The sequence below is a fragment of the Scyliorhinus torazame genome, chromosome 10 (genome assembly GCF_047496885.1).
Source record: "Scyliorhinus torazame isolate Kashiwa2021f chromosome 10, sScyTor2.1, whole genome shotgun sequence".
Taxonomy (NCBI): domain Eukaryota; kingdom Metazoa; phylum Chordata; class Chondrichthyes; order Carcharhiniformes; family Scyliorhinidae; genus Scyliorhinus; species Scyliorhinus torazame.
The window spans coordinates 186,218,784-186,283,070 of NC_092716.1; the positions used below are offsets into that span (position 1 = coordinate 186,218,784).

Genomic DNA, 64,287 nt, shown 5'->3' on the forward strand with positions numbered 1-64,287 from the left:
TATTATGTCGTGCAGGTATGCATTTAAAAGGTTTTGACGCAGTAACTGTGAAGGAACAACTGTATCGTTTCAAGTCTGAATGATGTGCTGTACTGTTCTATGTTCTATGTATGGCTTAAGAGAGGAACTTGCAGATGGTAGTCTTCCCATGCATCTGCTGCCCTCTAGGTGGGTTGAGATTGTGGGTTTGGAAGGTGCTGTCGAAGGTGCTTTAGTGAGTTTCCGAAGTGCATCTTGTAGATGGTACAAGCTGTGTGTTGGCTTCTGGGGAAGTGAATGTTGAAGGGGTTAAATGTGGCACGGATAAGGTGGACTGTTTTTTCCTGGATGCTGCCAAGTTTGTTGCTTTTTGGACTGTGCTCATCAAGACAAATGAAGAGTATTCCATCACACTCCTGACTTGTGCCTTGTAGATGATGGAGAAGCTTTATGGAGTCAGAGGTATAGAACATAGAACATACAGTGCAGTAGGCCATTTGGCCCATCGAGTCTGCACCGATCCACTTAAGCCCTCCCTTCCACCCTATCCCCGTAACCCAATAACCCCTCCGAACCATTTCTGGACACTAAGGACAATTTAACATGGCCAATCCACCTAAGCGGCACATCTTTGGACTGTGGGAGGAAACTGGAGCACCCGGAGGAAACCCACGCAGACAAGGGGAGGATGTGCAAACTCCGCACAGACAGTAACCCAAGCCAGGAATCAAACCTGGGACCCTGGAGCTGTGAAGCCACAGTGCTACCGTGCTGACCATGAGTTACTCTCTGCAGAATTTTCAGCCTCTGAGCCATTTTTGCAGTTACAGCACTTATAATGTTGTTCCAATTAAGTTTTCGGTCAATGGTCACCCTCAGAAGTTAATGTACAGGGGACTTAGCAATGGTCCTGCTGCTGAATGTCAAGGGGAGATAGTTAGATTCCAATATGTTGGAGGTGGCCATTTCCTCTAACTTGCAAGGCGTGAATATTACTTGATTCTTATCAGTCCAAACATGGATTTTGTCCAAAGACACTAAAAATTGAACAATCATCAGCAATCACCTTACATCTGACCTTTGGGGACAGGAATGAGTGTCGATAGGAGGGTTTGGGGGACTGGAATGGTGATGGGAGGGTTTGGGGATTGGAATGGTGATGGGAGGGTTTGGGAACTGTAATGGTGATGGGAGGGTTTGGGGGACTGGAATGGTCATGGGAGGGTTTGGGGGACTGGAATGGTGATGGGAGGGTTTGGGGATTGGAATGGTGATGGGAGGGTTTGGGGGACTGGAATGGTGATGGGAGGGTTTGGGGACTGGAATGGGTGTGGGAGGGTTTGGGGACTGGAATGGTGATGGGAGGGTTAGGGGATTGGAATGGTGATGGGAGGGTTTGGGGGACTAGAATGGTGATGGGAGGGTTTGGGGATTGGAATGGTGATGGGAGGGTTTGGGGCCTGGGATGGTGATGGGAGGGTTTGGGGACTGGAATGGTGATGGGAGGGTTTGGGGCCTGGGATGGTGATGGGAGGGTTTGGGGTCTGGAATGGTGATGGGAGGGTTTGGGGACTGGAATGGTGATGGGAGGGTTTGGGGCCTGGGATGGTGATGGGAGGGTTTGGGGCCTGGGATGGTGATGGGGGGGTTTGGGGCCTGGGATGGTGATGGGAGGGTTTGGGGCCTGGAATGGTGATGGGAGGGTTTGGGGATTGGAATGGTGAAGGGATGGTTTGGGGATTGGAATGGTGATGGGAGGGTTTGGGGTCTGGAATGGTGATGGGAGGGTTAGGGGATTGGAATGGTGATGGGAGGGTTTGGGGACTGGAATGGTGATGGGAGGGTTTGGGAATTGGAATGGTGATGGGAGGGTTTGGGGGACATGAATGGTGATGGGAGGGTTTGGGGGACTGGAATGGTGATGGGAGGGTTTGGGGCCTGGGATGGTGATGGGAGGGTTTGGGGCCTGGAATGGTGATGGGAGGGTTTGGGGCCTGGGATGGTGATGGGAGGGTTTGGGGTCTGGAATGGTGATGGGAGGGTTTGGGGACTGGAATGGTGATGGGAGGGTTTGGGGTCTGGAATGGTGATGGGAGGGTTTGGGGATTGGAATGGTGATGGGATGGTTTGGGGACTGGAATGGTGATGGGAGGGTTTGGGGCCTGGGATGGTGATGGGAGGGTTTGGGGCCTGGGATGGTGATGGGAGGGTTTGGGGCCTGGGATGGTGATGGGAGGGTTTGGGGTCTGGAATGGTGATGGGAGGGTTTGGGGACTGGAATGGTGATGGGAGGGTTTGGGGGACTGGAATGGTGATGGGAGGGTTTGGGGACTGGAATGGTGATGGGAGGGTTTGGGGATTGGAATGCTGATGGGAGGGTTTGGGGGACTGGAATGGTGATGGGAGGGTTTGGGGACTGGAATGGTGATGGGAGGGTTTGGGGGAGTGGAATGGTGATGGGAGGGTTTGGGGGACTGGAATGGTGATGGGAAGGTTTGGGGGACTGGAATGGTGATGGGAGGGTTTGGGGACTGGAATGGTGATGGGAGGGTTTGGGGATTGGAATGGTGATGGGAGGGTTTGGGGGATTGGAATGGTGATGGGAGGGTTTGGGGGACTGGAATGGTGATGGGAGGGTTTGGGGATTGGAATGGTGATGGGAGGGTTTGGGGGATTGGAATGGTGATGGGAGGGTTTGGGGGACTGGAATGGTGATGGGAGGGTTTGGGGATTGGAATGGTGATGGGAGGGTTTGGGGACTGGAATGCTGATGGGAGGGTTTGGGGGATTGGAATGCTGATGGGAGGGTTTGGGGGACTGGAATGGTGATGGGAGGGTTTGGGGATTGGAATGGTGATGGGAGGGTTTGGGGGACTGGAATGGTGATGGGAGGGTTTGGGGACTGGAATGGTGATGGGAGGGTTTGGGGATTGGAATGGTGATGGGAGGGTTTGGGGATTGGAATGGTGATGGGAGGGTTTGGGGGACTGGAATGGTGATGGGAGGGTTTGGGGGACTGGAATGGTGATGGGAGGGTTTGGGGATTGGAATGGTGATGGGGGGGTTTGGGGACTGGAATGGTGATGGGAGGGTTTGGGGGACTGGAATGGTGATGGGAGGGTTTGGGAGATTGGAATGGTGATGGGAGGGTTTGGGGGACTGGAATGGTGATTGGAGGGTTTGGAGATTGGAATGCTGATGGGAGGGTTTGGGGGATTGGAATGGTGATGGGAGGTTTGGGGACTGGAATGGTGATGGGAGGGTTTGGGGACTGGAATGGTGATGGGAGGGTTTGGGGACTGGAATGGTGATGGGAGGGTTTGGGGATTGGAATGGTGATGGGAGGGTTTGGGGATTGGAATGGTGATGGGAGGGTTTGGGGGACTGGAATGGTGATGGGAGGGTTTGGGGATTGGAATGGTGATGGGGGGGTTTGGGGACTGGAATGGTGATGGGAGGGTTTGGGGACTGGAATGGTGATGGGAGGGTTTGGGGGACTGGAATGGTGATGGGAGGGTTTGGGGGACTGGAATGGTGATGGGAGGGTTTGGGGATTGGAATGGTGATGGGGGGGTTTGGGGACTGGAATGGTGATGGGAGGGTTTGGGGGACTGGAATGGTGATGGGAGGGTTTGGGGGATTGGAATGGTGATGGGAGGGTTTGGGGGACTGGAATGGTGATGGGAGGGTTTGGGGGATTGGAATGGTGATGGGAGGGTTTGGGGGACTGGAATGGTGATGGGAGGGTTTGGGGATTGGAATGGTGATGGGAGGGTTTGGGGTCTGGGATGGGAGGGTTTGGGGTCTGGGATGGTGATGGGAGGGTTTGGGGCCTGGAATGGTGATGGGAGGATTTGGGGATTGGAATGGTGATGGGAGGGTTTGGGGACTGGAATGGTGATGGGAGGGTTTGGGGACTGGAATGGTGATGGGAGGTTTGGGGACTGGAATGGTGATGGGAGGGTTTGGGGACTGGAATGGTGATGGGAGGGTTTAGGGATTGGAATGGTGATGGGAGGATTTGGGGATTGGAATGGTGATGGGAGGGTTTGTGGGACTCGAATGGTGATGGGAGGGTTTGGGGGACTGGAATGGTGATGGGAAGGTTTGGGGACTGGAATGGTGATGGGAGGGTTTGGGGCCTGGAATGGTGATGGGAAGGTTTGGGGACTGGAATGGTGATGGGAGGGTTTAGGGATTGGAATGGTGATGGGAGGGTTTGGGGACTGGAATGGTGATGGGAGGGTTTGGGGGACTGGAATGGTGATGGGAGGGTTTGGGGACTGGAATGGTGATGGGAGGGTTTGGGGACTGGAATGGTGATGGGAGGGTTTGGGGATTGGAATGGTGATGGGTGGATTTGGGGCCTGGAATGGTGGTGGGAGGGTTTGGGGACTGGAATGGTGATGGGAGGGTTTGGGGACTGGAATGGTGATGGGAGGGTTTGGGGATTGGAATGGTGATGGGAGGGTTTGGGGGACTGGAATGGTGATGGGAGGGTTTGGGGACTGGAATGGTGATGGGAGGGTTTGGGGACTGGAATGGTGATGGGAGGGTTTGGGGATTGGAATGGTGATGGGAGGGTTTGGGGGACTGGAATGGTGATGGGAGGGTTTGGGGGACTGGAATGGTGATGGGAGGGTTTCGGGGACTGGAATGGTGGTGGGAGGGTTTAGGGCTGGAATGGTGATGGGAGGGTTTGGGGACTGGAATGGTGATGGGAGGGTTTGGGAGACTGGAATGGTGATGGGAGGGTTTGGGAGACTGGAATGGTGATGGGAGGGTTTGGGGACTGGAATGGTGATGGGAGGTTTGGGAGACTGGAATGGTGATGGGAGGGTTTGGGGACTGGAATGGTGATGGGAGGGTTTGGGGATTGGAATGCTGATGGGAGGGTTTGGGGGACTGGAATGGTGATGGGAGGTTTGGGGATTGGAATGGTGATGGGAGGTTTGGGAGACTGGGATGGTGATGGGAGGGTTTGGGGACTCGAATGGTGATGGGAGGGTTTGGGGATTGGAATGGTGATGGGAGGGTTTGGAGATTGGAATGGTGATGGGAGGGTTTGGGGGACTGGAATGGTGATGGGAGGGTTTGGGGCCTGGGATGGTGATGGGAGGGTTTGGGGATTGGAATGGTGATGGGAGGGTTTGGGGACTGGAATGGTGATGGGAGGGTTTGGGGGACTGGAATGGTGATGGGAGGGTTTGGGGACTGGAATGGTGATGGGAGGGTTTGGGGATTGGAATGCTGATGGGAGGGTTTGGGGGACTGGAATGGTGATGGGAGGGTTTGGGGTCTGGAATGGTGATGGGAGGGTTTGGGGACTGGAATGGTGATGGGAGGATTGGGGACTGGAATGGTGATGGGAGGGTTTGGGGATTGGAATGGTGATGGGAGGGTTTGGGGGACTAGAATGGTGATGGGAGGGTTTGGGGACTGGAATGGTGATGGGAGGGTTTGGGGTCTGGAATGGTGATGGGAGGGTTTGGGGACTGGAATGGTGATGGGAGGGTTTGGGGACTGGAATGGTGATGGGAGGGTTTGGGGCCTGGAATGGTGATGGGAGGGTTTGGGGACTGGAATGGTGATGGGAGGGTTTGGGGCCTGGGATGGTGATGGGAGGGTTTGCGGGACTGGAATGGTGATGGGAGGGTTTGGAGATTGGAATGGTGATGGGAGGGTTTGGGAGACTGGAATGGTGATGGGAGGGTTTGGGGATTGGAATGGTGATGGGAGGGTTTGCGGGACTGGAATGGTGATGGGAGGGTTTGGGGCCTGGGATGGTGATGGGAGGGTTTAGGGCTGGAATGGTGATGGGAGGGTTTGGGGGACTGGAATGGTGATGGGAGGGTTTAGGGCTGGAATGGTGATGGGAGGGTTTGGGGACTGGAATGGTGATGGGAGGGTTTGGGGATTGGAATGGTGATGGGAGGGTTTGGGGACTGGAATGGTGATGGGAGGGTTTGGGGGACTGGAATGGTGATGGGAGGGTTTGGGGACTGGAATGGTGATGGGAGGGTTTGGGGATTGGAATGCTGATGGGAGGGTTTGGGGGACTGGAATGGTGATGGGAGGGTTTGGGGTCTGGAATGGTGATGGGAGGGTTTGGGGATTGGAATGCTGATGGGAGGGTTTGGGGGACTGGAATGGTGATGGGAGGGTTTGCGGGACTGGAATGGTGATGGGAGGGTTTGGGGACTGGAATGGTGATGGGAGGGTTTGGGGATTGGAATGCTGATGGGAGGGTTTGGGGGACTGGAATGGTGATGGGAGGGTTTGGGGTCTGGAATGGTGATGGGAGGGTTTGGGGACTGGAATGGTGATGGGAGGATTGGGGACTGGAATGGTGATGGGAGGGTTTGGGGCCTGGAATGGTGATGGGAGGGTTTGGGGACTGGAATGGTGATGGGAGGGTTTGGGGCCTGGGATGGTGATGGGAGGGTTTGCGGGACTGGAATGGTGATGGGAGGGTTTGGAGATTGGAATGGTGATGGGAGGGTTTGGGAGACTGGAATGGTGATGGGAGGGTTTGGGGATTGGAATGGTGATGGGAGGGTTTGCGGGACTGGAATGGTGATGGGAGGGTTTAGGGCTGGAATGGTGATGGGAGGGTTTGGGGGACTGGAATGGTGATGGGAGGGTTTAGGGCTGGAATGGTGATGGGAGGGTTTGGGGACTGGAATGGTGATGGGAGGGTTTGGGGACTGGAATGGTGATGGGAGGGTTTGGGGACTGGAATGGTGATGGGAGGGTTTGGGGACTGGAATGGTGATGGGAGGGTTTGGGGACTGGAATGGTGATGGGAGGGTTTGCGGGACTCGAATGGTGATGGGAGGGTTTGGGGGACTGGAATGGTGATGGGAGGGTTTGGGGACTGGAATGGTGATGGGAGGGTTTGGGGACTGGAATGGTGATGGGAGGGTTTGGGGACTGGAATGGTGATGGGAGGGTTTGCGGGACTCGAATGGTGATGGGAGGGTTTGGGGGACTGGAATGGTGATGGGAGGGTTTGGGGATTGGAATGGTGACGGGAGGGTTTGGGGACTGGAATGGTGATGGGAGGGTTTGGGGACTGGAATGGTGATGGGAGGGTTTGGGGACTGGAATGGTGATGGGAGGGTTTGGGGACTGGAATGGTGATGGGAGGGTTTGGGAGACTGGAATGGTGGTGGGAGGGTTTGGGGACTGGAATGGTGATGGGAGGGTTTGGGGACTGGAATGGTGATGGGAGCGTTTGGGGACTGGAATGATGATGGGAGGGGATGGGGACTGGAATGGTGATGGGAGGGTTTGGGGATTGGAATGGTGATGGGAGGGTTTGGGGACTGGAATGGTGATGAGGGTTTGGGGGACTGGAATGGTGATGGGAGGGTTTGGGAGACTGGAATGGTGATGGGAGGGTTTGGGGGACTGGAATGGTGATGGGAGGGTTTGGGGGACTGGAATGGTGATGGGAGGGTTTAGGGCTGGAATGGTGATGGGAGGTTTGGGGACTGGAATGGTGATGGGAGGGTTTGGGGGACTGGAATGGTGATGGGAGGGTTTGGGGACTGGAATGGTGATGGGAGGGTTTGGGGACTGGAATGGTGATGGGAGGGTTTGGGGACTGGAATGGTGATGGGAGGGTTTGGGGACTGGAATGGTGATGGGAGGGTTTGGGGGACTGGAATGGTGATGGGAGGGTTTGGGGACTGGAATGGTGATGGGAGGGTTTGGGGGACTGGAATGGTGATGGGAGGGTTTGGGGACTGGAATGGTGATGGGAGGGTTTCGGGGACTGGAATGGTGATGGGAGGGTTTGGGGATTGGAATGGTGATGGGAGGGTTTGGGGACTGGAATGGTGATGGGAGGGTTTGGGGACTGGAATGGTGATGGGAGGGTTTCGGGGACTGGAATGGTGATGGGAGGGTTTGGGGATTGGAATGGTGATGGGAGGGTTTGGGGGACTGGAATGGTGATGGGAGGGTTTGGGGGACTGGAATGGTGATGGGAGGGTTTGGGGATTGGAATGGTGATGGGAGGGTTTGGGGACTGGAATGGTGATGGGAGGGTTTGGGGGACTGGAATGGTGATGGGAGGGTTTAGGGCTGGAATGGTGATGGGAGGGTTTAGGGCTGGAATGGTGATGGGAGGGTTTGGGGATTGGAATGGTGATGGGAGGGTTTGGGGGACTGGAATGGTGATGGGAGGGTTTGGGGGACTGGTAGGACGCCTGTTAAACTGGACGGCTGTGCCGTTTGCTGCCTCCAGAACAATTCCACACGCTCCAATTTCTGTTTGAATAAACGCAGAGCGGCGGTAGAAAGTGAAACTTAAAAAAATAAAACCATCTCCAAACTGGAGTCGAGTCCACGTGATTTCTGAGAAAGGAAAGTGGACTGCCATATTTGGAAAGTAAGCATTGCCGCCCCCCGGAGTATTTGATCCGAAGCTGTTAGATGTGTGGTGAGCTGATTAAACCACAAAGCGGGAAGGGTGAACCGTCTCCTCTCGGGGGTTTTGCAGACGTCTGGTGCTTGTGTTAGCCTGTGATGTAACTGCTCCAGTCCAGCCCACACTATATAACAGGCTGCAGCCTAAGGCTGCTTTCGAATTGAAGGCAGGTGTACTGTCGTGCTGCAGTTTGCAGAGACTGCAATGGGCAAGCAGAGGTGACTCATTGTACCGTGCATTGGCCCGGGGGGGGGGATGGGGGTGCCTTTACTGATGCCTTGCACCTTCGTCCCATTATAAAATTCACTGCTCCGCTGGCTGTGAAACATTAACCTGCCCCTCTCTTGTCCTCATCACTTTGTTGTTCGCAGGATGAACAACCAGAAACCACAGTTCAGACCCTGGCTGATCCAGCAGGTCAACGGCGGCTGTTACCACGGGCTGTGTTGGCTGGACCTCAACAAGGCGAGATTACGAATTCCCTGGAAACACGCCGGGAGGCAGGACCTGTGTGAGGTTGATTACAGCATCTTCAAGGTATGAACGACAGGGCTTCCCGGGCTTGGGAAAAGTGTCTTTACTTTCCCCGACTGCTGATAATATGTGTCTCAGATCCCCGGCTGAAATGAGGGAGTGCTGCACTGTCAGAGGGTCAGTACTGAGGGAGTGCTGCACTGTCAGAGGGTCAGTACTGAGGGAACGCTGCACTGTCAGAGGGTCAGTACTGAGGGAGTGCTGCACTGTCAGAGGGACAGCACTGAGGGAGTGCTGCACTGTCAGAGGGTCAGTACTGAGGGAACGCTGCACTGTCAGAGGGTCAGTACTGAGGGAGTGCTGCACTGTCAGAGGGTCAGTACTGAGGGAGTGCCGCACTGTCAGAGAGTCAGTACTGAGGGAGTGCCGCACTGTCAGAGGGTCAGTATTGAGGGAGTGCTGCACTGTCAGAGGGACAGTACTGAGGGAGTGCTGCACTGTCAGAGGGACAGTACTGAGGGAGCACTGTACTGTCAGAGGGTCAGTGCTGAGGGAGTGCTGCACTGTGAGAGGGTCAGTACTGAGGGAGTGCCGCACTGTCAGAGGGGCAGTACTGAGGGAGTGCTGCACTGTCAGAGGGTCTACTGAGGGAGTGCTGCATTGTCAGAGGGTCAGTACTGAGGGAGTGCCGCACTGTCAGAGGGGCAGTACTGAGGGAGTGCTGCACTGTCAGAGGGTCTACTGAGGGAGTGCTGCACTGTCAGAGGGTCAGTACTGTGGGAGTGCTGCACTGTCAGAGGGGCAGTACTGAGGGAGTGCTGCACTGTCAGAGTGGGGCAGTACTGAGGGAGTGCTGCACTGTCAGAGGGTTAGCATTGAGGGAGTGCTGCACTGTCTGTACCGAGGGAGTGCTGCACTGTCAGGGGGTCAGTATTGAGGGAGCGCTGCACTGTCAAAGGGTTAGTACTGAGGGAATGCTGCACTGTCAGAGGGTTAGCATTGAGGGAGTGCTGCACTGTTTAAGGGTCAGTACTGAGGGAGTGCTGCACTGTCAGAGTGGGGCAGTACTGAGGGAGTGCTGCACTGTCAGAGGGTCAGTACTGAGGGATGGCTGCACTGTCAGAGTGGAGCAGTACCGAGGGAGTGCTGCACTGTCAGGGGGTCAGTATTGAGTGAGTGCTGCACTGTCAGAGGGACAGTACTGAGGGTGTGCTGCACTGTCAGAGGGTTAGTATTGAGTGAGTGCTGCACTGTCAGAGGGACAGTACTGAGGGAGTTCTGAACTGTCAGAGGGTCAGTACGGAGGGAGCGCTGCACTGTCAGACGATCAGTACTGAGGGAGCGCTGCACTGTCAGAGGGACAGTACTGAGGGAGCGCTGCACTGTCAGAGGGACAGTACTGAGGGAGTGCTGCACTGTAAGATGGTCAGTACTGAGGGAGCGCTGCACTGTCAGAGGGTCAGTACTGAGGGAGTTCTGAACTGTCCAAGGGTTTGTACTGAGGGAGAACTGTGCTTTCCCTTGGTCAGCTCTGTGGGTGTGCTGCGCCGCCGGCACCGGGAGAGCGCCACCGGCACCGGGAGAGCGCCGCGCCGCCGGCACCGGGAGAGCGCCGCCGGCACCGGGAGAGCGCCACGCCGCCGGCACCGGGAGAGCGCCGCGACGCCGGCACCGGGAGAGCGCCGCGACGCCGGCACCGGGAGAGCGCCGCGACGCCGGCACCAGGAGAGCGCCGTCGGCACCGCGCCATCGGCACCGGGAGAGCGCCGCGCTGTCGGCACCGGGAGAGCGCCGCGCCGTCGGCACCGGGAGAGCGCCGTCGGCACCGGGAGAGCGCCGCGCCGTCGGCACCGGGAGAGCGCCGCGCCGTCGGCACCGGGAGAGCGCCGCGCCGTCGGCACCGGGAGAGCGCCGTGCCGTCGGCACCGGGAGAGCGCCGTCGGCACCGGGAGAGTGCCGCCGGCACCGGGAGAGCGCCGCGCCGCCGGCACCGTGAGAGCGCCGCCGGCACCGGGAGAGAGCGCCGCGCCGCCGGCACCGGGAGAGCGCCGCGCCGCCGGCACCGGGAGAGCGCCGTCGGCACCCGGAGAGCGCCGCGCCGTCGGCACCGGGAGAGCGCCGTCGGCACCCGGAGAGTGCCGCGCCGTCGGCACCGGGAGACCGCCGTCGGCACCGGGAGAGCGCCGCGCCGCCGGCACCGGGAGAGCGCCGCGCTGTTGGCACCGGGAGAGCGCCGCGCCGCCGGCACCATGAGAGCGCCGCGCCGCCGGCACCGGGAGAGCGCCGCGCCGCCGGCACCGGGAGAGCGCCGCCGGCACCCGGAGAGCGCCGCGCCGTCGGCACCGGGAGAGCGCCGTCGGCACCCGGAGAGCGCCGCGCCGTCGGCACCGGGAGAGCGCCGCCGGCACCGGGAGAGCGCCGCCGGCACCGGGAGAGCGCCGCCGGCACCGGGAGAGCGCCGCGCTGTTGGCACCGGGAGAGCGCCACGCCGCCGGCACCGCGAGAGCGCCGCGCCGCCGGCACCGGGAGAGCGCCGCGCCGCCGGCACCGGGAGAGCGCCGCGCCGCCGGCACCGGGAGAGCGCCGTCGGCACCCGGAGAGCGCCGCGCCGTCGGCACCGGGAGAGCGCCGTCGGCACCCGGAGAGCGCCGCGCCGCCGGCACCGGGAGAGCGCCGCGCCGTCGGCACCGGGAGAGCGCCGCGCCGTCGGCACCGGGAGAGCGCCACGCCGTCGGCACCGGGAGAGCGCCGCGCCGTCGGCACCGGGAGAGCGCCGCGCCGTCGGCACCGGGAGAGCGCCGTCGGCACCCGGAGAGCGCCGCGCCGTCGGCACCGGGAGAGCGCCGTCGGCACCGGGAGAGCGCCGTCGGCACCGGGAGAGCGCCGCCGGCACCGGGAGAGCGCCGCGCTGTTGGCACCGGGAGAGCGCCACGCCGCCGGCACCGCGAGAGCGCCGCGCCGCCGGCACCGGGAGAGCGCCGTCGGCACCCGGAGAGCGCCGCGCCGTCGGCACCGGGAGAGCGCCGTCGGCACCCGGAGAGTGCCGCGCTGTCGGCACCGGGAGACCGCCGTCGGCACCCGGAGAGCGCCGCGCCGCCGGCACCGGGAGAGCGCCGCGCCGTCGGCACCGGGAGAGCGCCGCGCCGTCGGCACCGGGAGACGCCACGCCGTCGGCACCGGGAGAGCGCCGCGCCGTCGGCACCGGGAGAGCGCCGCGCCGTCGGCACCGGGAGAGCGCCGCACCGTCGGCACCGGGCACCGGGAGAGCGCCGCGCCGTCGGCACCGGGAGACGCCGCGCCGTTGGCACCGGGAGAGCGCCGCCGGCACCGGGAGAGCGCCGCGCCGCCGGCACCGGGAGAGCGCCGCGCCGCCGGCACCGGGAGAGCGCCGCCGGCACCGGGAGAACGCCGCGCCGTCGGCACCGGGAGAGCGCCGCGCCTCCGGCACCGGGAGAACGCCGCGCCGCCGGCACCGGGAGATCGCCGCGCCGCCGGCACCGGGAGATCGGCGCGCCGTCGGCACCGGGAGAGCGCCGCGCCGTCGGCACCGGGAGAACGCCGCCGGCACCGGGAGAGCGCCGCGGGCACCGGGAGAACGCCGCGCGTCGGCACCGGGAGAGCGCCGTCGGCACCGGGAGAGCGCCGCGCCGTCGGCACCGGGAGAACGCCGCGCCGCTGGCACCGGGAGAACGACGCGCCATCGGCACCGGGAGAACGCCGCGCTGGCGGCGGGTCGGTACTGAGGGAGCATTGTTCTCTGAATAGGGATTGTCTTCTGATGAAATGTTAAAGTGAGGCACCCATTAGTGGATATAAATATACTGTGACATTAAGTTGAAGAAGAGCGGGAGATTATGCCAAAGTGCCCTGGCCAATGTTTGCATCCAACAGCTTAAAACCAGAGCCATAGAATCCCTACAGTGCGGAAGGAAGCCATTTAGCCCATCGGGTCTGCACCGACCCTCTGAAAGAACACCCCACCTCGGCCTACTCCCCTGCCCAATCCCAGTGACCCTACCTAACCTACATATCCTTCTACACCAAGGGGCAATTTGGCATGGCCAATCCACCTAACCTGCGGGTCTTTGGATTGCGGTTGGTTACTGGAGCATCTGGAGGAAACCCACAAACACGGGGAAAACATGCACACTCCACACAGACAGTCACCCAAGGCCGGAAACCCGGGTGACTGGCGCTGACAGACAGCAATGCTAACCACTTCCAGATAGATTACCTGATAATTAATCTCACTGCTGTCTGTGCACAAACTGGCAAAGTCCTGGTTTCCTGCAGCTTTATTACTAACTTCAAAAATGCTTCAATGGCTGTAAAGCCCTCTGAGATGTCTTATTGTCGTGGTGGATGCTATATAAACGCTAGTCTTTCATACATTGAGTCTAATCTTGTGGGATTCCTATTCAAATTGTTTGGGTTTTGTGTTTGAATTTTTTGATTTTAAGGAGTGTAATTAAAGTGTCTTTAATTAAATTCTAACTTCGATGGAAGCCTGTCATTCTCAATGATTGTTACTTTAATACTAGTGTGAAACATGGAAAATCAGTGGATTAGTGTCGGCACTAAAGTCTGACAAACCGGCAAACCTCAGTGGGGAATATTCTGTGAACTGTATTGAATGAGCGGACCGCACTGCACAGCACAGCTTGTAAATGTTGCCTTGCTGTACAGTGCTTCAAATAAAACATTACATCGCTTTCTGCCCTGGCACATACATGATGCCTGCCTGCAGGCAGGTTGAAGGGATGCCCTCTGGGGTCTGCTCACTGGAGCAGACGGTGGGTGGTGGCAGTGCCGCAATCCATTGAGCTGAGAGTTCAGACAGGAGGATTACTGAGAACCTTCCTCTGGACCACTCAGCGAGTTGTTAGCGAAGGACCTGCGTCTTGTCAGGTAGTGATGAACCACCAGGCCCACGACCGGGCGCTGACCATCAAAGCAAGAGGACTTTTGAAAATGAACATGATTGAAATTTCCTTTGTTTTGTGAGTTAGTAAAGACTGATTTATCAGCTCAAGAAGCTGCCACGCTCCGAATTTGTACAAATTGACCTTCCATAGTCAGCAGTCTGGCATCTGTTAGCAAGGTTCCGTAAAAAGTTTGGTTTGTGTCTCAGTTAGAGTTCCTCCCATGCATACATATGCAGTTTCTAAGTAAGATTCGTCAGTTAATTTTATCCAAACAGTTGTCATCGAAATGTTAAAGAGCAGCCTGTCTAGACCTATCGCTGTCTAAGCATGTTGTTAATCTGGTGGTGTCACTTTGCTGCCCTGTGGTTAGTTAGCAGCTTGTGAGGTGAGTGAAACATTCAGATTGCTGCTTGCCAGCTCGCCTAAACCCCTGGCACAGCCAATGGAGATAAGCCAATGGCAATTTAGGGGCGGTATGGAAGGAGCGCCACACTGTGTCGGAAAGGCAGTAGGGAGGGAGCACTGCCCTCTATCAGTGGGGCGTTAGAGATGGAATACCATACTGTGTCGGAGGGGCGATACGGAGGTAGTGCCGTACTGTGTCGGAGGGGCGGTATGGACAGAGCACCGCACTGTGTCGGAGGGGCGATACGGACAGAGCACCGTACTGTGTCGGAGGGGCGATACAGAGGGAGCACCGTACTGTGTCGGAGGAGCGGTATGGACAGAGCACCGCACTGTGTCGGAGGGGCGATACGGACAGAGCACCGTACTGTGTCGGAGGGGCGATACAGAGGGAGCACAATACTGTGTCGGAATGGCGGTACAGAGGGAGCACCGTACTGTGTCGGAGGGGTGGTACAGAGGGAGCACAGTACTGTGTCGGAATGGCGGTACAGAGGGAGCACCGTACTGTGTCGGAATGGCGGTACAGAGGGAGCACCGTACTGTGTCGGAGGGGCGGTACGGAGGGAGCACAGTACTGTGTCAGTGGGGTGGTACAGAGGGAATACCATACTGTGTCGGAGGGGCGATACAGAGGGAGCACCGTGCTGTGTCGGAGGGGCGATACAGAGGGAGCACCGTGCTGTGTCGGAGGGGCGGTACGGAGGGAGCACAGTACTGTGTCAGTGGGGTGGTACAGAGGGAATACCATACTGTGTCGGAGGGGCGGTACAGAGGGAGCACCGTTATGTGTCGAAGGGGCGGAACGGAGGGAGCACCGTACTGTGTCGGAGGGGCGGAACGGAGGGAGCACTACTGTGTCGGAGGGGCGATACGGACAGAGCACCGCACTGTGTCGGTGGGGCGATACGGAGGGAGCACCGTACTGTGTCGGAGGGGCGATACGGAGGGAGCACCGTACTGTGTCGGAGGGGCAGTACGGAGGGAGCACCGTACTGTGTCGGAGGGGCGGAACGGAGGGAGCACTGTACTGTGTCGGAGGGGCAATATGGAGGGAGCACCGTACTGTGACGGAGGGGCAGTACGGAGGGAGCACCGTACTGTGTCAGCGGGGCGGGACGGAGGGAGCACCATACTGTGTCGAAGGGTCGATACGGAGGGAGCACCGTACTGTGACGGAGGGACAGTACGGAGGGAGCACCGTACTGTGACGGAGGGGCAGTACGGAGGGAGCACCGTACTGTGTCGGAGGGGCGGAACGGAGGGAGCACTGTACTGTGTCGGAGGGGCGGAACGGAGGGAGCACTGTACTGTGTCGGAGGGGCGATATGGACAGAGCACCGCACCGCACTGTGTCGGGGCGATACGGACAGAGCACCGTACTGTGTCGGAGGGGTGATACGGAGGGTGCACCGTACTGTGTCGGAGGGGCAGTACGGAGGGAGCACCGTACTGTGTCGGAGGGGCAGTACGGGGGAGCACCGTACTGTGTCGGAGGGGCGATACAGAGAGAGCACTACTGTGTCGGAGGGGCAATACGGAGGGAGCACCGTACTGTGTCAGCGGAGCAGGACGGAGGGAGCACTGTACTGTGTCGAAGGGTCGATACGGAGGGAGCACCATACTGTGTCGGAGGGGCAATACGGAGGGAGCACCGTACTGTGTCGGAGGGGCGGAACGGAGGGAGCACCGTATAATGCCGGAGCGGCGATACGGAGGGAGCACCGTACTGTGTCGGAGGGGCGGAACGGAGGGAGCACTGTACTGTGTCGGAGGGGCAATACGGAGGGAGCACCGTATAATGCCGGAGCGGCGATACGGAGGGAGCACCGTACTGTGTCAGCGGGGTGGTACGGAGGGAGGACTGTACTGTGTCAAAGGGTCGATACGGAGGGGGCACCGTATAATGCCGGAGGGGCGATGCAGAGGGAGCACTGCACTGTGTCGGAGCGGCGATACGGAGGGAGCACAGTATGGTGTCGGAGGGGCGATACGGACAGAGCACCGTACTGTGTCGGAGGGGTGGTATGTGTCGTGTTGGGAGCTCTGCTACACAGACGAACCAACACGGTTGCAGATGGTACAACTCTGTTTTATTCCTATCAATAACAACATCTGTAAACTTGTTACTGTGGTTCGTTCTTTACCCTTTAACCTGTGGACCCAGCCCTAACACTATCTTGGAGAGGCATTCAGCACATGGTGAATGTCTGAGTGGCTTGCTGTGAGCTCTGTGCCCTGAGCTGTCTCCTGCTGGAATGAGCGGGAACTGTGGTGTTTCCCATTTTATAGTGCGTGTGCCCTTGCTTGTGATTGGCTGTGATGTTGCGTGTGTGTTGATTGGTCCATTGCTCTGTCCATCAGTGTGTATGTGTGTTTGCACAATGATGTTTATCTGAATATCATGACAGGCACAAACTATGTGCCTATGTGTTAATAAATATAGATGTGTACTGAGCACAGCTGAATGTGTGTGTGCAATATCTACAACATGTACATGAGGCTAAACTATATACCTAGGAAGGTGTCAGGTGCAACATAGCAACGAGGTTGTACCATAAATAAAACAAGTGTAAACATCAAGCATCAAAACGAACTCCTGTAACGACAAAAAGAGAAACATATTAACATTGTGGCATAACACTTTAGTGAGTCCAATGTTCAAACAGGCTCATAAGTCCAGCCTAGTAGGTGGGCGACGAATTCGGGTTGACCGTTAGGGTGGCACACCATTCATCACCCGGATTGACACTGTTCACTGGCATCGGCTAATGGGTCCTGCTTGGGGACATCCGGTTCCTGTCAATGACCACAACACGGAAGGCTTCCCGGTCGTCTGTATCACCGGTCTGTATATCGTCAGGGTATGAATCGGTGTATGGAGGCTGAATGGTCCGCACGTCCCTGCGAGGCTGGCGGAATTGGGGAGCACTGGCAGGTTGAGCTGCTCGGTAGCAGGCAGCGTAGTGGCCCATCTTGCCACAGCGGAGGCATTGTCGGTTCTTTGCTGGACATTGCCGCTTTAAATGTGCGGATCCATAGTTGCCGCACGTCATGGCGTTCGTTGTGCCATTGCGCATGTGCAGTTCGGTCCTGCGTGGAGCGCGCTTGGGCGTCACGTCCCTCTGCGCCGACGTCTTTTTTGCCGCGTACTAGCGCGGGAGGCCGCGGAAAGCGCGCAAAAAGGCCGCCCTCGTCCGGGCCGCAGGTCGGGAGGAATTCAATCGCCTGGACCCGCTCGGCCTCGTAGGACCCCCTGCCTTGCCGATTTGGCCGCGTAGGACCCCTGCCGTGCCGATTCGGCCGCCTGGAATTGGGAGTAGCGGCTGGTCGCGTTTTCATGGAGGACGCAGGCTTCGATGGCGGTGGCTAGGGTGAGGCTTTTAATTTTGAGGAGCTGCTGGCGTAGGGTGCCCGAGGTGACCCCCAAAACTATCTGCTCCCGAATCATGGAATCGGAGGTGGCCTCGTAACCGCAGGACTGCGCGAAGATACAGAGGTGTGTTAGGAAAGATTGAAAAGGCTCATCCTTACCCTGCAGGCGCTGCTGGAAGAGGTACCTCTTGAAGCTCTCATTTTACCTCGACGCTGAAGTGTTGCTCGAGTTTAATAAGGACCGTCTTGTACTTCGTCTTGTCCTCACCTTCCGCGAACACCAGGGAGTTGTAGATGTGGATGGCGTGTTGCCCTGCCGTGGAGAGGAGGAGGGCAATTTTCCTGGTGTCTGAAGCAGTCTCCCTTTCTGTGGCTTCTAAGAAGAACTGGAAGCGCTGTTTAAACAACTTCCAGTTAATGCCGAGGTTTCCAGTGATTTGGAGTGGCTGCGGTGGGCTGATGGTGTCCATGGCACAGGATGGCGGATTCCTGAAGATATGTAGGTAGGTCTCACCGTTGCTGGGTTCCAATCCTGGTACTATGTCGTGTTGGGTGCTCTGCTACACCCAACGAACCAACACGGTTGCAGATGGTGCAAACAATCAATAACAACATCTGTAAACTTGTTACTGTGATTCGTTCATTACCCTTTAACCTGTGGACCCAGCCCTAACACTATCTTGGAGAGGCACTCAGCACATGGTATATGTCTGAGTGGCACGCTGTGAGCTCTGTGCCCTGAGCTGTCTCCTGCTGGAATGAGCGGGAACTGTCGTGTTCCCCGTTTTATAGTGCGTGTGCCCTTGCTTGTGATTGACTGTGATGTTGCGTGTGTGTTGATTAGTCCATTGATCTGTCCATCAGTGTGATCTGTCCATCAGTGTGTATGTGTGTTTGCACCATGATGTTTATCTGAATATCATGACAGTACAGTCCTCCCTCCGTACCGCCCCTTCGACACAGTACAGTCCTCCCTCCGTACCGCCCCTCCGACACAGTACAGTCCTCCCTCCATACCGCCCCTCCGACACAGTACAGTCCTCCCTCCGTACCGCCCCTCCGACACAGTACAGTCCTCCCTCCGTACCGCCCCTCCGACACAGTACAGTCCTCCCTCCGTACCGCCCCTTCGACACAGTACAGTCCTCCCTCCGTACCGCCCCTCCGACACAGTACAGTCCTCCCTCCATACCGCCCCTCCGACACAGTACAGTCCTCCCTCCGTACCGCCCCTCCGACACAGTACAGTCCTCCGTCCGTACCGCCCGTTCGACACAGTACAGTCCTCCGTCCGTACCGCCCGTTCGACATAGTACGGAGGGAGGACTGTACTGTGTCAGAGGGGCGGTACGGAGGGAGGACTGTACTGTGTCCGAGGGGCGGTACGGAGGGAGCACCGTACTGTGTCGGCGGGGCGGTATGGAGGGAGGACTGTACTGTGTCAGAGGGGCGGTACGGAGGGAGCACCGTACTGTGTCAGAGGGGCGGTACGGAGGGAGCACCGTACTGTGTCAGAGGGGCGGTACGGAGGGAGCACCGTACTGTGCCAGAGGGGCGGTACAGAGGGAGGACTGTACTGTGTCCGAGGGGCGGTACAGAGGGAGCACCGTACTGTGCCAGAGGGGCGGTACGGAGGGAGGACCGTACTGTGTCGGCGGGGCGGTACGGAGGGAGCACCGTACTGTGTCGGAGGGGCGATACGGAGGGAGCACCGTACTGTGCCAGAGGGGCGGTACGGAGGGAGCACCGTACTGTGCCAGAGGGGCGGTACGGAGGGAGCACCGTACTGTGTCAGAGGGGCGGTACGGAGGGAGCACCGTACTGTGTCGGAGGGGCGGTACGGAGGGAGCACCGTACTGTGTCCGAGGGGCGGTACGGAGGGAGCACCGTACTGTGTCAGAGGGGCGGTACGGAGGGAGCACCGTACTGTGTCAGAGGGGCGGTACGGAGGGAGCACCGTACTGTGTCAGAGGGGCGGTACGGAGGGAGCACCGTACTGTACCAGAGGGGCGGTACGGAGGGAGGACCGTACTGTGTCGGCGGGGCGGTACAGAGGGAGGACTGTACTGTGTCAGAGGGGCGGTACGGAGGGAGCACCGTACTGTGTCAGAGGGGCGGTACAGAGGGAGCACCGTACTGTGCCAGAGGGGCGGTACGGAGGGAGGACCGTACTGTGTCGGCGGGGCGGTACGGAGGGAGCACCGTACTGTGTCGGAGGGGCGGTACGGAGGGAGCACCGTACTGTGTCGGAGGGGCGATACGGAGGGAGCACCGTACTGTGCCAGAGGGGCGGTACGGAGGGAGCACCGTACTGTGTCAGAGGGGCGGTACGGAGGGAGCACCGTACTGTGTCGGAGGGGCGGTACGGAGGGAGCACCGTACTGTGTCAGAGGGGCGGTACGGAGGGAGCACCGTACTGTGTCCGAGGGGCGGTACGGAGGGAGCACCGTACTGTGTCAGAGGGGCGGTACGGAGGGAGCACCGTACTGTGTCAGAGGGGCGGTACGGAGGGAGCACCGTACTGTGCCAGAGGGGCGGTACGGAGGGAGCACCGTACTGTGCCAGAGGGGCGGTACGGAGGGAGCACCGTACTGTGTCAGAGGGGCGGTACGGAGGGAGCACCGTACTGTGCCAGAGGGGCGGTACGGAGGGAGCACCGTACTGTGCCAGAGGGGCGGTACGGAGGGAGCACCGTACTGTGTCAGAGGGGCGGTACGGAGGGAGCACCGTACTGTGTCGGAGGGGCGGTACGGAGGGAGCACCGTACTGTGTCGGCGGGGCGGTACGGAGGGAGCACCGTACTGTACCAGAGGGGCGGTACGGAGGGAGGACCGTACTGTGTCGGAGGGGCGGTACGGAGGGAGCACCGTACTGTGTCAGAGGGGCGGTACAGAGGGAGGACTGTACTGTGTCAGAGGGGCGGTACGGAGGGAGCACCGTACTGTGTCAGAGGGGCGGTACGGAGGGAGCACCGTACTGTGTCAGAGGGGCGGTACAGAGGGAGGACCGTACTGTACCAGAGGGGCGGTACGGAGGGAGGACCGTACTGTGTCGGAGGGGCGGTACGGAGGGAGCACCGTACTGTACCAGAGGGGCGGTACGGAGGGAGGACCGTACTGTGTCGGAGGGGCGGTACGGAGGGAGCACCGTACTGTGTCAGAGGGGCGGTACAGAGGGAGGACTGTACTGTGTCAGAGGGGCGGTACGGAGGGAGCACCGTACTGTGTCAGAGGGGCGGTACGGAGGGAGCACCGTACTGTGTCAGAGGGGCGGTACAGAGGGAGGACCGTACTGTGTCGAAGGGGCGGTACGGAGGGAGCACCGTACTGTGTCGGAGGGGCGGTACGGAGGGAGCACCGTACTGTGTCGGAGGGGCGGTACGGAGGGAGCACCGTACTGTGTCAGAGGGGCGGTACGGAGGGAGCACCGTACTGTGTCAGAGGGGCGGTACAGAGGGAGCACCGTACTGTGTCCGAGGGGCGGTACGGAGGGAGCACCGTACTGTGTCCGAGGGGCGGTACGGAGGGAGCACCGTACTGTGTCCGAGGGGCGGTACGGAGGGAGCACCGTACTGTGTCCGAGGGGCGGTACGGAGGGAGGACCGTACTGTGTCAGAGGGGCGGTACGGAGGGAGCACCGTACTGTGTCCGAGGGGCGGTACGGAGGGAGCACCGTACTGTGTCAGAGGGGCGGTACGGAGGGAGCACCGTACTGTGCCAGAGGGGCGGTACGGAGGGAGCACCGTACTGTGTCAGAGGGGTGGTACGGAGGGAGCACCGTACTGTGTCGGAGGGGCGGTACGGAGGGAGCACCGTACTGTGCCAGAGGGGCGGTACAGAGGGAGGACCGTACTGTGTCGGCGGGGCGGTATGGAGGGAGGACTGTACTGTGTCAGAGGGGCGGTACGGAGGGAGCACCGTACTGTGCCAGAGGGGCGGTACGGAGGGAGCACCGTACTGTGTCGGAGGGGCGGTACAGAGGGAGGACCGTACTGTGTCAGAGGGGCGGTACGGAGGGAGCACCGTACTGTGTCGGAGGGGCGGTACGGAGGGAGCACCGTACTGTGTCAGAGGGGCGGTACGGAGGGAGCACCGTACTGTGCCAGAGGGGCGGTACGGAGGGAGCACCGTACTGTGTCGGAGGGGCGGTACGGAGGGAGCACCGTACTGTGCCAGAGGGGCGGTACGGAGGGAGCACCGTACTGTGTCGGAGGGGCGGTACAGAGGGAGGACCGTACTGTGTCGGCGGGGCGGTACGGAGGGAGCACCGTACTGTGCCAGAGGGGCGGTACAGAGGGAGCACCGTACTGTGCCAGAGGGGCGGTACGGAGGGAGCACCGTACTGTGTCGGAGGGGCGGTACAGAGGGAGCACCGTACTCTGTCGGAGGGGCGGTACGGAGGGAGCACCGTACTGTGTCAGAGGGGCGGTACGGAGGGAGGACTGTACTGTGTCAGAGGAGCAGTATGGAGGTAACGCCGCACTGCGCCAGAGGGACTATATGGAGGGATCATCGTACTGTGTTGGACGGCGGTACGAAGGGTGTGCCATAATGTGTCAGTTGGGCAGTACAGAGGGAACGCCGTACTGCATCAGAGGGGCAATATGGAGGGAACGTCGCTCTGTCTCCACACTAGTATTCTCCACCGTTGCTGATTGGTAAGAATTGTCCCTTTTCTTTTTTCAGGCTTGGGCCATTGTGAGTGGGAAATTCACTGAAGGTCCTCGAAAATGGAAAACTAACTTCCGATGCGCCCTCAACAGTAACGATTCCTTTACTTTGATTGATGACAATTCAAAGGAGTCTTCGGACCCACATAAAGTCTACGCCATCACCAACCAGAAGGCCAATCCAGCACCTAGTACGTATCACCCGTATGCTCAGGCTCAGTCTTAAATGTTCTATTTCACAGAAAAGAACTGAGATGCCTGGAGGTCACTGACAGATCAGCAATGGTTTCATTGAATATCAGAACAGGCTACAATGCTAAAGGCCTGCCCTTTTCATATGGATATCTGTTTGTGTGTATTATGATCCCGAACAAGACCCCATCAGTTGCTAGGATACCGGACAGAAACCTCCAATATTTTGTTTAATTTGTAAGACTGTGAGGAAAGGATACTTCACTCCAGGAGTGATTCCACCACAAACAGGAATATGGTCTCTTAGAACAAATTTTATTACTAACAGAGGTAAAATAACTTTAACATCATACAAGAAAATAGCTTACAATTACCCATTGAACAATGTTTAACAATAACAATGAAACACTAACTCCTAACTTCTATCTTTTATCTCTACGCAAGCAAAACCCATCCCAGTTCAAAATCTACTTTTAAATATAGTTAACCAACCCAGAAATACTTGGATAAGCCACTTTGAGAGAGAGATCCTTCAGGAACCAGCTTGCAGATTCTTGCATGTGTCAAACTACTGTTTAACCAGCCAACCTTTTCAGAAACTGCTGTTCTATTCACAGGCAAATATTTTTTAACAAAACTACTTCGAGAGAAACTTCTGCTCTGTCCAGAGTCAAGTCTTTAATGGAACTGAAATTCAACACCTGACTGCTTTAGTCACTGGCTCCTCCCAGTCTTATTAAAGCTAAAAACAATGGGCATGATCGAACGGCATCATCGTGCCTGATTCAGTGACGCGACGAGGCCATTAAATCTCGTAAGTGACCTCGCCATGGCACCTGGGGTGCCTCCCAGGTCATCGGAGCCAAGTGGTATCCCTTCCTCTTTTTTCACAGCAGAAAGCACTTAGCTGCCTTTGAGGTGGTGAGGAGCTGTCAATAATAGCAAGTGTGTTTATAAACATTGTGGTTCACATCAAAGCAGGGTACTTGAGATGCATTCAAGTGTGAAGGGAAAGATAAATAAACAATTCACCAAGCAGCAATGTCTGAACCATGAGACAGAGAATCACAGGCTAGTGAGGTATTGCTCTGTGAAATTGAATGGATGTTTAGCATTTCAAAGGCTGTCAGGCGATTTGAAACTTGAAGCTTCCTAGGAAGCTGCTGACATTTGTAACAGCTGGTGTTTTAAAGGCATTTCTCTGAGGGAGCAGATGTTAGGAAAGGGAAAGCATTTCTGCATGAATTCTTCACTGGACTGTCTTGACTGCTCTTCAGCTCTCAGGCAGAGCAGTACAGGGTGAAGAGGCCACATCAGAGATTTAAAAACTCCGAGCAGGAGGATGCTGTTGAGCAGAGGGCTGCCTGAGATCGCCATGCCAAGGTTAATCTTCGGGTTACCCAGGGCTGGAAGGGGCAGATCAGACACGGCACCCCCATAAGTGTGTGGGGGGAGGGGGTGATGTCTTCCTGCGGTCAACACCTCACTCACAGCCCAAGCCCACCCAGCCCCCAGGATCCTTCCCCCCCTCAGGCTCCACCACGCCAAGGCTATACTTGGCCAACCTTGCATCAAAGTCCGCCTGCTGGATTAGCTGCTGGCACATCAGTGGAGGGTGGAGAGAAGAGAATGGGGATTCCGGCAAGTTAATTGCATGCTTATGCATGCTAAACCTGAATGTGCATCTGAATCAGCAGCGGAGCATTGTAACAGGTTTTTCCGGTGATCTGCCATTCTTTGCCCAATTAGGAATCCCGATACCAGTGTCGGACAATGGAGAATCCATCCCTGTAAATTGTTTTGATGGAATAAATAAGGAGAAACCGTTTCCAGTGGCAAAGGGGTCGCTAACCAAAGGAGACCGATTGAAGGTGTTTGGAAGAATGCGCTATCTCAGGAAGGTGGTGGAAGCAGATTCAACAGTAACTTTCAAAGGAAATTGGATAAACACTTGGAAAGGAAAAAGATTTGCAGGGCTGGGGAAAGGGCAGTGAAGTGGGACTAACTGGATAGCTCTTTTCAAAGAGCCAACACCAGCTGAATGGGCTGAATGGTCTCCGGTGCTGCATCGTTCTTTGACTCTAGGTAGTGCGAAACAAAAAGATGGTTTGATGTTAAAACCTTTTGTCAATGCTGTGATTTCAGATCTTCTGCAGGAGGATGACAACCTAGAATCAAGACTGTACATCAGTCCTGAGACCAGCCCAGACCAGCCCGACTTCACACTCTACAACCCCCATCAGTCCTTTGCAGCATTTGAACTTCAGGTACAATGGGATCTGGGACTCCAATGTGCTAAGCTTTGATCCATCAGGAAATCTATTAAACAGAGGTAACACGTTAGGAATCTGAACATGGGACAGGAAGCAGTGATCCCGCAGTCGGTCATTGACACATTGAGAGCTCTGGATAACAATAGTCAGCTGCTTTCCGCATCTCAGTAACTGTCTCTCTTTTAAATGTTTAGACCCATGGCTCTGGGGAATATTCCACATTCTTAGAATCTTAACCTGTCAAACTAAAAGAGGCCGGTTTAGCACAGTGGGCTAAACAGCTGGTTTGTGATGCAGAACAAGGCAGCAGTGCGGGTTCAATTCCCGTACCGGCCTCCCCGAACAGGCGCCGGAATGTGGCGACTAGGGGCTTTTCCATAGTAACTTCATTGAAGCCTACTTGTGACAATAAGCGATTATTATTATTATTTCAGGGTGCATCTTTAAACAGGCTTAGCTCGATTTGTGACTTGCTACCTTGTTCTAATTGCTCAGCTGAATGAAAAACAACATTCTCGACCTACCCTGATACGATTTTAAACACCTCAACCACTCGACCCACAAGTTCCCAATCTCCATCAAGCACAAAGCAATCTGACCCAGTTGCTCAGCACTACGGTCTCGGCCACGACTCAAAGGTGACATCCTTCTTGCCTCTGAGACAGGCCGATGCGGATACCACTCTAGAGATTTGAGCACTGAATCCAGGTAGACACTCTTGGGCAGGACTGAGGGAGTGCCACCCTTATCGACAAGGGTGCAGTACTGAGGGAATGTGTGAAGTGCTGCCTTTCTGCTGAAATGCTAATCTGAGGCCTCGTCTGCATTCACACAGATGGATGTAAGAGATCTCATTGTGCGATTTTGAAGGACAACAGGGGCGTTCTCTCCCCAGTGAATTAACGTTACTAAAAATCAGAATTGAAGATCTGTTCATTTATCATAGTGCAGTTTGTGGGATCTTGCTGTGAATAAATTTGTTGCCGCATTTCCTACATGACAACAATGACTACACTTCAAAAAGTTATCAGTTGGCTGCATGATGCTCTGGGTCGTCCTGAGGTTGTGAAAAGCGCTATAGGATTTCACGTCTTGCATAATATTACGTGCAGAGCATGTGGCAATATGCAGCAGGTTAAAACCAACACTCGGACTTATTCGCATATAAAACAATTACACTTGCTTCTTTTTACATCAGTGTATTTGACTAAGGATTGCAATCAAAGTGTATGTGAGAAAGGACTGCAATCAATGGGTAAACTGTTTCAAAAGAAAAAATTCACACACTTCAGTTATTTTTGTGATGAATCCTGCTGTATGTTACACGGGAGATTGAGTCATAGATGTTTAAAGCATTGAAACAGGCCATTCGGCCCAGCTTGTCCATGCCGACCAGTTTCTATCACTAAGCTAGTCCCACTTGTGCGCATTTGGCCCATATCCCTCTATACCCACCCTGCCTATGTAACTGTCTAACTGCTTTTTAAAGGATAAAATTGTACCCACCTCTACCACTGCCTCTGGCAGCCCGTTCCAAATGCTCACCGCCCTCTGTGTGAAGACATTTCCCCTCTGGTCTCTTTTGTATCTCTCTCCTGTTTGTCACTGATATATCTATCTGATATATCTCTGATGCTCAAGGAAACGCCTCACTGATAAAATTCATTCATGTTAGTCCCAGGCAGTTAAGACATTAGTCAACAGTTAATCAGATAACGGATAGTTTCTGACATGCGATGGTCGGTAGGCTCTTTGAAACTGAACCTCTCCTTGGATTAAAACTCTTGATAGTTCAGCAAGGTGAGCTAATAAATTCCGTCAATTTTCTCCAAAGGCCCCCCCCCCCCCCCCCCCCCCCCCCCCCCCCACCTTCATATCGAGTGTCCAGTAGTCAAACCGCCTATATTGCAGCAGTATTCATGTACTGGGAGTGGTATTTATCAAAAAGATTGAAGCTGGAATTATGTGGGCGTGTTTATGTAATAGCGATGGCTCAAAAGAACAGATAGTTGGAGCCAATGTTTAATGTATTTACCCTATCTGATGTTTGGAGAAAGTACAAAGCTTTCTACTTGATCAGATATCTTTTTAAAGTAAACTAATTGTCTCTCCGAAAGAACAAACAATCTATTGTTTACAGTACTGAGCAGCACAGTAGCACAAGTGGATAGCACTGTGGCTTCACAGCGCCAGGGTCCCAGGTTCGATTCCCCGCTGGCTCACTGTCTGTGCGGAGTCTGAAGATTCTTCCCGTGTGTGCGTGGGTTTCCTCCGGGTGCTCCGGTTTCCTCCCACAGTCCAAAGACGTGCAGGTTAGGTGGATTGGCCATGCTAAATTGCCCTTAGTGACCAAAAAGGTTAGGAGGGATTATTGGGTTAAGGGGATAGAGTGGAAGCGAGGGCTTAAGTGGGTCGGTGCAGACTCAATGGGCCGAATGGCCTCCTTCTGCACTGTATGTTCTATGTTCTACTCCAGTCATAGCCCAGTGTGAAAAAATCGGTACTGCACTGGGAGTGCCAGGCTGGGCAGTGTGCTCAAGTCTCTTCAGTGGAACTTGAACCCACAATCTTCTGAATCAAATGGGAGGGAGGGAGTGACACAGTGAAAGATCCACCTGCACAGCGATTGGAAACTGCTTGATAAACACGTTCATTAATGACATAACCAATGTGAGTTCATTCATGTTCTGAGCTAAGTGTCGCAGGGTCTGATGAAGAGCTTGATGATTGGGGATTGCTAATAGACTAAAATACAGATGTTCCCCATTGTTTCTTTTGAACTAGGATCAGCTGGATGAATGCATTCCAGATTTTGGATTAATGAATCTGTCGGACAGTCTTGCAGGTCAGTATTTTTCTCATTGATACAAGTTCTATGTTATGTTAGTGAAGTTGGGCAGCATAAAATTATGGAGTGGATAATCCAGTGGGATACACAATTGGACATTCCTTACCGGCAGCTGGAGGGAGCTGAAGACTGCTTCAAGCAGAGTGTTAAAGTGCCTTTACAACGCAGCTTGTGGGCCAGAGAGCTTGCACACACAATTCCGACACACACACAGCTCCCAGCTTCATCCCATTTACCACACCCCTTCCATACAATAGCCTATTGAAAAGGATCAGGAGCCCCCCAAAACCCGGGGTTGTGGATGGGACCTGCCTACTCCAACGTGCTTCCCCAATTGACTGGAATGTTGGGCTGAGCTCCAACCAGGGAACTTCTCGAGGAGACTCACGGTGTGGAATTGAAACTGCATCTGAAGAGATGCAGCTTTTCAAACTGAAACTCTGTTTCCTCAGAAATTCCCCCATCCGGCCAAACAACCCTACCCGGTTAATGCCCAGGCTGTTTCCTTGGGTCCCGAATTCCCAGTTTCTACCCCAAAGTAACATTACAGTTATAGAGAATTTTGGTCAGGCCTCCTGTGGAGCACCATGTTAACAGCTGGAGCTCACTAAGGCTGGATTGACCTAGTAGGGTGTGCAGCACAGATTCACCAGAATGATACAGCAGTTGGACGCTTGAGAGTTTGAAAATTGGAAGATTGACTGCACTCCAGAAGAGCTTCACTGACTGTGCTGCGCTTTGGGATATTGTGAAATGTGTAAGGATCCTTCTGTTTAATTCCTGTCTGTTCCTTTTTTCTCCTTTTTAATTTCTGTTATTCTGTTGGCCACTTCAACCTTTGTACATGGACAATTAATGTACCTAAGCCTTTAAGATGGACTTCACCTTTTAATTTGAGTGGCTGGTAAACTGAGGGTTGACCTATGACCCTAAGGCAAGGCAGGTTGCAAGAAGCGGTTTACTTTTCTGATCAGAGGATTCCAGGAAGATCGGTGCTGACACACCTTGATGAACTTGGCTGTCGGCCATGGGGCTGTTTTGAATTGCCGAGCCTCGTCAGTGGCCCCTGCCAATTGGTCAGGGTTTTCTCTGTAATGTTTCTCCTCAGTAAGGCTGTTGGTCATTCTGGTGGAATTGGAAACAAATAAAAATTAAACAGGCCTGAGGCTATTCCTTTGAATGAAGACCCAAGGTTGATTAAAGTTAAAGTGCTTCTCCAGAGAAAATCCTATTGTCTGGGAGTACTGACTGATTGCTGCTGCCAGAAGATCATCTCTAACACTACACCCGTGGCTTCAATTCCTAAGCATCCTTGGAAGACAACCTGCTGTAACAACTTCAACATCAGAAGCAAGGATGCTCTCTGTGCATCTTAATCCCTCTTATTTACCCCTCCTCCTCTCCGTTTGTCTTATGTGTGTTTGGGTAGAGTGGGATGGTAGAAGTGGGCAGAATAGATTAGCTGGCTGTTATTCCGTTATAATGATTGCATATTTCAACTTTATTTCTGTTTTAAATAAATAGTTATTGTGTTCAACATACAAACCTGGTGGCCATAATTTATTGAGTAGTCAAGTGGCCAAGGATTCTGCAAACTTTATACAAATTATTGGTTAATTCGCTTGTGTTGGGACTCCGGGTGTGTGGGGCTGGAATCAACAGTGCACCAGCCCCAGGTGCCGTAACAAATGTGTTATTCAAAAAAGAAAAACTTTTTTTTTTGTTTCCTTGAAGACCAAGTGGCTCCCGACACATTAAATGCAGTTGGCTTTTTTAACCCGATGATGAACGGACAAGGCAATCTACAGGTGCATCTGGGCACCCCTCACCAGGATAATCTCGGTGTGTCCCCAGCCCAGGTTGTGCCCAGTGGTGAGTAAATAAAGCTGCTGAGTCAAACAGGAACACAGGAAATGGCGGGATCCAGAACCAAGGAATGGGCCAGAGGGCTTTAGATATAACTCAGAAGTGATTGACCTGCCACCTAGGTTTTGGCCTGTAAGTGAAGGTTGTCATCACTACTGTAAATCCCCCACCCGCCCCTCTGCCTCTTACCAGCCAGATATGGGCCTTGACTTGAATACAGGGAAAGACTTGTAGCCGCTGCTGTCGAATTGTACACTGGGGCTTTCTCTCTGACTGCTTCAGTCCCTTGCTGGGTATAATCCCCTGGAGGGTAAGGGGGATTTTAAGACCACCGGCCTTTACCACTTCTGATCCGATGCTTCAGAAAGATGCACCAGGTGCAGAATGGTTGATATGAGACAGAAAACCTTTGTCCAGCACAGGACCTGGACTTGGAAGCTGCAAGGAGCCCATTTCATCAGGGGGAAGCTGCAGAGATCCCAAGCAGGGTGATGGGGTGTCTCGAGGCTCACTCCTTTCCCCACGCCAGTAAATACGAAGCAGAATGTGTTAATTATCATTACTCAGTGGGCCATAATGTAGCACTGAGCTGACTCGGGATATATGGCATGGTGGCACACTGGTTAGCACTGATGCCTCACAGCGCCAGGGACCCGGGTTCCATTCCGGCCTTGGGTCACTGTCTGTGCGGAGTCTGCACGTTCTCCCCGTGTCTGTGTGGGTTTCCTCTGGGTGCCCTGTTTCCTCCCGCAGTCCAAAGATGTGCAGGTTAGATGAGGTTAAGGGGATCAGGCAGGGGAATGGGCCTAGGTAGGGTGCTCGTTCAGAAGGTCGATGGGCTAAATGGCTTCCTTCTGCACTATAAGAATTCTATGATTCTACGTAAAGCATAGAATCATAGAATTTACAGTTCAGAAGGAGGCCATTCGGCCCATCGAGTCTGCACCAGCCCTTGGAAAGAGCTTCCGACTTAAGCCCACAGCTCCACCATATCCCCGTAACCCAGTAACCCAACCTAACCTTCTTGGACACTAAGGGCAATTTAGCATGGCCAATCCACCTAACCTGCACATCTTTGGACTGTGGGAGGAAACCAGAGCACCCGGAGGAAACCCACACACACACTGGGAGAACGTGCAGACAGTGACCCAAGCGGGATTCGAACCTGAGACCCTGGAGCTGTGAATCAACAGTGTTACCGTGCTACCCATTAGCTGTTTGGTTTGAGAAACTGGGAGGAATAGCAGGGCACCCTCGCCTGTGAGTTTCCCATCGGCATGGGGTAGTTCAATTGGAAATCCCATTGACAAGCGGCAAGAAGACAGAATTCCACCGTCAGGGAACAGCACGCCGCGGTGAAACACGTGGCTCAGGAACTGGAGATTCCAGCTAGGGTTTGCAGCTCTGACCAGCAGAAGCAGGGAGGCTGTGATTTGTGTGTGGTTTGACCAATAGAGAGGCAGTTTCCTCTGATCACACCCAGAGGTCTATATCCCATTAATATTTGCTTGATTTTAACTTGAGGTACCTCCCATCAGGCGTTGTTTGGAGAGAATGCTGTAAATATTACATGTTGCGTTGACGTGTTTAAACAATTAGAATCACCGTTTTTCTGTTCCAAGTATTGGACCAGCACTGGGAGCCTTTCCATGTCCCACAATCCCACATAATGGAAAATGTGGCCCAGGAGATGGCAGTCCAGATTCCTGTTCCGGATCTCCCGTTGAATCCAGCTCCCGGAGCCCCGATCGTGACTGCAGCCCCTTCTCAACTCTTCCAACAATGTATGTCAAACAGAACAACAGCCGAACCCTGTATCAACTCATCCTGTCTTTGCTTTTTCTACTTAGAAACAAATATTTTTAAAAAGTTTTAGACAGTAAAGAAAGACTTGCATTTCTATAGGGCCCTTCAGAGCCAAAGACCATCCAAAGCACGTTATAGTTAATGAAGTACTTTTGAAGTGTCGTCACTGTTGAAATGTAGACCACAATGCGATATTGACTGGGAAATTGATTCTTCCTGATGTTGGAGGAGGGATAAATACTGGACAAGACATTGGGGAGAACTTTGTTCTTTTTCAAATAGAGCCATGTGATCTATCATACCACTGAGGGCAGATAGGACCTTGGTTTTAATATCTGATAGTGTAGCTGTCCCTCAGATTTGCCCCTCCAACTGCGCAGCGCTCCCTCCAGTAGCGCAGTGCTCCCTCAGTCCTGCAGTAAGACTGCCAGTCTGGATTATCAGCCCAGTCTGGATTATCGGCCGACATTTCTGCAGCCTTTTCTGAGTGAAGGACACGGACTGGGTGAAATGATGGCCTATTTTGCCTTACTTCTGTCAATAGGTCTTGGTCATCAGTCTCGAGACCAAACCTGAACTGCACCATTGCAGGATCATCCACTTCCCTCAGCTGCCAGAGCTAGAGGAGCAGTTAAGACCATCTTTGTACTGTAGCTCAGCCTTCAGTGGTTTGGGGGAACTACACAAACTCCCTCCCAGAACCATCACAAGATGCATTAAAACCTGCTGGCTTTTGTTTGGAAGGGACCATTCAGCCCCTCCAGCATATTCTGCCATTCAATTAGATCATGACAGATCTGTATCTTAATTCAATCTAGCTGTCTAGGTTTTATATAGCTGTACCGGTCATTATTAGGTCTCACAAAGAAGTTTAGAGGCTTGTATAAGAACAATATTTATTTCACAAGTAGTCTTACATTAACACTGCAATGAAATTACTGTGAAAAGCCCCTAGTTGCCACATTCCGAATAGACAGAAGGAGAATTCAGAATGGGTTTCCTCTGGGTGCTCCGGTTTCCTACCACAAGGAGGAAAGCACGGTAGCATAGCGGTTAGCACTGTGGCCTAACAACGCCAGGGTCCCAGATTCGATTCCCCGTTGGGTCACTGTCTGTGCGGAGTTTGCACGTTCTCCCAGTGTCTGCGTGGGTTTCCTCCCACAGTCCAAAGACGTGCAGGTTAGGTGGATTGGCCACGATAAATTGCCCTTAGTGACCAAAAAGGTTAGGAGGGGTTATTGGGTTATGGGGATAGGGTGGAAGTGAGGGCTTAAGTGGGTCGGTGCAGACTCGATGGGTCAAATAGCCTCCTTCTGCACTCTATGTTCTATGTTCACAAGTCCTGAAAGATGTGCCGTTAGGTGAATTGGACATTCTGAATTCTCCCTCCGTGTTCCCGAACAGGCGCTGGAGTGTGGTGACTAGGGGCTTTTCACAGTAACTTCATTGCAGTGTTAATCTAAGCCTACTTGTGACAGTAATAAAGATTATTATTACTGATATTGCTCTTGAAAAGTCCCGGCTCTATTTTTAAAGTGGTGTCCCCTTGTTTTGGACTCTCCATCTGCCCCACAAAATCCTTTAAACATTTCCATTAGATCACCGTTCAATCTTCTATACAAGCCCAATCTATGCAACCCACCCTCAGAATGAAACCCATTTAGCCCTGGTATCATTCCTGAATCTGATATTACTGAATCTGCTCCATGCTCACTCTGAAGAAATTATCACCGGGTAAAATCAAAACCATTTGCTGATTAAACCTCTTGCTCTTTGTGCAGTTCCGAGAGATTTTGACATTACCATTTACTACCGCGGCAAAGGAGTCCTTCAAAGCACGGTTAACAACAGCCTGGGCTGTCGGCTTTATTATGATGAAGAGAATGGAAGATTTGCTCAGCTACAGCCTGTCAAGTTCCCAAGTACAGAGGAGATAAATGATTTGCAACAGAAAAGGTTCACCAATTGTCTCTTGTCAAACGTGGCAGGAGGGCTTCTCCTGGAGCATAAGAACGGAGATCTTTTCGGCAGGAGACTGGGGAAGTGCCAAGTCTTTTGGGTTCGATCAGAAGCATCAGAGAACGAGGATTCACAGAAACTGAACCGAGATCAGGAGATCAAACTATTCAGCCTGAAAAAATTTTTAATTGGTGAGTTACCTGCTGATTCAGTTTCTGTTGTAGAGCGTTAAGTAACCCTGGCTTCCACGTAACTCCCAAATGTTGAAGAGACGATCCAGTCTCCCACCCTCGCCTTGGAGAGTTTCTCCCCCCCCCCCCCCCCTCTCATAACCCCCCTCCCCGCCACCCACTTTCCTTCTCTGTGACCTGACCAAGATGCAGTGACTCGCATTCTGCCATGTCACCACTGCCCAAGTGCCACCTCCTGTGACCCTTACTCCTGTTTCTAACATCCCATTCAATTTTCTTTAATGACCACACGTTTTACGCAGCCAGAGACTTGTGTTTGTTTTGGAGGACTGTGCTTGTACGTGTTCTTAATGCCTTCCTCATTCCCCAGGGATGCTGGATAAATGCAACAGGCTCAGCCCTTCAAAAAACTGCCCCTCAAATTTGGGGGAAAGCCTTGAAATAAAAATCAGTTCATTAGAAAGAATTTCACGCAGTGCAGTCCCGGTGAGATGTGAGCCACACACAGTCCGGGGGGTAGGGCTGTGGAGCCAGGAGCCTCCATAGTAGGTGTGTTCACATGGCAGTCTGTCAGACTGCTGATCAGCCTTTGCTAATTGCAATGAATCCTCCCACTATCTCCGTGCTTTCCAATGAGGAGAATGAAGAATTGAGAACAATCACAGTATTTTTAAATCATTCTTTCATGGGATATGGCCGTCGCTGGTAAGGCAGGCATTTCTTACCCTTCCCAAATTTCCCTTGAACTGAGTGGCTTGCTGGGTCATTTCAGAGTGCAATTTAGAGTCACCATTTTTGTGGGTCTGGAGTCAAATGTAGGTCAGACCCGGTTAAGGACAGCAGATTTCCTAAAGGTGAACTAGATAATGGCTGATAACTGTCGTGTTAAGCACATTGAGATAGCACGGGCTGCAACTGAATGCAGCTATAACTGAAGGTCCTATTAACTATTAACACAGTTCTTAAATGAGTTCGGCTCGCCTGCTAATCTAACTGTAGTAACTCAGTCTAACTAAACCAGCCTGCTCTAAGCCACTTGTTGGGTGTGATGCTGCTGATCAACCCTGATGTACTCTCTAGATGTCTGTCTGCAGAAAGAGGCAGGGTGTGAGTGCCTCATCCCTTTTATAGTGGAAACCACCCCCAAGTGTTCTGCCTGCTGATTGGTTATGTCCTGTTCTCTGTGTTCATTAGCTGCCTGTCTGTATCTCATTATGTGCATGTCTGCATATCAAGACATCTCCCCTTTTGAAATGTTTTTCTGTAGCATATGTGAAAGTATTTACATGTGTAGACCGAAAAACTAACTTATTTACATACAATGGCAGATGGGAACATAAGTACAGCCTGTCGAACAACAGCAGCTGGAGCTGACCAGCATCCATCAGGTAGCTTGATCCGAACAGCATCCGCCAGGGATAACACGGGCAAATCGGTGGCATGAGCGTCATAGCCCTGCTTTTGCCGGTCCCTGAGTTTCTGCGCCTTCTGCAGCACCAGGAAGTGATCCAGATCAGGCAAGTGTATGGCTGGAAGAGTCGTCCGCGGGTCTCTGTTCATCAGGAGTTGAGCCGGTGACAGGCCGGTAGACAGAGGGGTTGCCCTGTACGCAAGCAGCGCAAGGTTGACATCCGAAGCAGAATCCGCGGTCTTGCAGATGAGCTGCTTTACGATGTGCACCCGTTTCTCAACCTTCCCGTTGGACTGCGGGTAGTGTGGGCTGGAAGTGACGTGATGAAACTGATATCACTGGGCAAATCTTGACCACTCTTGGCTGCTGAAGCAGGGACCATTGTCACTCATGACAGTGAGGGGAATACCATGCCTGGAGAACGTCTCCTTACAGGCCTTGATGACGGTCTTGGATGTGAGGTCTGAGAGTTTCACAACTTCTGGGTAGTTGGAAAAATAATCAATGATTAACACATAATCACAACCATTGGCGTGAAAGAGGTTGATGCCCAGCTTGGAACATGGGGAGGTCACGATTACGTGCTGCTGAAGCGTCTCCTTGCTCTGTGCTGGCTGGAAGCGCTGACAGGTCAGACAGTTGAGGACCATATTTGAGATGTCCTGACTAATCCCAGGCCAGTAGACAGCTTGCCTGGCTCTGCGCCTGCACTTCTCAACATCCAGATGTCCCTTGTGGATTTGCCGGAGCACCAAGCTCTGGAGACGGAGTAGAATGACAATGCGGTCCAGCTTGAGGAGGATACCATCAACCACCATCAGGTCGTCCTTCACATTGAAGAATTGAGGGCACTGCCCTTTTTGCCAGCCATTGGCGAGGTGGCGCATGACACGCTGCAGAAGAGGGTCTTTGGCTGTCTCGTCGCGAATGCGGATCACCTTTTCATCCGACGCCGGGAGGTTGCTGGCCCACAGCTGCACCTGTGATTCGATCTGTTGGATGAATGCTGGCGGGTCAGCAGGCAAGGTTATGGAGTGGGACAGGGCATCCGCAATAATGAGCTCCTTGCCAGGCGTGTACACGAGCTCAAAGTCGTACCGTCTGAGTCTGAGGAGGATGCGATGCAGCCGGGACGTCATGTTGTTCAGGTCCTTGTGGATAATGTGGACCAGAGGCCTGTGGTCCGTCTCGACGGTGAACGTGGGCAGGCCGTAGACATAATCGTGGAACTTGAGAATTCCAGTGAGAAGGCCCAGGCATTCCTTTTCAATTTGGATGTACTGCTGCTCGCTGGGTGTCATCGCCCGTGATGCGCAGGCAACCGGTGCCCAGGATGAGGTGTCATCGCGCTGGAGCAACACCGCGCCGATGACGTCCTGGCTCGCATCTGTCGAGATTTCTGTTTCCCTGTCCGGGTCCAAAAAAAGCCAACACGGGTGCAGTGGTGAGCTTGGCTTTCAGCTCCAACCACTCTGCTTGATGAGCTGCCTGCCACTCAAAGGCAGTGGACTTTTTCACCAGGTGTCTGAGGGTCGTGATGTGTGAGGCCAGGGGTGAGATTCTCCGACCCCCTGCCGGGTCGGAGAATCGCTGGGGGCTGGCATGAATCCCGCCCCCGCCAGTTGCCGAATTCTCCGGCACCGGAAATTCGGTGGGGGCGGGAATCACGCCGCAACGCCCCCCCCCCCCCCCCCCCCCCCCCCCCCCCCCCGTGATTCTTCGGCCCGGATGGCCCGAAGTCCCGCCGCTAAAATGCCTGTCCCGCCGGCGTAGATTAAACCACCTACCCTACCGGCGGGACAAAGCGGCGTGGGCGGGCTCCGGGGTCCTGGGGGGGGGGGGGGGGGGGCGCGGGGTGATCTGGCCCCGGGGGGGGGGTGCCCCCACGGTGGCCTGGCCCGCGATCGGGGCCCACCAATCCACGGGCGGGCCTGTGCCGTCGGGGCACTCTTTCCCTTCCGCCTTCGCCACGGTCTCCACCATGGCGGAGGCGGAAGAGACTCCCTCCACTGCGCATGCGCGGGAATGCCGTCAGCAGCCGCTAACGCTCCCGCGAATGTGCCGCCCGGAGATGTCATTTCCACGCCAGCTGGCGGGGCACCAAAGGCTTTTTCCGCCAGCTGGCGGGGCAGAAATCCGTCCGGCGCGGGCCTCGCCCCTTAAGGTTGGGGTTCGGCCCCCCAAGATGTGGAGCATTCCGCACCTTTGGGGCGGCGCGATGCCCGACTGATTTGCGCCGTTTTGGGCGCCAGTCGGCGGACATCGCGCCGATACCGGAGAATTTCGCCCCAGGTTTGGGATAAACCTTCCCAAAAAGGTTTTTTTAACCAAACTATTTTAATGAGGTATTTTTGGCATTACAAGCAACAACAGTATAAAAACAATGTACAAACAACAATAAACATAGTGCAAACACTGACTCCCATCCTGCCAAGACCCGCCTATTTCACCCCCGATTCTATGCTACCCTAGCCCCCCCCTGCTGACGATTAATTCTCCGCGAAGAAGTCGATGAATGGTTGCCACCTCCGGGTGAACCCTAACACTGACCCTCTCAAGGTGAACTTAATCTTCTCCAGGCCGAGAAAGCTCGCCATGTCGGTTAACCAGGCCTCCGACTTCGGGGGCTGTGAGTCCCTCCAAGCTAATAGTATCCGTCTCCGGGCTACCAGGGAGGCAAAGGCCAGAACATCTGCCTCTTTCTCCTCCTGGACTCCCGGATCTTCCGACACCCCAGAAATCGCCACCTCGGGACTCATTGCCACCCTTGTTTCAATATTCTGGACATGACGTCCGCAAACCCCTGCCAATATCCCCTAAGCTTTGGACACGCCCAGAACATGTGGACATGGTTCGCTGGTCCACCCGCACATTTTACACACCTGTCCTCCACCCCAAAGAATCTACTCATCCGGGCCACTGTCATATGGGCCCGGTGTGCCACCTTGAAGTGGATCAAGCTGAGCCTTGCGCATGTAGCGGTCGTGTTGACTCTGCTCAACGGGTCCGCCCATAAGCCGTCCTCCGTCTCTCCCCCAAGTTCCTCCTCCCACTTACACTTCAACTCCTCGGTCTGCGTCTCCTCCGCCCCCATGAGTTCTTTGTAGATGTCCAGGACACTACCCTATCCTGGATCCCCCTTAGTGGCAGGAGTGGGAAGGATGATACCTGCCTGCGCAGAAAGTCCCGCACATGTAAATATCTGAAGTCGTTCCCTCTTGCCAACCCAAACTTCTCCTCCAGCACCCTCAAGCTAGGGAAGCTCCCTTCCAGGAACAGGTCCCCCATCCTCTCAATTCCCGCCCTTCGCCATACTCGAAACCCCCCATCCAGGCTCCCCGGGGCAAACCAGTGATTGTCACATATTGGGGACCAGACCGATGCTCCATCTGCTCCAGCGTACCTCCTCCACTGACCCCAGATCCTCAAGGCCGCCACCACCACGGGGCTGGTGGAGTACCTCGCCGGCAGGAACGGCAGAGGTGCCGTTATCAACGCCCCCAAGCTGGTGCCCCTACATGAAGCTGCCTCCAACCGCTCCCAAACCGACCCCGCCCCCACCACCCACTTCCTTATCATAGCAATATTGGCCGCCCAGTAATTCCTGAAGTTTGGCAGGGCATGCCCCCCCTCCCCCCGGTTCCTCTTGAGCATCACCGTCGTCACTCGCGGGGACTTACCCACCCAGACAAACCCCAAAATGATTTTGTTAATCCTGTTAAAAAGGGATGAAAATTGGGAGGCATTGGAATACAAATAAAAATCTCGATAGAACTGTCATCTTAACCGCCTGCACCCTCCCAGCCAGCGACAGAGGTAGCGCATCCCATCTCTGGAACTCGCCCCTCATCTGCTCGACCAACCGGGACAAGTTCACCTATGTTCCACACCACCCCATCCCCCCCCACCCCCAATCAGCCCCTTGACACTCTCGCGCAATTGTCAGCGGCTCTACAGCTAACGCAAACAGCAGTGAGGAGAGGGGGCATCCCTGTCTTGTCCCCCGGTGCAGTCTAAAATAGTCCGAGGTTGTCCTATTCGTCCTTACACTAGCCTCCGGGGCCTGGTACAGCAGCCTGACCCAGTCGATAAAGCCCCTACCGATCCCAAATCGTCCCAGCACCTCCCATAGATAGTCCCACTCCACCCGGTCGAACGCCTTCTCCGCATCCATGGCCACCACTACCTCAACCTCCCTACTCTCCGGGGGCATCATAATCATGTTGAGCAGCCTTCTTATATTGGCCGCCAACTGCCTGCCCTTGACAAACCCGGTTTGATCCTCCGTAATCACATCCGGCACACAGTCTTCAATCCTGGAGGCCAAAACTTTGGCCAGCACCTTAGCGTCCACATTGAGCAGTGAGATCGGCCTACAAGACCCACATAGCTTCGGGTTCTTGTCCCGCTTCAATATGAACAAAATAGTGGCCTGTGACATCGCGGGGGCAGCACCCCTCTGTCCCTTGCCTCATTGAAAACCTTGACCAGCAACGGCCCTAAAATCCCCGAGAACTTCTTATAGAACTCCACCGGATACCCGTCCGGCCCCCGGGCTTTACGCGACTGCATTGCCTTCAAGCCCTCAGCTATTTCTTCGGCCCTGATCGGAGCCCCCAGCCTGTCCACCAGCTCCCTGTCCATCCTTGGGAAGCTCAGTCCATCCAAAAAGCGTCTCATCCCCTCCGGCCCCGTGGGGGGTTCCGAGCGATAGAGTCTGCTGTAAAAGTCCCTGAACGCCCTGTTTAGCCCAGCCGCGTCCCCTACCAGATTCCCATCCCCATCAACCACCCTCTCTATTCCCCTGGCCACCTCCCTCTTCCCAAGCTGCTGTGCCAGCATTCTGCTGGCCTTCTCCCCATGTTCATAAAACGCCCCCCTCGCCTTTCTAAGCTGCTCCACTGCCTTACCTGTGGACAACACCCCGAACTCAGCCTGCAGCCTCCGACGTTCCCTTAACAGTTCCACCCCCGGAGTTGCCGCATACCTCCTATCTATCTGTAGGATCTCCTTACCCAGTTGGTCCGTCTCTGCCCTATCCGTCCTGTCCCTATGAGCCCGGATCGAGAGCAGCTCCCCTCTCACCACTGCTTTCAGCACCTCCCAGATCACCGCTGCGGAGACTTCCCCCATGTCATTAACCTGAAAATAGTTCTGCATGCACTTCCTCACCCTCGCACGCCGCCTCATCCGCCAACAAGCCCACGTCCAACCTCCATTGTGGGCTCTGGAAGCTCTCCTCACTGACCTGCAGTTCCACCCAGTGTGGGGCATGATCCGAAATAGTGATGGCCGAGTACCCCGAGACCACCGCCCCCCGCCAGCAAATCCCCGCTCAAAATGAAAAAGTCAATCCGGGAATAAACCTTGTGAACATGCGAATAAAAAGAAAACTCCTTCCCCATTGGCTGCTTAAACCTCCATGGGTCAACCCCGCCCCCCCCATCTGCTCCATGAACCCTATCAGTTCCCTTTGCCATTGCTGGCACCCTCCCCATTTTCGAACACGACCGGTCCAGGCCGGGGTCGGTGACTGTATTAAAATCCCCTCCCATCACCAACTTGTGCGAGTCCAGGTCAGGTATCTTCCCCAGCAACCTCTTTATAAATTCTACATCGTCCTAGTTTGGCGCGTACACGTTAACCAAGACTACCTTCCTCCCCTCCAGCTTACCGCTAACCATGACATAACGACCCCCACCCCCCACCCCCCCCGGTCCGAGACTACTGCCCACTTGGAATTGCACCCGCTTATTGATTAAAATCGCCACCCTTCTAGTCTTGATGACCAGCCCCGAATGAAAAACCTGACTGACCGTGGGTTTCCTCCGGGTGCTCCGGTTTCCACCCACAGTCCAAAGATGTGCAGGTTAGGTGGATTGGCCATGCTAAATTGCCCTTAGTGTCCAAAATTGCCCTTCGTGTTGGATGGGGTTACTGGGTTATGGGGATAGGGTGGAGGTGTGGACCTTGGAGAGGGTGCTCTTTCCAAGAGCCGGTGCAGACTTGATGGGCCGAATGGCCTCCTTCTGCACTGTAAATTCTATGAAAGCCGGAATCGAACCTGGGACCCTGGAGCTGTGAAGCAATTGTGCTATCCACCATGCTACCATACTCCCTTCCCTTCCGTCCATCGAAACCACTTCCCTCATCAAACCGAGACCGAATAATCTCCCAATTACCATAGGAACCCAAAATGAAAAACCCGCAAAGAACCCCCCAATAGTGCAAATCAGAGTAATAAAAAGTAAAAATCCACCCCCAACAAAACACCAAAAACCCATAGAAACCGAATAACTTTTACTTTCCCACCTCCACACTCAGGTCTTGATAGACCCGCAATATGCTCTTGTCCCATTTGCAGTTCCTAGTACGCTTGGCCCACTGGAGAACACCGTCCTTATCCAAAAATCTGTGGAACCGGACCACCATCGCCTTTGGGGGGTCCCCCGGCCGTGGCTTCCTCGCCAGCGCTCTGTACGCCCTGTCCACCTCCAACAGTCGGGGAAAAGCCCCCTCCCCCAGAAGCTTCTGAAACATACTCGCCACAAACCCGCCAACACCAGCCCCATCAGGGAGACTGACAATTCTTAAGTTCTGCCGACGAGCTCTGTTCTCCAGGTCGTCTACCTTCTCCAGCAGCTCTTTTGCTGATCCTTCAGCATCCCCACCTCTAGTTCGACACCGTTTGGTGCTCCTCCTGGTCCGCCAGCACTTTCTCCAGCTTCTGAATCATCCGATCCTCGGCATCCAGCCTGCGCTCCAGCCACTCGATCGACTCCTTTATCGGGCGGTTTCTGTCTGGCAAAGCCCCCTTGGATGACCTGCATCAGCTCCTCTGTCGATGGCTGGGCCGTCGCAGCAGCGGTCCGAACATCAGCCATATTGTCTTCAGCTGCCACCTCCACCCAGCCCTTGCTTATCTTTTGATTTCTTCCTTTTCGGTCCCTTGGGGTTCTCTGTTCCATGCACCACTATGTGGGTCCAGAGCCTAATCGTCTGCGCCTTCAAAGCCAAAACTCAAAACCACAGAAAAGTCAGGGAAAAAGGTCCAAAAGCCCGGCCAATGCGGGAGCCACCAAATGTGCGACGTACTCCCTCATAGCTGCCACCGGAAGTGACTTGCCCAAAAAGTTTACTATGCCTACGAAGCGCAGCACCATCTTGTCTTCAGGGGTCTTCATGGCTTCGGTGGCTTTGACCTTCTCTGTATCCGGGCGCACGCCCTGCTGAGATATCTGGTCACCTAAGAACTTAAGTGTCGACATGCCAAAGCAACACTTGGCCCTGTTCAGCTTGAGGCCATTGGCATGGACATGGCGGAATAACTGCTGGAGACGAGAGATGTGCTCTTTGGGGGTTGTGGACCATATGATTAAGTCGTCCACATACACACGAACCCCTTCAATGCCCTCCATCATTTGCTCCATGATTCTATGGAAGATCTCCGAGGCCAAGACAATGCCGAACGGCATGCGATTATCGCAGTATCTGCCAAACGGTGTGTTGAAGGTGCAGAGCCTTCTGCTGTACTCATCCAGCTGGATTTGCCAGAATCCATGTGACGCATCTAACTTTGTGAAAAACCGGGCGTGCGCCATCTCACTTGTGAGTTCCTCCCGCTTCGGGATGGGGTAGTGTTCCCGCATTATATTCTGGTTGAGATCCTTGGGATCAATGCAGATGCGCAGCTCCCCCAAAGAACAAAGAAAAGTACAGCACAGGAACAGGCCCTTCGGCCCTCCAAGCCCGTGCCGACCATGCTGCCCAACTAAACTACATCCCCCGATGGACTTTTTACACATACCATCGAGCTGACCCAGTCAGTCGGTTCTGTAACTTTGGAGATGATGTCCTGGGCCTGAAGATCTTTTAGCTGCGCCTTCAGGCGCTCCTTCAGTGGAGCCGGGACCCGACGTGGTGCGTGGACCACAGGCATGGCATCAGGTCGTAGCAGGATCTTGTACCGATATGGCAGAGTGCCCATCCCGTCAAACACATCCAGATACTGAGCGAGGATGTCGTCAATGCCGGCTTGAAGATCCACGTTGGGGGAGGTCATTGTGTAGACCCGCTGCACAAGGTTTAGCTGCTTGCATGCATGTGTGCCGAGCATGGAGGCCTTGTCTGGCTTGACAATTTCAAACCTTAGCTTTGCGTGAATGCTCCTGTTGGAGACCAGCAGATGGCAGGATCCCAGTGCTGTGATGGCATTGCCGTTATAGTCTAGGAGCTGGCAGGCTGCTGGAAGGAGCATGGGTGGCTTCTTGATGCGATTGAAATCTGCCTGTGAAAGGAGATTGGCAGAAGCACCGGTGTCCAGCTTGAACTGGATAGAGCATTGATTTACTTGTATCACCGCATGCCATTCGTCCGCAGAATCCACAGTGAGGATGGACAGGCTTTGTGATTATGTCGGTGATCATGTTCACGTGTGAAACTGATGCCCACACGGTAGGGACACTCCAGGCAATTGTCCGCTGGATCCGTTGTACTGCCAGGATCAGAATCCTGTAAACCTTGTTGGACACTCCGAACGCGCCTGCGTTGGAATTGGGAGCGCTGGCCCTTGACTGGTGGTGCAGACCTGCACAAGGCTACATAGTGTCCAGGCTTTCCGCAATTTAAACATCGCCTGCCTCTTGCAGGACAGTGTTTCTTTAAGTGGGCGGTGCCGCAATTCGGGCACGTCATGACGTCGTCACGCTCCGTGCGTCGTTGCACATGCGCAGTGCGGTCGGCAGACGTTCGCACCTGCGCAGTGTGGTGATCAGCCGCTTCGTTATCCCATTCGCATCGCGCATGCGTGGGGCTCCGGGAAAATCGCGCGAGATGGCCGCTTTCACCAATGTTGAGGCGCTGCATCCGGGCGATAGCCTGCACACTCTCTGCCTCGTGGCAGGCAAGTTTCTCAGTTTCAGCCGATTTGTATTGGGAATACCGATTTTTGGCGTGCTCATGCACTGTACATGTTTCACTCGCGGCTGACAGGGTCATATGCTTGATTTTTAAAAAGCTGCTCTCTGAGGATCAGAGTGAACTCCAAAAACAATTTGGTCTCTGATCATGGAGTCAGCAATATCACCAAAGTTGCAGGACAGCGCTAGTAGACGGAGATTAGTTAAGAAGGAGTTGAAAGATTCATCTTTACCTTGTAGGTGCTGTTTGAATATATAGCGCTCGAAGATTTCATTGGTGTCCACTTCACAGTGACTACAAACTTTTCCAGGATGGTCTGAAACTTTGTCTTGTCCTGGCCTTCGGTGAAGTTAAACGCGTTGAAGAGTTGGATGGCTTGATCCCCCGCAGTTGAGAGGAGATGCACGATCTTTCTTGCATCAGACGCACCCTCGAGGTCAGAGGCTTCGATGTACAGCAGAAACCTTTGCTTGAAAGTCCACCAGTTGGCACTGAGATTGCCGGAGGTCTGCAGCTGTTGAGGAGCCTGGATCTTCTCCATGGTGCCGGGATACATTTGCTGGTTGTCACGGAACAGATTGAGGTAAACCACCTAGGGATAGCAGTCTACTGGTACCATGTCGTGTTCAGCACACTGAGGTAACACGGGCTGCAACTGGATGCAGCTATAACTGAAATATACTCCAGACCTTGAAGTTAGTTCAATTTGATTTATTGAACCTGCCACACAGCTCAGTTCTCTGTGAGTTCCACTCTCTGCTAACCTAAGTGTGATTACTCTGTCTGACTGAACCAGACTAGCTCTTAGCCAAGTGCTGTCGGTGTTATGTGATATATACACCCTGACTCACTCTGTAAATGTCCCCAGTGGAAAGAGGCAGAGTGTGAGTGCCTCGTGTCTTTTATAGTGGGAAACCACCCCCAAGTGTTCTGCCTGCTGATTGGTTATGTCCTGTTCTCTCCTGTTCTCTGTGTTCATTAGCTGCCTGTCTGCATATCATGACAATAACTAAGACTCGGGTGGGATTTTTCCCACCGGTGGGATCATCCGGTCCTGTTGAAGGTGGACACACCCCACTCTCTAGTGGGCAAGTTTTGCAAAATGCCACTGACATCGGCAGAACTGGAAGATATAATCCACTTTGTCCACAATCTGTCTGAGATGAAAGTGAAAGGGATGCTGGATTTACACCCTGCCCAACTCCCCAACTCCTCACTGGAATTAAGAAGCAGAAAGAATCTCAAACAGCTGAAGAAGTGGGCAAACAAGGGCAGTGTAGAAGCTGCTGCTGAGGACAACTTGGCCGATGTCCGGACCCCGAGGCAGACAGCCCAGCCAACAATGGAACATCTGTTGAAGGTCATCCAAGAGGGCTTTACTGCTTTGAAGCGGGACAGTTTACATCCGATCCAGAAGTCTATCGAGCGCCTTGAGCATAGGCTGGATGTCCAGGATCGTACGATCGAGAAGCTGGGAAAGGTGCTGGAGGAGCAGGAGGATCACCAAACGGTGGTGGAGGCGGAGTGGAGAGGCTGAAGGACCAGCAAAAAAGGCTCCTCGAAAAGGTGGAGAACCTGGAAAATCGGTCTCGTCGGCAGAATTTGAGAATCGTTGGTCCCCCGGAGGGGGCTGAGGGAGAGGATGCCGCAGCGTATGCGGCGGGCATAGAACATAGAATAGAGAACGATACAGTGCAGTATAGGCCCTTCGGCCCACGATGTTGCACCGAAACAAAAGCCATCTAACCTACACTATGCCATTATCATCCATATGCTTATCCAATAAACTTTTAAATGCCCTCAATGTTGGCGAGTTCACTACTGTAGCAGGTAGGGCATTCCACGGCCTCACTACTCTTTGCGTAGAAGAACCTACCTCTGACCTCTGTCCTATATCTATTACCCCTCAGTTTAAAACGGGCATGTTCCAGAAGCTGTTGGGAGATGATGTCTTCCCGCGCCCGGTGGAAGTGGACAGGGCGCACAGGGTGCTGGCGAGGCAGCCGCGAACAGGGACCCCCCCCTGAGCGATGGTGGTCCTGTTTCACAGGTTCCTGGACAAGGAGTGGGTGCTACAATGGGCCAAGCGCATGCGGAACTGCCATTGGAATAACAGTGTCTTGCGCATCTACCAGGACCTGAGCGTGGAGGTGGCCAGAAGAAGGGCAGGCTACAGGCAAGTCAAAGAGATTCTGTTTAAGAAGCAGGTGAAGTTTGGGCTGCTGTACCCGGCGCACCTGTGGGTCACACACGAGGGACGGCGCCATTACTTTGAGGAGCCCGAGGATGCAATGGACTTCGCCAAGAAAGAAGGGCTGGTGCCGAACTGAGGACTTTTTGGACTTGGGTTAATAAGACACTGAGCAATGTTTACACATTTTTCTGGTGCTAGTGTTTTTCTTTTTCTTTTTTTCCTGGTTTTTCTGTTTCCCTCCTGTACTTGAGTTTTTGTTGGGATAAAAGAGGGAGGTTAAGGTATATGGTGCTGGGGGCTTTTTGTGTTTGGATCGGGGTGGTTGGAATATTCTGTTTTATTTGATTTGCACTAGCGTTGGGGTTCTCTTTGTTTCTCGTATTGCTCGTTTCTTTTCTGAGCAATTGCTCGAGGATGGCTGGTTTGGGGAAGTGGTGTTGATGGGCGGGCGGGGGGGGCGGGGGGGGGGTGGTGGATGGGTCAGAGGGAACAATAGGTGGAAGACTTGTTGGCGCCGGAGTCGAGAGTCACCAGGCTAGCTGGGTGAGCTGGTCTACGGAAGCCAGGTTGGGGGGGGGGGTGTATTTAGTTAATTTATGGCAGGGGTTAGGTTACAGGGTGTTGTTGCTGGGGGGGGGGTTAGTTGTTCTGCTGACGAGGGAGGGACTTGGGTGCGGGAGCATGGAGGAGGTGGGGGCTGCCAGGAGGCGGGCCAGGGGAAGCGCGACACAGCGGCTGGGGGCGGCCCCAAGAAAGGGGATGGCTGATTGGCGGGGGGGGGGGGGGGGGGGGGTTGGGGGCACGGTGCCCCTCAACCAGGCTGATCACCTGGAACGTTAGAGGGTTAAACGGGCCAGTAAAGAGGGCACAGGTGTTTGCGCATCTGAGGGTGCTTAAAGCGGACATGATAATGCTTCAGGAGACACATCTGAAAGTAGCTGACCAGGTCAGATTGAGGAGGGGCTGGATTAGCCAGGTCTTCCACTCGGGGCTGGACACTAATACCAGGGGTGGGGTCACGATTTTGGTCAACAAACGGGTGCAATTTGAGGCGGGCAGCACAATCTCGGATGGGGAGGCAGGTTTGTCATGGTGAGTGGCAAGCTTGAGGGGATGAGGGTGGTCTTAGTCAATGTATATGCCCCAAATTGGGACGATATGGACTTCATAAAGAGACTGCTGGGGAAGATACCTGACCTGTACTCGCACAGGCTGATTATGGGAGGGGATTTTAACACAGTCCTTGACCCCGGCCTAGACCAGTCGTGTTCAAGAACGGGTAAGATGCAGGCTATGGCGAATGAACTGAGGGGGTTCATGGAGCAAATGGGGGGGGGGGGGATGATCCATGGAGGGCTAGTCGGCCGACGGGGAGGGAGTTTTTGTTCTATTCACATGTCCGTAGGATGTATTCCCGAATTGATTTTTTTCATCATGAGCAGGGATTTGTTAGCGGGGGTGACAGACGTAGAATATTCGGCGATCACTATTTCGGACCATGCCCCGCACTGGGTGGATCTGCAGGTCTGCAAGGAAAGTTTTCAGCGCCCTCAATGGAGGCTGGAGGTCGGTTTGTTGGCAGACGAGGCGGTGTGTGAGAGGGTGAGGAAATGTATGCAAAACTACCTGCAGGTCAATGACACGGGGGAAATCTCAGCTGCGGTGCTCTGGGAGGCGCTGAGGGCAGTGGTGAGAGGGGAGCTGATTTCGATCAGAGCACATAGGGACAGGACGGACAGGGCAGAAACGGACCGACTGATAAGGGAGATCATAGAGATAGACAGGAGATATGCGGAGTCCCCGAGGGCAGAGCTATTAAGGGAACGACGAAGGCTACAGGCTGAGTTTGGGGTGTTGTCCACAGGTAAGGCTGTGGAGCAGCTTGGGAAGGCGAGAGGTGTGATTTACGAGCACTGGGAGAAAGCCAGTAGAATGCTGGCACAGCAACTGAGGAAGAGTGAAGCGGCCAGGGAACTAGGGAAGATAGTCGACGAGGGGGGGGAAACTTGGTAGGAGATCTGGCAGGGCTGCCCCCCCCCCCCGGGGCGGGAGGGAATGAGACGCTTTCTTGATGAACTGACCTTCCCAAAAGTGGGCATGGGATTGGTAGATGGGTTGGGGGCCCCGATCAGGACTGAAGAAATACTGGTGGGCTTGAGGGCCATGCAAATCGGTAAAGCCCCGGGGCCGGATGGGTATCCGGTGGAGTTTTACAAAAGGTTCTCCGAGATAGTGGGGCCGGTGCTGGCTAGGGTTTTTAATGAGGCAAGAGACAGAGGAGTGTTAACCCCAACAATGTCATAGGCCACCATCTCCCTGATATTGAAACGGGACAAAGTCCCAGAGGCATGTGGGTCCTATAGGCCGATCTCTCTGCTCAACGTGGATGCTAAAATTCTGGCCAAGCTCTTGGCGGCTAGGATTGAGGACTGTGTGCCAGACGTCATTATGGAAGATCAAACCTGGGTTTGTCAAGGGCAGGCAGCTGGTGGCCAACCTAAGAAGGCTGCTGAATGTGATCATGATGCCCTCGGAGAGTAGGGAGATAGAGGTAGTTGTGGCAATGGATGCTGAGAAGGCTTTCGAAGGGGGGGGTGGGGGGGAAATGTGTGGAACAGAGTTTCATTGTACGCCGACGACCTGCTCTTGGACATCACGGATCCAGTGGCTGGGATGGATGAAATCATGGGAATTCTGAAAGAATTTGGCCGGTTCGCAGGGTACAAACCAAACATGGAAAAGAGTGAGTTGTTTGTAGTCCAGGCGAGGGGCCAGGAGGGTAGGTTAAGGGGGCTGCCATTCAGGTTAGTGGGGGTCGCCTGCACAAGTTGAACTTGTCTCGGTTGGTGGAGAAAATGAGGGCTGAGTTCCAGAGGCGGGATGTGCTCCCACTGACACTAGCGGGGAGAGTGCAGACGGTTAAAATGACAAGCCTCCTGAGACTCCTGTTTGTTTTCCCGTGCCTCCCCATTTTCATTCCGCAGTCTTTTTTCAAGAAGGTTAATAAAATGATTATGGGATTTGTGTGGGCGGGAAAGTCCCCACGGGTGAAGAGGGTGATGCTCGAGAGGAACCGAGGGGAAGGGGGGCTGGCGCTGCCAAACTTCAGTAATTACTACTGTACAGCTATGATGATAAGGAAGTGGACGGTGGGAGCGGGGTCGGTTTGGGGGCGGGTGGAGGCAGCTTCGTGCAGGGGGACCAGTTTGGCAGCCCTGGTTACGGCGCCCCTGCCGCTCCCGCTGGCACGGTACTCCACCAGCCCTAAAGTGGTGGCGGCTTTGTGGATCTGGGGCCAATGGAGAAGGCATGTGGGGGGAATGGGAGCATCGGTTTGGTCCCCAATTTGCGCCAATCACCGGTTTGCTCCGGGGAATATGGACGGTGGGTTCCTAGCATGGCGGCGGGCTGGGATTGAGAGGATGGGGGATTTGTTCTTGGAAGGGAGCTTCCCGAGCATGAGGGCGTTAGAGGAGAAATGTGGGCTGGCGAGAGGGAATGAGTTTGGGTACCTGCAAGTGCGGGATTTTCTACGCAGACAGATTCCGTCCTTCCCATGCCAGCCACTCAGGGGGACCCAGGACAGGGTAGTGTCCAGTGGATGAGTGGGGGAGGGGAGGGTCTCGGATATATATAATTTTTTAAAAAAAACAAATTTGTAACATTTCCAGAGAGATCACAGGGCCTATGCAAAGGGCCTTAACATAGTGAAAACAAACAGTGGGAAAGAATAAACATGTTAACAAAACATTTCCCCTATCAACTCTGTTTGTCATGCCCCACGTGTTCAACTAAACTAATGTGGCTCTAAACCCCCCCCCCAACTCGGGTGCTGCTGCTATCGGTTTCCTGCTCCGCTCCCTGAGAGTCCGCAGCGACTCTCTCCCTCAGGGGATCCCACGACACCCCTCCCCCTTGCCCCTTAAGTCTCCTCTGCTCCCCTTCCCGTCGGCCCCACCCTAACCTCTCCCACCCCTCCCCCCGAGGCCTGACCTGCCAGGCCAGCCCCACGCCTGGCCCTAGCCTGCCCCTCCTCCTACTCTCCCTGGTGCCCCCTGACCTACGCTAGCTACGCTGACCCCTGCCCTTGGCGCCTGTCGGTCTCCTACCCGATCACTCGGGCCCTCCCCTCACAGACCAAGGACCCATTAACCTGATCGTATCTCCCCGTGCCCTTCCATGTCCCCTGACCAGCCCCTAGCCTATCCCCCTCTCCGAAGCCCCGATCTCCTGCCAAAAGGTACCAAGCGTGGGACCCCCTTTGCAGGGCCTCTCTCTTTACCCCCCCCCCCAATGCAATCTCCCACAAACACCCCACACAGTGCGCCCTCTAGCCTCTGCTCCCTGTCCCGGCTGAAAACTATCTTGGATATAACATTACAGTACAGGATAATCTAACAAATCGCCGCCACATAAAAGTTCTGAGAGCCCAGAGTCCCTTAGTTCAAGTCCAGCTTCTTTCAAGAAAAAAAAAATCACTCCTAAACAGAGCAAGTTAGGTTAGCAGACCGCCACCACTGTACAGCACTGAAAAAACTAAGTTCCCTTTAGTTCAAGTCCAGCTTCTTTTCTTTGCTAAAAGTACAAACCTGCTCCGGTGTCTCAAAATAGTAGTGGAGTTTCTCAAACGTAACCCACAGCTTCGCAGGATACAGCATTCCAAACCTCACCTCCTTTTTGAAGAGGGCTGCCTTTACCTTGATGAATCCTGCACGCCTCGTGGCCAGCTCCGTTCCAAAGTCCTGGTAGATGCGCACCTCGCAATTCTCCCTTCTGCTGCTCCTCTCCGCCTTGGCCCATCGCAGCACACGATCCCTGTCGGCAAGCCGGTGAAAGCAGACCACCAAGGCCCTCGGTCGGTGGCCCGTCCTGGGCTTCCTTGCGAGGGCTCTATGCGCTCCATCCAACTCCAGGGGTTAAGGGAAGGCTTCCGGCCCCATCAGTGCCTCGAGCATACCTTTCACGTATGCACCCACATCTGACCCCTCGCAGCTCTCGGGGAGGCCAATGATCTTCAAATTCTGCCTCCTGGCTCTGTTCCCCAGCTCTTCAAGCTGCTCTTGCATCCTCCTCTGGCGGGCGTTCAGCTCTTCCACCTCGTGCTCCAGCTCCGCCACCGTGTCTGTCTGGCTGGAGAGCTTCCCCTCGACCTCCCTGAGTGCCTTCTCCTGGACCATCTGCGCTTCGACCATTTGGTCCATTACCGCCCTCATCGGGTCCAACGTGTCCCTCTTCAATTCGGCGAAGCAGTTCTTAAAAAACTCCATCTGCTGCTCCCTTGGCCAGTGAGCCTCCGCTCCCTGGTCCCTGCCATCCGCCATGTTTCGCCTCCCGGCCTGGGGTCCCCGCTGTTCCCGCTTCGAGCCCTGCCGCTCCACTCGACCACTTCTGGTCCAGCTGCTCATACCCCGGGGGGAAGCCTCTTCCCTATCATCTCCTCAACCTACCAGGTCGCAGGTCCTGCAAAAGTCCGTTTAACAGGTCCGTTTGCCCGTCGCGGGCGGGAATGATCCGACCTGCTTCCTCAAGGGCGCCACCGGAAGTCCGACTCCGATATATATAAAGAACTTATGGGAGCAGAGGAGTCAAAGACCGAGGAGCTGAAGTTTAAGTGGGAAGAGGAGCTCGGAGGGGAGATAGAAGAGGGCCTATGGGCGGGGGCATTGAGCAGGGTAAACGTGACCGCAACATGCGCCAGGCTCAGCCTGATTCAATTTAAGGTCATCCACCGGGCCCACATGACAGTGGCACGGATGAGTAAATTTTTCGGATTGGAGGACAGGTGCGCCAGATGTTCGGGAGAACCTGCGAACCACGTCCACATGTTTTGGGCACATCCAAAACCCGGGGGGGGGGGGGGGGGGGTTACTGGCAGGGATTTGCGGGCGTTACGTCCCGGGTACTGAAAACAGGGGTGGTGATGAGTCCAGAGGTGGCTATTTTTCGGGTTTCGGAGGACCCGGGAGTCCAGGAGGAGAGAGAGGCTGACGTTTTGGCCTTTGCTTCCCTGGTGGCCCGACGACGAATTCTACTGGCATGGAGGGACTCAAAACCTGCGAAGTCGGAGGCCTGGCTATCGGATATGGCGAGCTTTCTCGGTATGGAGAGGATTAAGTTCGCTTTGAGAGGGTCACTGTATGGGTTCGCCCGGAGGTGGCAACCATTTATCGACTTCTTCGTGGAAAATTAATCATCGGAGGGGGGGGCGGGTTAGGGTAACATAGGTTGGGGGGGGGGGGGTAGTTAGGCTGGTCCTTGTGGGAGGGGAGCTAGGTTTCTTGCACTATAACGATTGTTTTTTGCACACTGCTTTATATTATTGTTGTTTATTGTACCAAAATGTCTTAATAAAATTGTTTATTGAAAAAAAAAGAAAACCCGTCCTCTGAATGTTGACCCGCAGTTAAAAATGCAACCATTAAAATGTATCATCTTTTTTTTTTCAGAATTAATCGACTTCACACAGCAGAAACGTGGAGTGCCACAGTGCTCCACCTGGCTGTGCTTCGGACAACAATTCCAGATGGAAACTATGAAAAGGAAGCTCATCCTGGTCAAGGTGAGAAAGTCTTCACCAATCCCAACAGCGGGCTCTGGGGATGTATCTCTTTCTCTTATTAAGAGAGACTTGTAGATTATATAGTGCCATTCATAACCTCTGGATGGTCCAAAGCACTTTGCAACAAATAAAACATTGATTGGAATGTAATCCCTGTTGCAATTTGGAAATGCGGGAACCAGTGTGCTGCCGATCCTAAAAACAGGAATATGATGAATAACCAGCTAATCATATCCAGAAACGTGGAACCCGCTACTGCATAGAGTGGTTGAGGTGGATAGTACAGATAATATATTTAAGGGGTAGCTAAATAAATATATGACAAAGAAAGGCACAGCAGATTCAGTTGAAATTGAGAGATGAAATTGAATTGGAGGGCGGCCCTGGGAGCCTGGGGGCAGTGGAGGAGCCATGTGGGAGCAGAGGGGGCATTGGTATGGTCCCCAATCTGCGATAATCACCGGTTTGCCCCGGGGAGGATGGACGGGGGGGTTCTGAATTTGACAGAGAGCGGGGATTGAGAGGATGGGGGACTTGGTTATAGAAGGGAGCTTCCCGAGTATGAGGGCGCTGGAGGAGAAGTTTGCATTGGCGGGGGGGAATGCATTTCGATATCTGCAGGTGCAGGACTTTCTGCGGAGGCAGGTACCAACCTTCCCATTCCTGCCACTAAGGGGGATTCAGGTTAGGGTGGTTTCTAGAGGATGGATAGGAGAGCGTCTCGGACATATATAAAGAGCTTATGGGTTCGGAGGAGACGCAGATCGAGGAGCTGAAGCAAAGTGGGAGGAGGAGCTGGGGGGCGGGGGGGAAAGAGATAGAGGAGGGCCTCTGGGTGGACGCGCTGGGTAGGGTCAACGCGACCGCAACATGTGCCAGGCTCAGCCAGATCCAATTTAAGGTCATTCACCGGGCTCACATGACAGTGGCCCGGATGAGCAGATTCTTTGGGATGGAGGGCAGGTGTGCGAAGTGTGTGGGGGGGGGCCAGCGAACCATGTCCATATGTTCTGGACATGTCCAAAACTGAGGGGATTTTGGCAGGGGTTTGCCGACGCCATGTCCAAGGTATTAAAGATGAGGGTGGCAATGAGTCCAGAGGTGGCAATATTTAGGGTGTCGCAGGATCCGGGAATCCAGGAGGAGAAAGAGGCGGCCTGTGATTACATATTACTAGCATGGAGGGACTCAAAGCCCCCGAAATCAGAGACCTGGCTTTCGGACATGGCTGGCTTCCTCTGCCTGGAGAAAATTAAGTTCGCCTTGAGAGGGTCTCTGTTAGGGTTCACCCAGAGGTGGCAACCAGTCATCGACTTCCTTGCAGAGAATTAATCGTCAGCAGAGGGGGGGGGGGGTTAGGTTAGCATAGATTAGGGAGGTAAACAATGGTAGGACCTGTGGAAGTGGGAGGCGGTATTTGCACTATGTTAACATTTTCCTTGTTATGTACATTGTTGATTTTGTTGCTGTTACAATGCCAAAGAAATACCTCAATAAAATGTTTATTAAAAAAAAATTTGAATTGGAGGAAGCTTGTGTATTAACACCAGTATGTACCAGTTGGACTTAATAGCCAGTTTCTGTACTGTACCTTACTACATAATTCTATGCCCTTCATTTACTGGGCATCTACCTTCTGCATTGGTTTTCAAAATCTACGAAAGAAAAACTGAACTTGTTCCCTGTGGGGATTTAGCCTTTTGGCAGGGGTTTACAACAGATTCCCACCCGCAGCAGTGTGAGGTCAGGGTGATTTTAATTGCTGGTTGACTTTCCATCCTGAATGTATTCTATTGCAGCACCTTCCAAACCCATACCGTCAAGCACCTCTGGCAACAGACGCACGACCTGCAGGTTTCCCTCCAAGTCACACATCACTGACTTGGAACTATACAATGGTTTGAACTCCCAAAAATGTATGGCCAGATTTTTGAAAATTATTATTCCATGCATGGTAGCACAGTGGTTAGCACTGTTGCTTCACAGCGCCAGGGACACGGGTTCGATTCCCGGCTTGGGTCACTGTTTGTGCGGAGTCTGCACGTTCTCCCCGTGTCTGCGTGGGTTTCCTCCCACAGTCCAAAGATGTGCGGGTTAGGTGGATTGGTCACGTTAAATTTCCGTGTAGTGTCCAAAAGTTAGGTGGGGTTGCTGGGTTACAGGGATAGGGTGGAGGTGTGGGCTTGGGTAGGGTGCTCTTTCCAAGGGTAGGTGCAGACTTGATGGGCCGAATGGCCTCCTTCTGCACTGTTGATTCTATGATCCTATTCTATGATTCTAAACACTTAGTTACTGGTTTTGCCTCAGCTGGAGTACTATGTTCAATTCTGGACACCAGGATTCAGGAAGGATGTGAAGATCTTGGAGAGCGAGCGGTGGTGGTTTACGAGAATGTTACTGGGAATGAGGGATTGAGTGAATCTGATGTCAGTGGTATGGCGAGACTGTAAGGTCTGAAGGAGAGATGAGGAGAATTGTTTTCTATTTGTACATACAGCAATTTGTGATGATCTGGAAAGCGCCGCCTGAGGGACGTTGAAAGTAGATTCAATAGTAACTTTCAAGCGGGAATTCGCAAAATATTAAAAGGAGAAAATTTTGCAGAAGCATAGAAATGAGCACTTGAAACGCCATAGCATGCAAGGCTACGGACCATAGTGTGCAAGGCTACGGACCATAGCGTGCAAGGCTACGGACCATAGCGTGCAAGGCTACGGACCATAGCGTGCAAGGCTGCGGACCATAGCGTGCAAGGCTGAGAACCATAGCGTGCAAGGCTGCGGACCATAACGTGCAAGGCTGCGGACCATAGCGTGCAAGGCTGCGGACCATAGCGTGCAAGGCTGCGGACCATAGCGTGCAAGGCTGCGGACCATAGCGTGCAAGGCTGCGGACCATAGCGTGCAAGGCTGCGGACCATAGCGTGCAAGGCTACGGACCATAGCGTGCAAGGCTGCGAACCATAGCGTGCAAGGCTACGGACCATAGCGTGCAAGGCTGCGGACCATAGCGTGCAAGGCTGCGGACCATAGCGTGCAAGGCTGCGGACCATAGCGTGCAAGGCTGCGGACCATAGCGTGCAAGGCTACGGACCATAGCGTGCAAGGCTGCGAACCATAGCGTGCAAGGCTACGGACCATAGCGTGCAAGGCTGCGGACCATAGCGTGCAAGGCTGCGAACCATAGCGTGCAAGGCTACGGACCATAGCGTGCAAGGCTGCGGACCATAGCGTGCAAGGCTGCGAACCATAGCGTGCAAGGCTACGGACCATAGCGTGCAAGGCTACGGACCATAGCGTGCAAGGCTGCGGACCAAGTGCTGGAAAATGCAAAGGGAATCAGTAGGTGTTTGAAGGCCGGCACAGACATGATCGGCCAAAGGGCCTATTTTTATGCTGTAAAACTCTATGACTCCATGTCAATGGCTCTGGAGGCAAAACCAGGGAGTAGGATTAATTGGATTCTTTAGAGCTGGGTCAAGCACAATGGGCCAGGTGGCCTCTTTCTGAGCTATATCAGTCTATGATTCTACAAAGAGCGCATTCTTACTCTAGTCTCGGGAGGAGGGGAAGCTGAGGCCTTTTAGCCTATCCCTCTGCTAACAACCCCACTTCCACACAGGCTCTACACTCTGAGATCCCCAGACATCTAATGGTTAAACGTGACATTACTTGAAAACACAGGCCTAATTATTTTCACCATTGACAGAACTTGAAGACGTTTGTTTTTTCCTTTGAGCAACTGCACCTCATCCCTTCAATGTGTTCATTCATTCTTCTGTTTCCAACTCTCAGGTTGTTCCAAAACTGTGCACCTTGCTGATCGAAAAGGCCCATCAAGGTGGAGCGTCCTCACTAACCAGTGAGAATGCCAGCCTGCAGATCTCCAACAGTTCCAACACGTCCTCCATCGAGAACTTCATGGCTTTAGTCAATGAATTGGGAAGCATGGAATGGAGCTAGTGTAGCTGCAGCACTGGTCCCAAGAAATGGGCTTCAACTATCAACACTTGTCAACCTGTTAGGAAGGCTTCCTCTTCATCCTATCCAAATGCATAGCTAAAAGTATTCTGACACAATTCCTACAATGCTTATCCAGAAGAATCTTCCAGAACTGGCCACTTTATTTTTCTAACCTTTTGTGACTGTGAACTCTGGGTGAATCTTCAGCTTTATCTTCTAGACCTCGGAGGAATGCTTATCGCATCTTGCTTCTTTCTAGTTACTAGTCAAGGTTCTTGGTCTGTTTGCAAAGGTTTGAGAAGCTGGATCAGAAGTTGCTTCTCTCTCATCTGGTTCTTGCTGATAAAGGAAAGCGACGTACAGAAGACAAAACTTCAAACCGGCATGTAGTTCTCTACAGTGTCATTAACATTAAAGGCAGGCAGGAGCAGAAGCTGCTCTTGGTAACAAAACACACAGTCGTGCTGCTCAAGTGGGGAACAGGAAACCAGGATTAAGAATACCCCGCATTTGAGTAGCTTTTTTCCACACCTTCAGGATATCTGGAGTGTATTATATAGCCAATTAAGTAAGTCTGAAGTGTAATCACTGTTGTAATGTAGGGAACTTGGCAATCAATGTGTGCACAGCAGGATCCCACAAATATTGATGAATAGTTCTGGAGTGGATATATGGGGGGTCACTATGTTGTTGGATCGAGAGTGGGAAGGAGTAGCCTCTAAGCGAGCTGGAAATGCAGAGTTTCCTACTTTTGTAGTTGTAACACTTGGAAGTTATTTTTTCTTGGTCTCTGCCCCATTTCTACATGCATGCACACACGTGCGCAAACACACGTGTGTATGCACACAGACACACGTGCACCCACACGTACACACAATTCCCACATGGACGCATTCGAGTCCATCATCTCTTAACATCATTAATTGCAAAATAATGTCTGGCACTCTGAACAGTTGGGGATTACTTAACAGAGGGCGGGGCGAGGGAGGGAAAATGCAAATTCTGGAAATCTCAAAAAAACAGAAGCTTCCAGAGCCACTCAGATGGCCCATCTGTCCCTGTTTTTTTTGTAGTTTTATAAAAAGCACCTAAATTTGGGTGGAGATGTTCTTCTGTGGCTATTTGATTACCTCCAGTCTGCAAATCTCACTCTGTTCAGGGTCTGCAGTATGGGAGGAGTAAGAGTTTACACTGCATGCCTTGAAAACCACCTCTTCAAATATTAGTTACTAAAGTCCGAGTATCTTTCTGAGAAGTAGTCCACAGACTCGATGGGCTGAATGGTGTTATATGCTGCCCGATTCAATGATAAATTCATTTCTCAGCACGAGACAGCAGGCATGAGTCTTTGTCATAATGAAGAGGCGTCTTTCTCACAAAATGATTGTACGCTAATCCTTACCAATAAATTTCAAGGCAGAATCCATTGATCAGGGAGTAAGAGGCAATCTTCAAGCTTGAAAACTATTTATTTTTAATGTAGTTCAATATTTTTAAGGCTATGCGAGTCAATAATTTTAAAAATAATTTAAGAGCTAAAGCAGAAAACCTGACCATCCATCTCATCAGTGAGGGCTTCACTCATGTTCCTCATTGATGGCTTGAATTCAGGAACAGTAACCTCACCCCTGAGCTTTCAGAGAGTGACGGTTACAAAGAGTCAATAGTCCTCGGGTAGGGCGGAGTTAGAAATGTTTACAACAAACGATTTAAGGGCTTCCGTATAAACTGTGAATTAGGACCAGTCTGTATTGATCTGATCAGTGCTGTGTGACAGGGTAAACATCAGTCTGGAGAATATTGCATTATATTCAGCATGAGTTCCAGAGATTCCTAGACGGGAATTTGCACAAGTATCAAGTTTATGATCTAATTTCACAGATTGTTGGTATTTTACAGTTGCCTGTATAACAGGCCTCTGCACTCACTTGATTTTAATCTTTCAGTGATTGATGCACTTATCATTCGTTTATCCAGCTCACCCCATGTCCTTCCCTGTTGACCAGGGTGGGAAGTGGTGGGGTAAGGGTTTATGGGAAACGGGTATACCATTCCCGTTGATCAGCTGGAATGTGGTGTCCCGTTTTCAGTCCCAAGACATCAGCGGATCGTCAATGCAAACGTCACTTTAAAAAAAATCAGGTCAGGAACAGGCTGATTGGGTTCCATTTAAGCTTGTTGCTCATTGGTCAGAGCAGAATCTGCCCTTGGCTATATTCAGGGCACGGGTAGATACTAGCGATTTGGTTACATGGTCGCTCATAAAATCAGCCTGATCAAGGTTCCCAAATTGGCTTTGGGAATGGAATAGGTGCTTATTAATGGAGATAGAAATTGCTCTATATTCGGTCATGGGACCATAGATCCCGAAACAAGCTAACTTGTTCTACCAGACGTTGGTAGCAGATACACAATTACTCCATTTTCCAATGAAATCATTTGGGAAGGAATTTATTGAGCTGCAGGGAGATCAGGGCATTGATGAACTTCTAAACTGAATTCCCCAAGTATCCAATGTTCCACTCGTGCTGTGGTGCACACTCCAGGATCAGAATGGTTCTTGGTTTTGGTGCAAGGTAATCTGCGTTAAATCGACATTCAGCACTGGTTGCAATCTAGGTGCCAGAGTCTCCCCCGGGCCGCGGGGAGGGCGGGCGGGGGATGCACGATGTGCATTCTGGATACCTGCTGACTGCATTTAACATCATCCAAATATAAAGGGTGGTGGGGGAGCACATTCCAAATGGCATTTGTTTTCTCACTGACTATGAGGAGGCAACGCCTACAGTCAAATATCCCCTGCCACCCAAACCCCTTCAACGTCTGCACTTTGAAAAATCCCTTTTCTCAGCCCAGCAAAGCTTGAATCGTCTCATTGAGGTTTGAAGGGTGAAGTGTATATATTCCTCTATGTCTATATCTGTATATTTTATACCTGTTTGCTGTTTAAAATTTTATTAGAGTTTATTAAAACATGGAGAAAAATTGCAAGCCCCGTGTTTCCTTGGATTCAGTAGTTATTTTCAGTAACCCTTTGCATAATTTAAGGTGCAATGTTTTTGCTTCGAGCACTTTTAATTACAGAAACGAGGATTAGTGTTTTGGGAGTGCAGCCGGTATTCCTGAAGCTTGGCTGATACTCTGGGAGCATGGCCAGTACTCTGGGCTGCAGCCGGTATTCCTGGGGCCAGTCCCGTATCCGGGTGAATGACCAGTGGATTTCGACAGACCCAGAAGTTCACATCATCAGTATGTCCCCAAGTTGTTTTGAATTGTAGTCAACCAAAGCCAATTGATGAACAATAAGATCCCACAGTGATGAGACAAAAATCTGGTTAATCAAACTACACTTGTTCCATATATCTCTGAAGAGTGTCATTGAATCTTTGGTCACTTTGGTATAATATTACATTTAAAAGATAGGACCACTTCCTCAGCACTGTTCCTCTGACAATGCAGCACACCCTCTGCACTGATTCTCTGGCAGTGCAGCACTTCCTCAGTACTGACCTGATTTGATCTGATTTATTATTGTCACGTGTATCAGTATACAGTGAAAAGTATTGTTTCTTGCATGCTGTACAAACAATGCATACCGTACATAGGGAGGGAAGGAAGGAGAGACTGCAGAATATAATGTTACAGTTCTAGCAAGTTGTAGAGAAAAGAGCAACTTAATACGAGGTAGGTCTATTCAAAAGTCTGATGGAAGTAGGGAAGAAGCTGTTCTTGAGTCGGTTGGTACGTGACCTCAAACTTTGGTATTTTTTTCCTGACGGAAGAAGGTGGAAGAGAGTATGTCCGGGGTGCGTGGGGTCCTTAATTATGCTGGCTGCCTTTCTGAGGCAGCGGGAATTATAGATAGAGTCAATGGATGGGAGGCTGGTTTGCGTGATGGACAGGGCTACATTCATGACATTTTGTAATTTCCTGCGGTCTTGGGCAGAGCAGGCTCCATATCAAGCTGTGATACAACCAGAAAGAATGCTTCCTATGGTGCACCTGTAGAAGTTGCTGCCATGCCAAATTTCCTTAGTCTTCTGAGAAAGTAGAGTCGTTGGTGGGCTTTCTTAACTATAGTGTCGGCATGAGAGGACCAGGACAGGCTGTTGGTGATCTGTACACTTAAAAACTTGAAGCTCTCAACCCTTTCTACTTCGTTCCCATTGATGTAGACAGGGGCATGTTCTCCACTACGCTTCCTGAAGTCGATGACAATCTCCTTCATTTTGTTGATATTAAGGGAGAGATTATTGTCGTCGCACCAGTTTACCAGATTCTCTATCTCATTCCTGTATTCTGTCTCGCCATTGTTTGAAATTCGACCCACTACAGTGGTGTCATCAGCAAATTTGAAAATCGAGTTGGAGGGGAATTTGACCACATAGTCATAGGTGTATAAGCAGTATAGTAGGGGGCTGAGGACACAGCCTTGTGGGGCACCGGTGTTGAGGATGATCATGGAGGAGGTGTTGTTGCCTATCTTTACTGATTGTGGCCTGTGGGTTAGAACGTTCAGGATCCAGTCGCAGAGGGAGGAGCCGAGGCCAAGGCCACGGAGTTTGGAGATGTGTTTCGTAGGAATGTTGGTGTTGAAGGCTGAGCTGTAGTCAATAAATAGGAGTCTTTAATAGGTGTCTTTGTTATCTAGGTGTTCCAGTGTTGAGTGCAGGGCCAGGGAGATGGCGTCTGCTGTGGACCTGTTGCAGCGGTAGGCGAACTGTAGTGGATCAAGGCAATCCGGGAGGCTGGAGTTGATTCGTGCCATGACTAACCTTTCGAAGCACTTCATGATGATGGATGTCAGAGCCACTGGACATTAATTTAATAGAATTTACAGTGCAGAAGGAGGCCATTCGGCCCATCGAGTCTGCACCGGCTCTTGGAAAGAGCACCCTACCCAAGGTTAACACCTCCACCCTGTCCCCATAACCCAGTAACTCCACCCAACACCAAGGGCAATTTTGGACACTAAGGGCAATTTATCATGGCCAATCCACCTAACCTGCACATCTTTGGACTGTGGGAGGAAACCGGAGCACCCGGAAGAAACCCACGCACACACTGGGAGGATGTGCAGACTCCGCACAGGCAGTGACCCAAGCCAGAATCGAACCTGGGACCCTGGGGCTGTGAAGCAATTGTGCTATCCACAATGCTACCGTGCTGCCCACAAAGGCAGCCCATTAAGGCACGCTGCTTGACTTTTTTTTGGTACAGGGATGATGGTCGTCTTCTTGAAGCAGATAGGGACCTCAGATTGTTGTAAAGAGAGGTTGAAGATGCCTGCGAATACCCCCGCCAGCTGATCCGTGGAAGACCTGAGTGCTCGTCCGGGTACCCCATCCGGGCCAGTGGCTTTCCGTGAGTTGACCTTCGAGAAGGCTGCTCTGACGTCTGCAGTGGTGATCTCAGATACAAGTTCATCCGAGGCTTCTGGGGTGGAGGGCTCGCTCTCGCTGACCTTTTGCTCAAAGCGGGCATAGAATGCGTTGAGCTCATCACGGAGGAGTGCGTTGGAGCTGACGATTTTACATGCCTTCATCTTGTAGCCCGTTATGTCTTGCAGACCTTGCCATAGACGGCGGGGGTCCGTGTGGCTAGTCTGGGACTCTAGCTTGGTCCGGTACTGTCTTTTGGCATCTTTGATGGATTTCCTTAGATCATATCTGGCTTTCTTGTATATGTCAGGATTACCTGACTTGAACGCCTCAGACCTAGACTTCAGCAAGCAGTGGATATCCCTGTTCATCCAGGGTTTCCGGTTGGGATACACGCGAATTTGATTCTTTGGTACACAGTCTTCTACACATTTACTAATTAAGTCAGTTACTGTAGTGGCGTACTCGTTCAGGCTGGTCACAGAGTTTTTAAATACTGACCATTCCACTAACTCTAAGCAGTCCCATAGGAGATCATCTGATTCCTCAGACCAACAATGCACAACTTTCTTTGACGGTTTCTCCCGCTTCAGTTTTTGCTTATAAGCCGGGAGCAGGAGCACAGCCTTGTGGTCAGATTTGCCAAAGTGTGGGCGGGTGATAGAGCGGTAGGCATGTTTGATATTTGTGTAGCAGTGGTCGAGGATGTTTGGGCCTCTGGTGGAACAGGTGACGTGTTGGTGGTAACTTGGTTGTACTCTCAGTACTCACTCACAGTGCAGCACTACCTCAGTACTGATACTGTGACAGTGCAGCACTCCCTCAGTACTGATCCTCTGACAGCACAGCACTCCCTCAGTACTGACCCTCTGACCGTGCAGCACTCCCTCAGTACTGAGCCTCTGACAGTGCAGCACTCCCTCAGTGCTGACCCTCTGACAGTGCAGCACTCCCTCAGTACTGACCCTCTGACAGTGCAGCACTCTCTCAGTACTGATCCTCTGATGATGCAGCCCTCCCTCAGTACCGATCCTCTGACAGCGCAGCACTCTCTCCGTGCTGACCCTCTGATGGTGCAGCACTCCCTCAGTAACAAATCTGCTGGAATTCTTTGAAGAGGTAACCAGTAGTCGACAAGGGGGAGCCAGTCGATGTGGTATATTTGGACTTTCAGAAGGCGCTTGACAAAGTCCCGCATAAGAGATTATTGTGCAAAATTAAAGCGCATGGGATTGGGGGAATTGTATTGAGGTGGATAGAAAACTGTTTGGCAGACAGGAAACAAAGAGTAGGGATTAATGGGTCCTTTTCAAATTGGCAGGCAGTAACCAGTGGGCTACCACAGGGATCGGTGCTGAGACCCCAGCTATTCACAATATATATTAATGATTTGGATGAGGGAACAAAATGTAACATCTCAAAGTTTGCAGATGATACCAAATTAGGTGGGAGGGTGAATTGTGACGAGGATTCAGGGATCCTACAGCAAGATCTGGACAGGTTGGGGGGTGGGCAAACCAATGGCCGATGCAGTATCATTTGAATAAGTGTGAGATTATTCATTTTGGAAGCAAAAACAGGAAGCAAGGTGACTACCTGAATGGCTGTAAATTGGGAGAGGGGAGTGTGCAGCGGGATCTAGGTGTCCTTGTGCACCATTCGCTGAAGGTAAGCATGCAGGTGCAGCAGGCGGTAAAGAAGGCTAATGGTATGTTGGCCTTCATTGCGAGAGGTTTTGAGTATAGAAGCAGGGATGAGTTGCTGCAATTATACAGTGCCTTGGCGAGGCCACACCTGGAGTATTGTGTGCAGTTTTGGTCTCCTTCTCAGAGGAAGGATGTTCTTGCTCTCGAGGGAGTGCAGCGAAGGTTTACCAGACTGATTCCAGGGATGGCTGACTGTCATATGAGGAGAGATTGACTAGGTTGGGATTGTTCCCGCTGGAGTTCAGAGGAATGAGGGGAGATCTCATAGAGACTTATAAAATTCTAACAGGACTAGACAGGGTAGATGCAGGGAAGATGTTACCAATGATAGGTGTGTCTAGAACCAGGGGTCACAGCCTGAGGATTCAGGGTAAACCATTTCGGACAGAGATAAGGAGACATTTCTTCACACAAAGAGTAGTGAGCCTGTGGAGTTCATTGCCACAGGAGGTAGTTGATGCTAAAACATTGAATATATTCCAGAGGCAGCAAGATACAGCACTTGAGGCGAATGGGATCAAAGGCTATGGGGAGAAAGCAGGATTAAGCTACTGAGTTGGATAATCAGCCATGATCGTGATGAATGGCGGAGCAGGCTCGAAGGGCCAAAAGGCCTCCTCCTGCTCCTACCATCTATATATCAAGTACTGTCCCTCTGACAGTGCAGCACTCCCTCAGTACTGACCCTCTGACAGTGCAGCACTCCCTCAGTACTGACCCTCTGATAGTGCAGCACTCCCTCAGTACTGACCCTCT

General features: G+C 53.3%; 1 protein-coding gene across 2 annotated transcripts; it reads left to right on the forward strand.

Moving 5' to 3' along the window:
- The first annotated feature begins 8,359 nt into the window (after positions 1-8,359).
- Positions 8,360-59,429, forward strand: irf7 (interferon regulatory factor 7). 2 transcript variants are annotated; one of them, XM_072466129.1, is made up of 10 exons: positions 8,360-8,428; positions 8,788-8,953; positions 22,281-22,455; positions 24,602-24,723; positions 27,514-27,574; positions 29,312-29,449; positions 31,066-31,227; positions 33,031-33,399; positions 52,370-52,482; positions 56,277-59,429. In XM_072466129.1, the coding sequence occupies exons 2-10, from the start codon at positions 8,789-8,791 to the stop codon at positions 56,442-56,444; spliced, it is 1,473 nt and encodes a 490-aa protein (XP_072322230.1). In that variant the 5' UTR covers positions 8,360-8,428; position 8,788; the 3' UTR covers positions 56,445-59,429. The 2 variants fall into 2 exon arrangements, with proteins under 2 accessions (XP_072322230.1, XP_072322229.1); XM_072466128.1 differs by lacking the exon at positions 8,360-8,428 and adding an exon at positions 8,475-8,634.
- The last annotated feature ends 4,858 nt before the right edge of the window (positions 59,430-64,287 follow it).

Bases quoted from the DNA above. Each gene is read 5' to 3' on its own strand.
- irf7 (XM_072466128.1), top strand. The intron at 8,954-22,280 runs GTATGAACGACA...TTCTTTTTTCAG, and splicing joins TTGATTACAGCATCTTCAAG to GCTTGGGCCATTGTGAGTGG. The intron at 22,456-24,601 runs GTACGTATCACC...CTGTGATTTCAG, and splicing joins GAAGGCCAATCCAGCACCTA to ATCTTCTGCAGGAGGATGAC.